Raw genomic sequence first — 72,089 nt, 5'->3', positions numbered from 1 at the left:
TGTAGGAATTTTAGGCAGCCCTGTAATGCTGCTTTATAAACACATCATCATAGAGCGTACTGCCTAAACTTAGTTGTTCAGACCCCATTGTCAGTGGTGTTTGGTGTGTTTGCACTGTTGCACTTCATGGTAATGTAAAGCTTATATTACATGGCATTAAATGATTTGAATTTACAATACCCAGTATCTCAAAGGCAGTGCATGCTATAATATTACTACCCAGTAGTGAATGACATTTCAAGGGTTTATTAGGTGCCATATGCTAGTCTGGTTTTAATATTAAAGTCTCCTATGACTAACTCAGAGAACTATTGTAGTTATTGTGGAGTCATCGTCGCCATCATCCTGAATCATGAGTCTACGCCGCCCTCGTATGATCCTACCTTTGTACTCCCCCCCCCCATCTCCATCAGTACACATCATTCGTCTCTATACATTTATGTCAGTCCTGTGTGTGTCAAATGACTGTGAGTAACCTGAACATGCAGGGCATCAGCAATTCATTGTTTCTTTGTCTGGTATTGATTTGCAGTTTGTCACAACAGCCAGTGCATGTCATGCAAGTGCCTGTTGTGTGTGTTACTTTTGGGGTTGTTGTTTTATTTCTGTATTACTGAGAATTGTGCCTTCAACCCTCACTAAGAAATTATGGCAATTTTCCACATGCAGCTTACATGTAGACTGTTTTAATGTTGCACTGAATCATCACTATATACAACTTTACGCATGTGCTGTTTTTACTTGTTTACCCTACTGTGCGAGTCATACAAAATGTAGCAATCCAGGGTCTATAACCTTTGAACCCAAAAGGAAAATAGTAATTATTGAGGAGGCTACCCTTGATAGAATAAAAGCTACATATACATGGTCTCTTTGTATGTACATGTACTGGTTCATACAATAAACATTTGTCAATACTTCGATTGCAAGACAGTACTGTAATAAGCTTGTAAACTCAGGGATGTGTCCATGAAATGTTTGTTTCAACGAAATTGAAATAACAGAATCAGTATGGCCTGATGACACCCTTTAAAGCTGCTGAGACCAAATGAGGTGACAATTTAGTTAGTTTCCCTTACCTCTCATGATAATATTGAAATCAAATATAATTTGTGGCAGTTAATGAGAGATGCACTATTTATGACTATGAGGCTCCATGGAACTAGCTTGAAATGTCTGTATGCTGTTAGTACACCAACATGTTGCCTTCCCTCATACTGACATGGTCTACAATTATGTACTAGTATGATATGTACTGGACATCCTTTTACTTTGCTGGAACTAAAAAGGGTTGCCTCAAGTGTCTTAAGTGCGTGCTTATAAGTTGGTAAAATTCACTTTTATATATATATATATATATATATATATATATTGGAAGGGACAGTACAGTGTACAATTTCTTTGTGAATTATGCTCATAAATGAAACAACAATTTACCATTAGTCCTGGAGGGTACATGGTGCTGTGCATGCTTAGAACATGGTACTGTTGTACAGACCATTGTCAGCTGCTGGAGTGATGCAATCATTTGACCCTTTTGATACAGAAATCTCAACATTTAGTGATGCCTGTTCATGCAATTTGTGTGACAACATTTGTCTTATATAGTCTCGTAGCCAAGCACGTAGAACATGGTCAAAAGTGATGCTGCTATGAGGACTGACTGCTAGTGGTTTTATTGTACTTGGATAGTCAGTATTCATGTCATGAATATGGAGGATGTCATGCATGTTATTGTGTAGCAGTGCTTCAGTAGAGATATTGTTGAAGTAACTAAAGCCTCAATGTGTAGATGTCGTAGCTGGTTTGCAAACCCTCATGTCACATAATTACTATGTATTTCTTGTTCTTCCCCGCATGATGCCTACCGTGCATGATGTACCGGTACTGTATGTTTGCCCTACACAGACATAGTATGTTCCCCCCGGGTCATGGCTCTGGGTTTAGCTCGTTTCAAAGTGGGTTCGGAGACTTTGACGGCGGGTGAGTTCTGACATTATTGGTAGCTGGCAGTTAGCATGCAATGTGTCATAGACTGAATCTTTCATCTTGTCACATTATAGAGTGTCTTGTGCTTGTCAAGTGCTGGGTTTATTTGTTGCACACTTCTCTCATACAAACTAATTTCTGTTAGATAGTGAATATTACTAATGTACATTTGTAGAGAGGAAATAGAAGTTTGCTGAAGGGAAAGTAACAAGAATTATCTAGTAGAGTAGGTTATACTTCTCATATACATGTTTAATGTTTCTCCAAATTCATAGGAAGCTATTAAACAAGCATGGTAGGTTTGGGAGGGCAGACAGGATTTTTAGAAATTGATTTGTTGAAGTTTGGACAGCAAATACACTGTACTTTGCCTGATGAAATTAATGATTGATAACCTGATGAAAGTAATTGCTTTGATGGCGATCTTGGAAACTGGTATGTGCGATTTCTCTATTTTTAGAGCAAATATATGCACTTTACTAAACATTCAGATTGTTTTGTTGGGTATCAAGATGTTTTTGATCAGCCTAGTAGTGACCATGATAGATACTCTTTTTTTAATAACAGTGGACTGCCTTCATTATCAGAGCTATAATTGATAGTATTGCAATAAAGGTCTATTCAGCCCTGATTTTACCTGTGTGTAACACTAAGCACAAATATTCCAAATGTGCTCTTCTGTCTACAGTACTGTGTAATGAAAGTCTTACAGTAATTTCACCTTGTGAGTTTCCCAAGGTTTTTTGGAAAGTGTCTGCTTACATCACAATGCAAGCTACAGACAAATGTGATGAATGCCCTGCCTGTAGGTATAGAATTAATGGAAACAGATTATGGTCAAACACAATTAAGAGTAGTGTGAATGTACTAATTGAATCATGAACATGAAGTCTGACATTTCTATACATGATTTAATTTTGATCAAGGTTCACGTCATTTTCAACATCATCATCTTTTGGTTCACCGCGATCTGGAAGTGCAACTAGGAGAACCACATCAACAACAAGATTCATCAATGGCAAGAAGATCAAGACAACAAAGTAAGATTCACACTTGTGCCAAAGCAGTATTCCTAAATCATTTCATCTGTTCAACTGCATCATATTCTAAAGGTGACCTCCGGATGATTTTCAGACTTTTACATTTGAACAACTATAGATTAGTTATGCGGAGTATGGAGTTTCAGAATTCATAGTGATTGGGGTAAGGAATAAGAATGTTTTCTAAATTTAAACTAAATTGCAATGAACAAGGATGATGACATGGCAGCCTCATGATAAGAATGCATGAGTTGGGGCTCAAGGAAGCAAAACAAAAGAAGAAGGCATGCATAAATTTCAGACAGGTGAACATGCAAGCGGTATTGTAATGGTATTACACTGTCCGATTTCTGAAATATGTGAGGCTCCTATGTCATCAACACTGTTCAGTGTTAAGATTTTTCAGAGTATTGGTTTCTCTGCTCTAGGACCACAATAAAATCCACAAATCTATGTATGTGACCCTGCATCACAAAACCAACAAAAAGTCACCAGATATGGATTTTCAGTTAAGAACAGATTCTAAAAGAGCAGACTCTAAGCTTTAGAATGATGTATAACTCATTTCAAATGGACTCCCCTAACTTATCTAAATACTGAAAAGAAAGCACACACTCTGGAAAAGTGTGAACCGAGAAAAGAGGCTCTAAAGTGCAGGGTTTATTCAAGTACTTAATCTTTACTAAACCGTGTTAGCTGTGCGATGAAAGGGATAAAACACAGGATGTAAACCACCTGAGCAACAACAATAAAGGGATTATCAGATTAAGCTGACGTTGAGCATGTTCCATTATCACATCCTGTCCATGATTAATACCAACTTTCAAAGCAGTAGCATCATTTTTTCAAAAGTTATTAGACTTGAAAGTGAAGAGTGTGCAAAGGATTTGAAGAAACGAAACGGGGCCTCTAAAACATACTCGATCATTCTACTCTCCCCCAAAAAAGGGCTGTAGAAAAACTGCTGAAAACACATTTTCCCATTCACGTTATGATCCCAAACTAAAGAATAATGTAAAAGAAGGATAACTCTTTCAAAAAATATGAAAAACTCAAGATTGACATTTTTGACTCATTTCACCTATTTTGAGTCCTCACATAAAATCAAGGGGTGTGACTTTTTGTTGGTTTTGTGATGCACAGTCACATATGGAGATGTAGATTTATGTACTACATGATGTGAAATTATGGAAATCGTCTGGAATGCCCCTTTAAGCTTTGTGCCCATGACTATGAAGAGGAGAGATTAAAGATATTTTTCACACTAACTTTTTGCATTTTTCCTTTCACACATTAACCATGTAACATTATGTTGACTTCTTTTGCCGTTAATCCTTTTGGTCTTCATGGGATATCCCAGGAATAATTGACAGTGATACTGGAAAGTAAGAGGAAAGTACTGTAAACCAGATAACATTTAGACTTTTATCTTGTGTGAAAACGTGAGAAGAGAAACTGGGATCAGTCATGGAGGTGCTGTCAAAGCAAAGGATCAGTCATGGAGGTGCTGTCAGAGCAAAGGATCAGTCATGGAGGTGCTGTCAGAGCAAAGGATATTTTGTAGACAAATCTATAAACTTTTATTTTTTAAGATTTCTTTTAGAATTTAAATTACCGCATATAGATGCTTAAAGAAGTGAGTGATTTAAAGACAGAGTAGACTACAAACATGGAATTGTTGTCTGATATATTCAGTCTGTATGAATCCAGTATATGTCCATACACACCACTGATTGTGGTCCATCTTTCATTCAAAATATTAATCTGTATAAATCCATTATATGTGAAGTTATAGTAGTGACCTCATATCTTTTTGTGACTTTCCAGAATCCTTGAGAATGGGCAGGAGACGGAGATTGTGGAGGAGAATGGAAAGATTACATCGAAGCTTGTGAACGGCCAGCAGCAAATGCTAACATACTGAGAGGACTGAGATGGGTTTGTTTACCAGTCTATGTTGAGGTTATTAGTTATTTATTATGTATATGTTTCTGTTGTTTTGATTGTTCTTGTGGTAAAGGATGACGGGGAAACTTTCACTTAATCATTTGCTCAGGCTTATGCCAGTCAAGTGGTATGAGGAAAATATAAACATGCACTGTCTTATTTTTTTTTATCATTTCTTTGAGCATAGACTGAAATTCAAAGAACTTTACACCCATGGTATAAATTTATTTCACTCAAGTCTTCAATATTATGGCTTGAAATCATTTTGTTTTAATCCAAGTTGGGAGAAAATGTATTCATTACTGTATCATGAATTGTCAATAAATCATTATAAGATATCTCCACATGGCCACTTCAAAATAGCCTCCTGGTTAAGCAGTTGTGAACACACAAGCACTGAAGTTATCTTCATGTTTTGTACACACAAAGACCAAAAATGTAGTATTCTTGATGTGTACATGTATGAAGAGATTGACTTCTGTCACTTCTGTCTGTATACAAACACAGTGTCCTTGGTATATATTGGGAAGGGTCTTTGGGTAAAGTATTTCATGTTTGAAATGCTGAATTTGAGCAATATCATGTCCAGTGGCCTATTTTGAGAGGCCCATGTGGTGATTTTGTTCAAACATTCTGTAACTGATGGGCTAGTGTACATATGTTGTAGTGTTCCATGGTCCTTGTCTGCTATGCTCTGCATGTAAAGTTTCACACATACGTATGTTATAATACATATTCTCACATTGTCAATATGCATTGCTTGGGTGTGGACCACAGTCGAGAGAAGTGTCCAAATGAAGTGTTACAAAATTATGACTCTATTTCCTTAAGCTTGGAGTGCATCGTGACACTTCCTAGTTTCAACTCATTTATATCAAGAGCCAGTTTTGTAATAACTTTATCTTGTTTCTGTTCTGTTTCATAATAATGTGCACTTGATAACAAGTACATGCATTCAAGTATTATTCACATTCTACCCATAAATGAAAAGAAATTTCTACCATCCCTCACAAGTAATCAGCATTAGCTCTTTCACTGAATTGGACCTCCTCTGAGTCATTGTGCATGCACAAACTTATTTAATGACATGAAATCCTGTACAGACCAATATAGTATACAATCCATGCACAGTGTTTGCGTGTGTTCATTCAGTGTGCAACACCAAGACTGCAGGTGAAACATTTCAGATTTTATGTCACAATGGATACTTTCCTTTGCTGAGCGCGGAGATTGCCATTAAACAATGATGTATACATGGTATGTCGCCGTGCGCTAGATTCCATTGTGGCACTACCTGAGCTTGCATGTCTTTGGTTTGCACTCGTCTACAGCTGCACAGTAGTGGCATGTCTTCTAGTTTTTCTCAAAGTTGTCTCTGAGCAAGTTCTGTTGTTCCTTGCAAGATTTGGAGTTGGATAATAACAATCTTTTTCACAATTATCTTCCCTGCATTTTGGCTACCACGGTACTTATGTCCTGTTGTATAAGTGACTAATTGATACAAAACACTGGATCTCTTTCCACTCAGATATTGACGAAAGAAGAAAAAAAGATAAATGGGCCTTCCAACATAGTTATCACGGGGTTTCCCACATGTTAAATCAACCTCTCCCATAAATAGTTTCATTTTTTTTTTCTTAGTATATAACATAGCTGTTGATTAAGACCTGGATAGTCCACTTCCATTCTGCAGTGTGTTATACACAGTGTGGACTGCAATATTCTGTTTCCTTTGTCTCAGAAATTGTTTGTATTTTATTCACTGTTTTCAACGCTGATGATTGAAATGAGGGAAGCTTTCCCCCAACATGTTCGTCTTCTGATAAGTGATGTAAACTTGTGTATAGAATCCAAGCAATGAAAAATTGCTGTATAGTTTGTGAGTGGTGTTGTGAATAGAGAGAAACTATATTTATGGTAGATGATAACATCTGTGTGCCATTCAGTGTAATTTGATTCATGTATTATGTTCATTGATGATGAGAGCCAGAAAATATGTGTTGTTGCTTAAGATGGCTAAGATAAATTTGTAAAGATGGATTTTTTTTTAATGCTTTGTTTGTCAAAAAGGCATGACAAAATGAAAACTTTTTTGCTAAGTTGTTGTTGTCATTATGAATTATCTGAGCAGACTTTGTTTCTATTTTGATGATAGCGAAAGCTGTAGTAGAATCTGTGAAGGATTTCATGCAAAGAAATGGTGTATTGTCAAAAATAAAAGGGAATTGTTATAGTGTTGACATGTAGTCAACCTAATCTATGTTGAATACATACATCTACTATGCAGAGAGAGAAGGATGATAATGTATATCCTTATATGTTATTTCAGTTACAGGTCTTTAACACAGTGATTCACATGACAATCTAGTATGACACTTTGACTTTAACATCAGTATTTTAGTGATAAGGTTATCTAAATATGCCAAGTTTGCACTAATGGAAACATTGTAGATTTTAAACAAAATGTATGTTCTTAATCTACCATGCTCATGTGCAACTTAGGCATTTAATTTTCTCTTTTACTGTCTTTCTGTACTCTGCTCCATTTAAGTGTGTGTATTTGATATGATTTAAATCAAGAGTAAATATGCATGGAAATGTAATTAATGCAATCTTTTCTAAATACATGAATTTTGGAATAGTAAAATGAGAAGTTTAAACAGACTGAAGTTTTTCCCAGAGGGAAAAATGTGAAAAAGGTGTCGCAATATAAGTTTAGGAGTTCTGAAATATAGTACATGTACATTTACGTGTAGATCATGATACACTGTGTGCAGACAAAGTGTAGATTATGATGGAGAATTTTATCTTATTCCTGACTTATAAGAATTTCTTGCTTTACTTTAGTTGGATAGAAATTGTTAGACTTGAGTTTTGTGGAACTCATTCAAGGCCTTTTCTCCTTTCCAAGTGCCTACATATTTTCCTGTTCTTTTTACCACTAATTTCTACCATCTTTAGAGCCATGTATCAAAGTCAACATAAACTTCATGCACTATGCCATATAAACTGCATGGCTATACTCTGTAACATATACATTACATTATGAATCAGTTTACATTACCAAGAGTACCAAAAACAGTTCTTGGCCCCTAAAAGAATTCTTTCATATTTTGTTCATAGAACTTAAGTTTTACTCCCATGATACATGTAAAAAGACCTTTGATACCAGTATGTTGTAGCAAGGGCAATGGCATGTGTAAAAGCCTTACCTTCAGTCACCATTTTTGAAGATACTGTTTGCTACTGCAAAGAGGTAAACTTTTACTGTATAAGCAGTTATTCTCGTGAGGGTTTAATTTTCGCGAATTACAGTTGTTCCGCGAATTTAACAACACGCGAAAATGTCATCACGCGCTAGAAGGTAACAGTGCGCTAAAATGATGGCCTCTGTGTCAATTCGCAAAAACAATGTCTTGTGAAATCTCCGTGTCCTCCCATTCGTGAAAATATCTGTACGTGAAAATAACAGCCTATGCAGTATTTCTTGCAATATAGTGTATCATCAGTTATTGTACCAACCAAATATTTCGCATTCAAAGCTCATAAGGAAACCTTTGCGAACAGCACTTACTTTTTCAACATGATTAATGCAATTGGTTTGTCCATTTTTTTTTTATCTTTTGCATCCATTAAATCTAATATCAAGCTTTTTTTTTTTTTTTTTTACTGGTATTCTTTGCCTTCTTATCAGTTTTTCATTGGGTCCATGTACAGTATACTGTATATACAAGTACACTGTACTGTACACATCATACATTGCATGTAGTCCCACCTGGATCAGATCTGATGAAAGCATTGTCCCAAATACATGAAATTTAATCTTTTGTAAAATCATTAAAGAAAAAAAAAAATTACAAATCTTACTACTGCTTACTGCTTGGCAGGAGAGTACATTGGATAAGATGCATTGGAAAAGAAGAAGAAGAAAAAAAAAAGCTACAGAGAGAAACCATGAATGGCATTGCATGATACTGTCTTTGCAAAATTGATTTAGGATATCTTAGAAATAGTGTACATGACAAAGCAAATATTCATGTGCATTCTTTAATGTTAGGGAATTTCCTCTGTGTAAATATTCTCTTGTTAGTACAAGTACATATGTAAATTGTACATGTATATTGTCTTGTGGCATTTCACAAGTTAAATCAGCTACGAACAATTTTTGATTGATAATTTACTGTCCCGTGGTTGAAGTGTCAAAGTGTGAAAGCATCACATATGCTGAAGCAATGTTTACAGTGAGTTCAAAAACTTTAAGCTTCAGAGGTAACATGTAAGAGGAAAGCTTTAAACTCTGTAGAGTCTGTGTAGATTGGACTAATATCATACTCACCTGTGGTGAACATTAATATGGGTCTCTCGTCTTCATAGGTCTACTTACAACTGTAGGTAGGAAGAGAGCATTGAAAATAAACGATTATCTGGCCAAACACTTGTCCTTCATGTATTGCAGAATTCAGTTATCATTCCTGTGTGGTATTAAACCATGCACTGCACTCCTCAGTCTGAACAGATAATCTTTCCAGACTGAATAGTGCAGTAAAGGAAAGTGTACTGGTAGTACCTGTTGTGTGTGAATGCTGTACAAACTAGAACTATCACTCATTGTGATTAATATACCCCCACCCACAACTGAGGGAATTAGCTCAACCAGGATTTTTTTTTTTTTTGTAACTTTTTAATGGGAAAAAAAAAATTACCATGGCAATGCACTCTTCAACAGTGAATAAATGTATCAATTGCTCACTGTTAGTCACATGTCCCACATCTCAAGTCAAGTGCTCAAAAACTGAGTGAGCAAGATAAATAAACTGACGATTTCTATGATTTTCATTAAAAATTGTGTTTCCATGGCAACACAATGTTGGACATATATATCATAGCCATCACATGTGCCAAATTTGAAGCCAAATGCTAAAAGGCTGAGGGGCGTAGTTGAATTCACAATATTAGTGTAGCATTTTTAGTCAAAATATACTGTTACCATGGCAACACATTTTCAACACTAACAAAAGATTTTTTTGCACATCTACGTAATGTAGAGGTAACATGTGCCAAATTTGAAGCCAAAATGCTCTAAAACATAGAGTTAGGAGAATCGAAATGTTTGTATGCTTAAAAATTGTGTTACCATGGCAACACAATGTTGGACATATATGTCATAGCCATCACATGTGCCAAATTTCAAGCCAAATGCTAAAAGGCTGAGGGGCGTAGTTGAATTCACAATATTAGTGTAGCATTTTTAGTCAAAATATACTGTTACCATGGCAACACATTTTCAACACTAACAAAAGATTTTTTTGCACATCTACGTAATGTAGAGGTAACATGTGCCAAATTTGAAGCCAAAATGCTCTAAAACATAGAGTTAGGAGAATCGAAATGTTTGTATGCTTTTCATTCAAAATGCACTGTTTCCATGGCAACACATTGTTCAACAATGATGAAATATAAAGTTTGCATATCTCTGTACTATACTGGTTGCATGTGCCAAATTTCAAGCCAAATGCTCAAAGACTGAGGGAGTTACCTTGACCCACAATATTTGTTTATGAATTGATTTTCATTCAAAATATGTTGTTACCATGGAAATGCATTGATCAACAATAACAAAAGGCTAAGTTTGCACATCTACGTACCATAGTGGTCAAGTGTGCCAAATTTCAAGCTGAATGCTCAAAAACTGAGGGAGCTAGCTGAATCTTTATATGCTTTTTGGTGAAAAAATGCACTGTTACCATGGCAACGCATTGTTCAACACTAATGACAGATTAAGTTTGCACATCTATATGCTATAGTGGTCATATGTGCCAAATTTCAAGCCAAATGCTCAAAGACTGAGGGAGTTAACTGAATCCACAATATTTTCTCATGATTTTCATTCAAAATATGCTGTTACCATGGCAACACATTGATCAACCATGACGAAAGATTACGTATGCACATTTACGTACTAAAGTGGTCACATGTGCCAAATTTCAAGCTAAATGCTCAAAGACTGATGTAGTTACCTGAATCCACACTATTTTTGTATGCATTTTAGTAAAAATATGCTGTTACCATGGCAACACATTGTTCACCACTGACGAAAGATCAAGTTTGCACATCCATACGCTATAGTGGTCACATGTGCTAAATTTCAAGTCAAATGCTCAAAGACTGAGGGAGTTAACTGAATCCACAATATTTTTGTATGATTTCAATTCAAAATATGCCATTACCATGGCAACACATTGATAACCACTGACTAAAGATTACATTTACACATCTACGTACCACAGTGGTCATGGGTGCAGAATTTCAAGTTAAATGCTCAAAGACTAAGGGAGTTAGCTGAATCCACAACATTTTTGTATGCTTTTTGGAAAAAAAGGCTGTTACCATGGCAACGCATTGTTCACCACTGACGAAAGATTAAGTTTGCACATCTATATACTATAGTGGTCATGTGTGCCAAATTTCAAGTCTAATGCAGTTGCACATACCAAATTTGAAGTTAATTGCTCAAAAAATGAGAAAGTACTGTGATCCACAAGTTTTTACAAAAATTTGCCGTTGCATGGCAATGCATTATGCCATACTAACGAAAAAGGTGTCTTGCACATCTACCTTTGATAGCGGTCACACATGACAAATTTGGGGTCAATTGCTCAAAAAATGAGAGGAGTTTGATCCACAACATTTAGTAAGATTTTTTAGAAATTTGCCGTTGCCATGGCAACTCATTATGCAATACTAACAAAAAGGTGTCTTGCACATGTTCCTTTGATAGCGGTCATACATGCTAAATTTGGGGTTAATTGCTCAAAAAATGAGAGAGTAGTTCGATCCACAAGTTTTGTTTTGTTTTTAATCCCGTTGCCATGGCAACGCATTATGCAATACTAACGAAAAAGGTGTCTTGCACATCTACCTTTGATAGCGGCCACACATGCCAAATTTGGGGTCAAGTTTGATCCACAAGATTTTGCAACAGACCGACTGCCCGACCGCCCAACCTACCGACCGGCCACTCGACCTCAATACCCCTCTACACACTGTGGCCCAAATTCACGAAGGTGGTCTAAATTTAAACCATGGTTTATGTATATTTCTTCCGCGTATTTATGATTGACAGATTGCGTACGCTAACAGGCATCCAGTAGAAAAACGTGCATTGATGCGCGCATGTATTGGTACGCCTATTTAACGCTTATTTTAGACCATGGTCTAAATTTGTACCATGGTTTAAGTTTAAACCACCTTCGTGAATTCGGGCCTATGTGTGGGTGCGGGTATAACTAAACAGTCACATGTCTCTCCACAAATCTTCAGGGTAGCTTTCACAACATCTAATATGACCACATGTATGCAGACTGAGAAACAGGGTTGGTGGTAGAAAAACACAATGCTCCTTTATTTACACTGTCATTTGATGATCACTTTTTCCATGTACAAACTTGTAGTAGAATCATTAATCAATAAAAACTCATTTTAATAATGCACGTAATAAATCAATAATAACTCAAGTTGCATGATATTTGGCAAAAATACATGTATAACTGATGAACTAAAATTATGTGGCAGCACATCTGCATAGAACTTATATTAAGGAACTGCTGGCATATCTTTTGCTTTGTCACATGAGAGATGCAGGCCTCTTAACAGTGGGTGATATATCGTATGACAGGAGTGGAGAATACTGCATGATACATTCAGAGCTTCATACTAACCACATGTGCAGATTCTTGTGATTAGCTTTTCTGAGACACTGGTTGACTGTTGTGTGAACAAAGACTGAGACTCATTGCACATTGGCCTGCATTGGATATGGAATGTACTCTACATTATTCTGACATGGATCCTATAAATGTGCATGATACACAGAAACACAAACATCAAAATGCCCACACAAGATATTACAGTTTCAAGCACCATTAGTGGTTTTCTTAATGTCTGGTGGATTTAATGTCTTTCGTCAATATTAATAATCAACTTTTCCCAATACATCAATGCACTGATCAAAAAGGAAAAAAAAAAGGAGAAAACTAGAAATGTCGCTATGGCAACTGGTATGCCTCTGCCATAATGCATGGTTCTCTGAATAGGTCTATAGCACAATGTCTTGACAATTTGTGATGACAGTTTCACATAACTGGCAAAATATTAAAAATGACAGGTTTGCCACAAATGCATTTAATGTTCACTTTCCTTGAACTAGGTTTATTTGGATGAATGGCTATACTGTCTAATGAGAGTGCAGGTATTTGGGGATTTGTACCCAACTTTTGACCCTTTTATAAGTTCAAAGAAGTAGTGAAAATTTAGCACTTTCACTTGACCTTTGACCTTTTCGCCTTTGACCTTTTGACAAGAAACTTCCAAGAGAATCTGTATTGGGTAGTACATGCATACACTAAGTTTCAAGAAAAAATCCTGCAAGCAGTGCATAGTTAAGAGGGAAATAATGACAATTTAATGAGTTGACCTCGACCTTTGACCCCCTGACCTTTGACCCATGACCCATAAATTCTCTACATGATCACTGTCAGTCCAGTACATGCAAAATACAAAAAGTTCATGAAGATACCTTGAAATAAGTGAGATATGGAGAAAAAGGTAAAATTTTAACATTTTCACTTGACCCTTGACCTTAGACCTCATGACCCAAAACTCTCTGGGGAATCTTTATTTGATAGTTCATGTATACACCAAGTTTCAAGAAAATACCTCCAGCCATTGCAGAGATACAGAGGAAATAAGTGAAATTTTTAGCATTTGACCTTGACCTTTTGACCTTTGGCCTTGAGCATGTTGATAGGCACAACTTCGCCACCTCAGACATATACATGCCAAGTTTCATTAGGATACCTCTAACGGTTTTTTAGATACGCTGTCTACAAAATTGATTATGGACAGAAGGACGGACGGACGGACAACCCGAAAACATAATGCCTCCAGCGACACTTCGTAGCGGAGGCATAAAAAACGAGAAAAGGTGTTTTGTACATCCTGACCTGTGCATGCGTGGAGGTGGTCCCTCCCATCTCCCTGGTGTATGTGGGGAAATTGCATCTTTAGCCATTCAAATGCCAACCCACGAGACATCACTATCTCAGTCTACAGCACTGATAGTACATTGCTTTGTCACTTGCAAAGAATACAGACCAGAGAAGGTACACTCATGGCATTTTCAGCACATGTCTAGGTGAGCTCACAGTACATTGTGTTTCCATACATGTATGTATGCATGGAAACACATCAGTACAGCAGCTGAGCAGCAAGGGTACAGTAGTCTCAGTAGGTTTACACAATTGCAGGATTGAATAGACAGTGAACTTCATTTTTCTGGATGTTACGTTTCCTGGATGTAACACAGCATAAGGTAAGCAAATAGTGTCTCGTATCCAATCAGATTGTTGTACATTTTCCTTTGCCCTATAAATGCACAGGAAATATTGGCAACTAAAATTTTGTAACCAATTTCAACTAGCAACTGAGCTCGCAACCAAAAGAGAAGTGGGACAAAGACAATCAACTTGTTACTTTGTTACGACTTCAATCGGTATACTTTTTACCACAAGAGTCCATCAATAGACTAGTATCGAGGGATTGACTAGCCTCACTAGAATGGTCGGCAGTATAATTTCCTTGCATTTAATGCACTGGATTTGACTCTACTTTTGGTACATGCATAGTTGAACAGTTCACATGCTGTGTACATGAAGATATCAAATGCAAATCCACATTCAATGCAATGAATGGCGAGTAAAAATGCAATACAATATCCTGTTAAGCCCTACCACAATATCAATGTGACACCATTTCAGTTGTCCAAGTTGATACACCATTACTCATTCATTCATGTAATTCATAATGGGAGAATTCACAGATGTGTAAACCAAATCAGATTCAACTAGACAGAGAAACCCATACACAGAAGCCTGAATGATTTTTGCCCAACTACATGTACTTTTGGCAAATTGTGCTACACATGCCAGGAAAGACACTGAAAAGCTTCGACCACAGAGAAAGAAATATGCCACTGTGTAAAAGCCTGATGATAACCCACACCATTTAAGTATAAAACTCATATAAAACAAACAATAACCTCCGAGTGTACAAATGTCAGTATAAATTCCCTTCATGTTATGGGAGCAAAATATACAAGAAATGCATACATTGTAGTTTCACATTTACATGAATAGAAAAATGATAGAAAAACAGTGTAACAAAAGTATTGCACAGAAGTGAATACACAAGTCTGCTTGTGAACACTGAAAGTGTGAAAACACAGAATTGTGGTAATCCTGTTGAAAGAGCAAACACAGGGGTCCACAGAGCAAAATAATTTAATATCAAAATGCATGCCATCAAATGCAGAGCCAACAATTGAATTATGATGTCACAGTATTTAATCCCAATAGATACTAGGGAAAAATAATGATGCTGCACAATGATTATTACAATAGCAAGTATTACATTCAGGAGGGAAATCATTTTCGCTGGAAAAAAAAAATCATTTAGTTAGCTCAGTACCTACAAAAGATTTAATAAAAAGGAATCACCATGTATTGTGTGAACATTTTTAAGGGTTAGAATATCTCAGATCTATGGTGCCAGGCAAGGTTTATGTCCTTTACTCCACGTCTTACACACCAGTCTCTGGACACTAAAAATGAATTATTTGGACACTTAGAATAAATCTACCAGGCAATCAACTTTGACACCTGAATTTGATGTACATGAAGAGAGAGATCAGCAAAGGGACATGTCTGAAGCACACACAAGGACATGACATGTCTGAAGCATTCTAGAACATGGCATATGGTAGGTATCTCCTGACCTGACCTGACCTGAAGTACTGTTCATGCCAACTTCATAACTTCACTAAGGAAACACATCATGACACTGTCTTTATATGCACTACACAATGCTAGTACAGCACAAAGCAAACCACTCCAATTGACTGCTGAATGTTCAACTGGAGTGTGTATACCAAAATCAAAATTTTTTTCAGGGTGTGCTTACCGCCACAACTTTCACAAAACATTGCTCTTCTCCTTAATTGAAAGAGATCAAATGATGAACAATTTGTGTTGAAATACTGATAATGAATAGTCTCTTTTAATACGGGTAATATTGTTAAAATCTTCTCCACCAAAAAAAAAGTAAAAAAAAAAAAAACTATAAAAAAACACCTAAAAGTTCATATGCGCAGAGCCAATTAATACGATTACACTAATTAGAAAAGCCATGAAGCATTTTGTCCTTGGTTGTCAGACATTTCGTAAACAGCATTTAGTCTCCACGAGTGTTTGGAAATGACTGGCAAAAAGAATACCCACTAATCAAGAACTTCCACACACCACTGTCCTATTTCATAAGAGGTTATTCTCATGTCCATTTTGCAATCATTGCAATTTACTTTATTGCAAACATCTGTAAGAAACAGGTCCCATACCAGACTATGGTAACAAACAACAAGACATAAACACATTCGCACACACACACTCAAAGACATAATGAGAAAAAATAGCAAGGTTGGTAAATCAGAAAAATCAGATACTGCATATGGACCCATTTCAAGATGATAATAATTTACCTGGGTACATATATTTTCATTTTGAAATACACATTCAGCATCTTTGCATATTTTGGCTTTATATTGTCTCCCCGTTAACTCCTGCCAGAAATCTGCTATGATATACCATGTTCATCTAGAGCTCTTTCCTTTCTCAAGTCATCTGCCTGGAGGTTTCCTCAAGATTTCCTCATTCATTTTTCTCCAGACTAGGTGGGAATTGGATCAGTCTTAGTTCACTTCCAAAGTCACATACAATGGTTGGTGAGCTCTCCACAGAAAGAATGTTTTTCACCGATACATGCTTGTCTCCAAGGTTTAACTCTCTGATTGGTTCTCCACTCACGATGTCCCACACAATCAGGTAACCCTAGAATCACAAAAATCACAATTGGTCCATTATTCTCAGTTAATTGGGTACAGGTAAGATATGAAGGCAAGGTAGACTAATATTGCAGCCAGGTAAGGGAGTGAAATAGATCTCTCAGTATCCTTGGTACTGAAAGAAACGTATTCTACTGCACTGCACTGGAGCCAATTTGTAGCTTTTTGCACTGTTGACAAGCAAAGTCACTAAACAAGGCATACATGGACATTTTCATGTATGTTGTCAATGAGTGATGATTAAGAATAACATGACTATTGTGTCAACTATAAATCACTTCTATCCATTTACAAATAGGAAAAAAGAATTGTATTGGTAAACCATGGCTAAAAATGCAACATAAACAACAACAAAATAAACTTGCACTTCAATACAAGCTAAAAGCCTGCATTTAAAAAACTTAGTCTCTTTACGTGATTTTACCAATAGTAAATTCAAAAGTAGTCAGAAAGTATGTTTGCCCTCATAACTACCCCTTCCTTTGTTATCAGTCAGCATTCCTTTGTAAAGAGCTGTATGGACCTAACTATTTCCATTCATTCTGATATATATTCACACATGACTGCAGATAAAACTGTGATTACATAAGAGAGCCATCTCTCAAATATGTCATCAATTCAGTTGCAAGTCTGTGGCTTGGTAAGACACAGAACAAGTGATATGATACTGATACTGAATATGACTAGATTCAACTCAAGCTGTAAACTGCACAGAAATCAGACAGGCTTTAACCAGTCTATCAAAGAGAATCGACCGAAACTCACCTGAGCACCAGTAATCATCAGTTTGTCATTCAGAGTTGCCACACTAGTGCTACATCCCTGGTCCTACACAAACATGGCACAAAAAGAGACATTTGAATATATACTTCATTTTGATTGGTCCATGCAGACAATGAATGTTCTTTATAATTTCTTTATATCATTTTCCATACATGCGCCATCTAGTGATTGGTGCACAAAAGCTTTATAAGTTGCATAACCTTTGAACAGATTGTCCAATTTCCCTCATACTTCGCTAATGTGTTCTACTATTAAAATGTTGCTGCATTCCCTCAAATCACATATAGTGTATATTCGCATTTCATTCTCTTTTAATGTGTACAGTAGCACGAGGGCAAGAGTTATCTTTGATTTGATTCAAACTGAAACCCTCCTACTGAAGGGTAGTTAACATTCAAGTAATGAATCAGTAGCAAAAGATCAATGCCACTAAACTTTGAGCAAAATATCCACAGGGATATGGCCACTGGACTGAAGGAGAGTTTTCTCTCAGTGTAATAAAGTGCATCATTTGTGACTAGTCAGCAAACGGTATCAACCAGGCACATTGTGCCATATGCTTGAATGAATGAATGACTTTGAATGAATACATATTTCGGAAGGCTTACCAGCTGAATGACATGTAGCATCCATCCCTGCAGTCTGGTCCAGACACACAGCTTACTGTCCATACTGACACACAAGACATGCTGAGAGGTACAAGTGATCCCTAACACCGTCCCACCTGCACCCTTCAGAGCCTTCACCATGTCTCCTCTCATAGTGTCCCACAGCCGCACTAAACCATCGCTGGAGCCACTAGCTATCATGCTGTAGGGATCCTGAAAGGTGGCAAGAAACATTCACTCACTCTTTGAAAACTCCTTTCTTTTTCTTTTTTTTTAACCCACTGAGGATGGACTGATTTTGCTACAACATGCATTTCCCATAGACACCTGCCTAAGTATACTCGGGACTAGTCCTCAATGGGTTAATACATTTGAGTTTTGTTTGAGGTAAGTGTGTATTGTTAAAAGTGTGCTGATAATGCCTTCACATCATTCAAATTGTCATGCAAAATAACAATTTCCATGGTAACAGAAACAATGCTTACTACTAATTGGCTGTAGCAAGATATTGTTTTTATAGCTGCTAGCAATGAGAGGGACATATGAGTCTTGGACACAAAAAAAAAAAAAAAAAATCCATCAAAACAAAACAAGCCCTGAAGTACACCATAAAGAAACTGATGTTGAAAATTGTCAAACAGCATATAAGTGGTTTGGTTTGAAAGAAAAATCTCATATACTGTGTCACAATGTGAAGAATCATCACCTCTCATTGTTACAATGTTCCATTTTACAAAGTTCAATTCTGATGGTCCCAATACCCATGCATATTTCCCTTCTTGAAACATGTTGTACAAATGAAACTCGGCAAAGCCTTCTCTCTCCCTCTTCTGTGCTCTATGGTAGCGCATTTCTTACAATGTACATCCTACACTTCCAATGAATAGTCTTTTACCTTGTCTACATGGAGAGCTGTCACACTGCCAGCATGCCCCCTCAAGGTGAATCTGCAACTAAGGTCATCTAATGTAAATACCTAAAACAAAAACAAAAAACAAAAAAAGAAACATACAGAAGTCAGAGGTGTGTTAAACATCAGCTATGCGACATAAGCTACATGTATGTGTATTAAACACATCACATTTGAAGGAATGTCTCTGAAGGTTGCTTCATTTACTGTTACAAGCTGCATTAATCTTTACTCAATGCCAATGGAGTGCCACAATGAGAGTACATCCACAAACAGTATACAGTCAGAGTGTATTCTTATTGATCTTGGCAGATGTTATTATATTCATTGTTCTCATAATTCCCCAGTATCTCTTGATGGAGTTAACAGTCTGTTCGGAAGATTAACATCTTAGTATCGATTGACAGGTTGGCAGGCATTTTGAGAATTCAGTGGGCTGTGAAGGTTACGCTCAGAGGATACACTTCTCTTGTTACAGCTCTTTTGCAGTCTTCTTGTGCAGCATCAATCAGTTAAGGAAAAAAAAGAAGAAAATAATCCCTCGGTGACACTTCGCAGTGGAGGCATACAAAAAGGAAAGAAAAAAAATATATATGCCTCTCTTCTGCAACAGCGGCACAAGACTGTCACTGAAATCACTGCTACCAGAAGCCCCCATTCTTTGTCTGATAGTCCAAGAATATGAGTCTCACACACCACGATCCATGAATTGAACATGCATTTACATACATAATGTATGATGTTTTACAAAGGCAAAGTTGGTTAACCCTATAGTATTCTGACTGGGGGGGGTCAAATTCCCCTTGACATTTCGCGCTACGATTCCGCGACACACAAAGATTTTACCGCGTCGTTTCATGATTTTTTTTTTTCATCGAAATCTCCCGCATAATTTGAGACCAAATTTGCGACGTCCGGGTACACCATTCTGAAGTTATGTAATGTTTTGCATATGCATGTCAACCCGAAAACAGCTCAAATTCATGAAATTGTGTGCAAATCCAATGCAAATTGTGTTTTTTTGTTAAACTGATATAAATTAGATTATTTCAACTTTTAACCATTGAAATTAATCAATTCTAATGTAGATAGGCTTGAAAAAGTGCCTGCAACAAATTTTGGCAAAAAACAATAGAAAAAAAGGTCGAAAACATAACAGAAAAAAAAAGGTCGAAAAAACAATAAAATACATAAGAAATTAAAAAAAAAATTAAAAAACAAAAGAAACTAATTTCGATTGTGCTATTTTTTGGCATGAAAATTGTTGGACGTGTCTTGAGGAACTCCGACACAAAAATTTAGCAATCCTTCAGTCTTTTTAATGGAGTTATAGGTGAAAATATGATTTCATGCATAAATCTGCATAATCAATTCACTAAAAAGAGAAAGCCAATATCTTTATATTGTATGACCATGTAATCTTGTAGTTCACATCCAGCTCTATCTTCAGGCAAAATTTTGCGGCGATCGTGTGATCGGCGGCCGAGATCTGAAGGGGGGGGGGGGTCAAATTGTTCATTGACCCTACCTGTCAAAAAATAGAAAATCCTTCATAAAATCCATAAAAATTGACGGACCACTATCAAAATTTAATCATCTGTTACTTGAGTCATTCTCAACCTTTCCTGCAAGTTTCATCAAAATCGACTCTAAGCTGGAATGATGAGTCATTGATGTTGCCATTCAGTAATGGCAACACTGACCTCTTGTTCAATGCCAAAGTCTTAGCAGACACATGATCTTACTTTTAATGTATAGTCTTGGCTGGCTGTGATGAGTTGTGCATTGTTAGCTTGGATGGTGTTGATAGGTTGCTGGTGGGCCTGTACTGTCTTGAGGATGTTGAGGTGGACCACTGGGGGGTACTGGTAGTAGCTGTCATAACTGACTGTAACTGAATCATAACATTCCATGCATATCAAAATCACCATTACAGGACTGAGTTAATAACATAATAAGACCTAGACTGATGTAAATTCTTCTCATTCATCCAGTCGAAGTACAAGATCAAAAATTAGTTGAATCAAGTAACTGGAAATAAACTCACTGTTTGCGACGTTTCGCCAATTATCAATTCGCCCGAAGAAGCAAATTGATGATTGGCGAAACGTCGCAAACAGTGTTTATTTCCAGTTACTTGATTCAACTAATTTTTGATATAATAAGACCTATTTCCTTCACTTTCTCTCTTTAAAAATATGATTAGCAACTGTTACATTTTGCTGCTTCTTAATAATGGTTGTTTTGCAAGTTATCCTGTCTAAATGAGTGTAGCAATGTGACTGGGATGTCTTGGTGTAAGTCCACAGATGTGAAGTGCTTTAACAAGACTTGAAGTACGTTGGAAGGGATTTTCATAGTGGATTGCTTACGGTGCTGCTGTACTTATTCCAACACACAATATATAATGGCTACATATTTCCCCACGTTATTTCATAGTGGTAAAACACAAATAACAACACAACTTAACCCTATTCTAACTGGGGGGGGGTCAAATTGACCCCCCCCTCGACGTTTCGCGCCACGATTTCGCAACGCGCAAAGATTTTGCCGCGTCGTTTCACGACTTTTTTCATTTGAGTCTCCCGCATATTTTGAGACCAAATTTGCAATGTCCGGATACACCGTTCTTAAGTTATGCGATGTTTTGCATATGCATGTCAACCCGAAAACCGCTCAAATTCATGATTTCGTGTGCAAATCCAATGCAAACTGTGGTTTTTTGTTTAATTGATATAAATTAGATTATTTCAACTTTTAGCCAGTGAAATAAATCAATTCTAATGTAGATAAGCTTGAAAAAGTGCCTCCAACAAATTTTGGCAAAAAAACAATAGAAAACAAAAGATCGAAAAAACAATAAAATACATAAGAAATTAACAAAACAATAAAAAACAAAAGAAAATGATTTTGATTGCGCTATTTTTTTACAAGAAAATTGTTTGATGTGTCTTGAGGAACTTTGACACAAAAATTTAATAATCCTTCAGTCTTTCTGATGGAGTTATAGGTGAAAATATTATTTCATGTGTTAATTTGCATAATTAATTTATTAAAAAATATGAAATCAAAATTTTTCTATTGTATGACCATGTAATCTTGTAGTTGACATCCGGCTCTATGTTCAGGCAAAATTTTGCGGCGATCGCGCGATCGGCGGCCGAGATCTGAAGGGGGGGTCAAATTGACCCCCCCCCAGTAAAAACTTGGTCTCAAATAGCCCAGTTAGAATAGGGTTAATGCATGTCTTTTTTCTATATATGTCAATAAACAAGTTTTCTCCTTCTCCTTCTCCTTCTCCTTCTTCTTTACAAGACACCAATCGGCATGAAACATCTCCTAGAAACTTGCGGCACTAACACACTGAATCAAGATAACTGACAACCTAGCCGCAAGGACCTGGATAACCTGCAATCCACAGGACATTAAAATCTGGTAACAACCTACCTCCCAGGCCCTGAAAGCCTGCAATCTGCATAAAGTCAATGTTGCCATCTAATCTGGCAATCAAGAGGAGGTTCCTCGCAAAGCAGATCCCTGTCACTCCAGCCTGAGTCTGCTCCTTGCTGCTGGGAGACATGGCAATGGGCTGCCCATTCTCACAACTCCATAGCTGCATTGAAACATTATAGCACAGCAAATAGTCAACGCTTACACACACATAGGCAGGAAGCATAAATGATAGCACAAACATTCCTTGTACTTGACTCTGCAGCTATGGATATGTTCATATTTTGCCTCATGAAACAGCAATAACAGTGCTAGTACTGGCTTTCAATCTTCAACTGTTCCTCTAGCATTCTTCCTTTTGAGTCCACCTAGATATCGTGTGTCTTGCTCAAGAGATTCTTTTCCACTGTGAAAAGGAAAACTTTGTTTTAACAGCAAACAGCATTATTTTACTGCTTCTTTCATCATTATTGCACTTCTTTTTTTTCAAGTTAATGTTCAGATTACAGAAAGAGTAACATGGACTCAGTAAGAGAGCTTCATCAAGGAGAGGAGAGATGACTTATTATGCTTACCTCCACACTTCCATCACTGCAGCCAGCTGCAATTACGTCTTCTTGACAAGCCAGGCACCATACGGCTGGGGCAACCTCCTCCCCATCCCTTGCCCTGTCTCCACCCCCATCCCTAGCCCTGTCTCCACCCCCATCCATACCCAGGGGGGCATACAGTCCTTCTCCTCCCATCATATCCTCCTCCTTCTCCAATGGAGAGAAATCTCCTGAGAGTCTACTCTGAGTCCTCTGTTTATTAAATAGAGGCTGTTTAAGTTCATCATTAACACTTGCAGCTCCAGAGCTCCAGCTGGATGACTGTGAGGGGGGCCTGGTTGAAAAGTATCCCTGGTCTTCGGTCCCACTCTGCCCCTCAATGTGGGATGGCGTGTACATGTCAGCAAAACTTCCAGTGTGAGGAATGGTCCCATCAGGGTGGTATCGACCCGCCATGTCTGAAGAGCTGCCTGGTCTCGGGAGGCCGAGTGGGTGTGACGAGGCCCGACAGTCTGGCTCAAGCGGGCTGAAAGGGCTGGCTGGGATGGTGCTGGGACTTGAGAGAGGCTGTGTTGGAGAGATGGGTGGACCCTGGCTGCTCCTACGCACTCTTTGCCTACGGTGTCTGACACAAACACACACACACACACAGAACAAGTAGAAATGTTAAAAGTCTTGGTACATATGACAAATGTCATTTCCCTCACAAAGACTCACAGCAGGGCTGTGTTGACCAGCTTTTTTACTGCATTACTTCTTCATAAAGTAACACACACAAAAAAAACCAACAGCAGAAAGAATGTAAATGGTACACCAGCATATGAAACTTTTATTTGCATTGCAATGCCACATAATTAATTTGTAAGGTTTCGTTCAAATTTTAACTTCTTATTTTCCTTTTATTTGAACCACATTAAACTTTCACAAACAAAAATGTGATCTTGACAATGACATCATCCAAAATCATTAACAACAATGCATATGATGACAGTGACGATGATGAAAGTAATGATAATAATAATAAACATATTAATGATAAGAAGCAGAAGATGTCAAAAGTCCCCCTCCCCCCCCCCCCAAAAAAAAAAAAAAATGGAAAGGCAGTACTCAGACAAATAAAAAAAATAATAACACACATCTTGACATGTCAATAAACTTCAATATGACCAGTAAAAAGAGAGGTTTTGAAGAGTAACTGCTAAAGAGTCTCAATGCAGTGACAGGCCTCGAATTAACCGACGGCCACCGACGGCCATGGCCGTCGGTGCCCTTCTCGTTGGCCGCAATGCCTTTTTTTCCTTGATCAAAGTTACGGCCAAAAAAAAATGTGCCCTTTTTCTTGTTGCTGTGGTGCCCTTTTAGAATGAAAGTTATTATTTATGACGTATAATATGCCCTTTCTCAAAGTCTACACTTTAATAAGCTTGAACAACTTTCCTGATCTCAAATATCATACCTTCAGTTCGCTTGCGTCCCAATATATCTGATTCAAACTCAAAGTATCTTTCTGAGATACGAGACGACGTGTAGAAGTCTACGTACATGTACGCCCGACCGGCTTTTACCGTCCCGACTGCCTCCGCAGCGCAGCGGCCATAGAGTTACTAGCTAGGCAGCGGAGGGCCGGAGCAAGCGGTCGCAAGCCATGCTAACGGCTGCGAGCATTGCCATCTCTCTCGCTCTGCATTCATGCCCGCATGCTCAAAGCAAAATGGCGCCGGAAGTGCTCCAAAGCAAGCGCGGCGTACGCGTTGAGAACGTACTGTATTACAGAACCTACATCGTATTGCGTATGGCCTACTGCCTAACGTGGTCTGCTGCGGTGAGATCTTATGCGTGCGTGCGCTGCTGGAGTGTAGCAGCACGGTCGATAGAATACAGCTCTATGTGGCGCGGGCATTCACATCACGTATAAACACCAAACATGCCCTTTCCAATGTGGCCTTGGTGCCCCTTCGACTGACCTAAGTGCCCTGGCCTCTTGGAAAAAGTGCCCTTTTCTAAATGGCCTTGCCCCTCCAAAATCCTATTTCGAGGCCTGCAGTGACTATATAAAAGTGAATAATGGCTTGGTAATGCACCTTGACCTTTGGATGATATGTTCACACCTTCCCTCCAGAGAATGCCACACACGAATGTCACCTTGGATACAAGCACTCACTATCCAACGTCCATTGGCCACAAAGCTCTCCACCTCCTGGTAAGAAACATGCATTCAGTTAACAAAATATCAATTACATAAATGAGCAGAATGCTTTCAGTAACCCTGTACATTCCTACTGAGGTACACAGAGTCATTTCAATCTTTTTGTGGGTTCAGCCTCTGTTTCTATTAACGTTACAGCAAACATTTGCATCACCAGGTGTGTCACAAAAATATACAAATTTAAGGTATAATTCCTGGTGTAACAAATACAAGAGATTTCATAAGTCTCACAAAGAGGGTCTTAAATAAGGAATTAGACTGAATATTTGTGAGACAGCCTGTGCCGTCATCCAGGAACTTTCAATTCAGCATTTTCGTGAGCACTTGTATGTGAGTACTGAACAAAACTGAATGCCAACATACATGATTACACACCTATCTTACGAGTTAAATTTATGAATTCTGAATTCAGTGCAACACAAGGCCTCACACAAGGTATCATGAAATATCAATTCAAAGAAATTAAATGCTTTCATCTTGAGGAAATGATATCCTGACTTCACAAACATATATGGAAGAATTGTTCCTACTTCTCACTGCTCAACATTAATTCAGTACAAGTGAACTCATGGCACTTGGGTGCCTAGTAATATTATTCTCCATCATCCCCATCACTGAAATACTTATGCATCTTGATATCTAATTCCCCAATCATTGTTGTTTCTGCTCTTTCGGAGGACTCGGCTCCTATTTCATAGAGGTAAATGGCAATACCAGTACAAAGAAAATGGTAGGTTATCATGTGAGGAAATAAAAAAGAGAAAAAGAAAGGCAGGTCACATCCTACCTGCTCATGGCCAGTGAGGTGAAGTGGGACGGCCTCACATGGTCCCTGGACCCGTTTGATGATGTCAACACGACGGCCAGGTTTATAACGAGCTTGGCGGCTCCTCACCAGAGTGGCACATTTACACAGCAGCATCACGAGGATAACAGATGAAGCTCCGCTGATGATACCAAGCATCATGGTCACATAGTAGTCCCACCTATTAGCAGCCGTGTTGGTAGTATAATGTCAGTTAAGAGGCATGATTAGACCACATCATATGGTGAAAAAAACTTATGTTATTTCATTTACTGTTTTTAACAGGCAACTGTATGTGCTAAGACTTCTTGTATACTTCCCGTTTCTTTTTCATTCCAGGTATACAGAGCCCTGGGATACAAAAACAGTCCTGTACTTACACACTGTATACATATAATGGCAGTAATCCATACTCTCACTTCACATCTTTAATGAAACATAACATAGTGTGAGGAGGCTGCTCTTATTCAATTTGCATCGCAAGAAGGAGCACTGGAATTTGGGAGAACATGAACACCAAGTAAGCAACTATATCCCACATCACTCACTTCCATTTTAATGCGTCTCGTAAGGTGATCTATGTGCAGCTGTCTGATAAACCAAACATCCATCGTTCATCTTGTTGACTGTAAAATGTCTCTCTATGAATTATCTATTTCTGGCTTTCAAATTCATCAAGTATGGACTTTGGTTAAGAAGAATGAAGCCTCATCTTCTTGAAAAGGTACAAGTAATGATGATACACCATGCTTATCAACACACAGTGTAATTGAATGCTTAGACTGTATACAAGACTAACCCATAACTCTAAATGTCTATGAAAAGTCGGGGTGAGTTTCTCATAGCATCCAGAGAGATGACAACACAATGGACTACTATTATAACGAAGTCCTTGGGACCAGAAGTTTTCTTCTGTTATATCGAAATTTTGTTATAACCGAACACATAAACAATAAAAAACATAAGAGTGGATAAGTCTGCAGCCTGAATGTTTACTTTGTTGAGACCAAAATTTTGATATAACCGTGTTCGTTATAACGAGAGTGCACTGTACTTGCTTAACAAGGCTCAATATGGTCTTTATGGCCTGCCTTTTTGATCATTTGGATAAGAGGGGCAGCTTTGCAAACTTTGGAGTACTAGTGAATAGCTAAAGTTCTTTCAAGGTATAAGAAAGAATTACTTGATCAGAGCTTATCAATCAGTATGTGTACACATATATTGAGTTTGGATCACAATGCACAAAACACAAACTCAGCACATTTTGAAACATAAACCTTTACAGGAAGGTCTTAAACTACATGCAATGTCTACCTGTCTTCTTCATAGAGACTCTGGTAGTTGCCAATGACGGGGGAGAAGCCTGGTGTAGGACCAAACCGTCGTGTCTCATGGTCCTTTCTCAGGGCCAGGGCCTTTTCTGGACCAATGTTGATGTTCAGCTTGATTGGTGGCAGGATACTCACATACCTGAGAAGCATTGCATTGATTTACATTCCATCTTTTTTGGATCCATTATAACATTACTTACATCTGGAAAGACACAGTGAGATTTAGTGAGAAGAAGGGTTCCTCTTCAAGTGGACTAGACACAAGACTACACATAATTGAAGTGCCGTAGTTTCAAGCTTTCTGAAATTTATCTCAGAATACTAGTTCTCAGCCCCTATTCATGACTTATACGCCAGCTACCAATGATGGCTCTAACAATCAGCTTTGAAATGAAGCATGGTATTTGGAATTTCATGGTTTAAAATAAACATTTCCTTTACCTACTTCCAGTTCACAACCCCCACCTTCCTCTTCCCTGCCTCTGCACTTGATACGTAGAGTTTTACACACTGGATTCATAACACTGTAGATGCATGTGAAGAACACTATGATTACAAAGATCTATAAAGATCTTCAGTAATGATGGATAAAATAGCCATGACTTCCTTGTGGAATGCTTTCCTTCTCCATACTACAGTTCTAGCATCCCTTCATAAACTAGTCACATCACACTGATTTCTAGCTTAAAGGACACAGATGTAATAAACCTTTACAAAAATTGTCCTTGCTTTTGTCATGGTACTCTTCAACACAATGAGTGTTGACATTCTGTATCTTGACGGTATATACCCAAGAAGGAAGAAGAAGGAAGCTAGTTTTCACCTGTCAGCCAAGCTGATGTTGTATTTGTTGAAGAGAGCTGGCCAATGCCAGGCTGAGAGCTTCCACATTCCTCTCTGATGCAGCCACAAAGACAGTTTGTCACTGCAGTCACTCCCATGGCAGGGTTGTAACCCGGAAGCGCTCTCTGTAGTGTCACCCCGTGTGCCTTTTTCACTTCCTGGATCAGCCTTGATGTGAAGTTCTGATGAGGAAGGGCCACTCCTCCCACTTTGTGTCGGTTTGGAGGCGCTGCCAGGGCTAAGGATTGGAAGGAGATTGGCGGGCAAGGGGGGCAGTTTGGGGTCGGTGGGATTGGAATTGGCCGTATTGGGGGAAACAGAGGGTTCAAGAGGACTGCCGTAGCTGTTGCTGACAAGAAAGAAGTTGATAATGCCAGCCTTGTAGATGAAGAGACATGTCACCACAATCCAAAGAGCCAGAGTGAACTGCAAATGAGATTGAAGAAAAAAACAAAACAACAAATACATGAAATGCATGTACTACATCTATAACTTTGTAATACTTTACAAGAATTAAAGTTAAACCTGACAAACAAACCAGAGAGGTTCCTTAACACTGTTGGTAGCCAGTAGTGGCATAATTCATTGAATGAATACTGGCAAATAGCAAGGTTGTCTCAAGCATCCATAACTGGCTTTCGAAATTGCATTTTAGACTCTATAGAGGCATTGAAAAACAACAAAATAACAGAGTGGCACTACTTAACCCAAACAGCACAGAACAAAAACAAAACAAAAACAAAAACAAAGATGTGCTGACATACATATGTAACTGTATAAATAGGACAAGCAATCTTCTGTGACTGTTATAAGACAAGTCCTTGCTTGCCAGGAAGAATGCATGGTGTGCTAATACTAAAATGTCATTCCCTCAAGGTCTGATAAACTTTCACTTGACCACAAAACCCTCATGTTGTCTTGTACCTTGATAATTTTCTGAATAATTCTGACACTGGCAAAGAAGTTGAAGACTTTGAGCCTGCGGGGGATGGTAGGCCCTGGGGTGGGGTCCTTGAGGGGCTGGCCCCAGAATGGGGAGAGGAAAGAACGATGGGCAGAGCGTGGGACTGGAGTGCTCTCTGAGGAGCCCTGTAGAGTCTTCATCATGCCTGACTTGTAGAGGTCTGAGATCTGAGGTGGAATAAATGGATGTTGATGTGAAAGAATTGCATCGGATAATCAGAGTATGTCATCAACTTTGACCTTTACCATAAGATTGATATCAAAAAGCAAGATATGAACAGAAAAAAAAGCTAAGAAAACATACAACTAGTAATTGGTAATGAATACATAATGCTTACTTGAATGATTCGTCACACACTTTTGTTTTCATTTTTTTACCATTTCATATTGCTAGGTACCTGTCCTTTCTGACAGAAATATGCACGAACAATCCCTGATCTGAATAAGTATTGTGACACATAGATAAAGAGTAATCAAATTCTTCTTTAGCGAAAACAGATTGATGTCGAAAGCATGGGAATATCAAGCAATATTAAGCAACCAGGGATAGTCTGGTAGTAGTGTCGCTGCCTGGAAAGCAGTAGTTGACAGGCTCAAGTCCTGTGGTTCCTTTTTTTTTCTGACATGTTTGTTAAAGTACATATCAGCAGTTGCAATCTTTGTATTCTATTTGTAGAGGGAGACAAATTGAAGACAATTCACAACTCAGATTAACGTTATTATGCATATATCATGGATCATTAACCCCCACAGGGTTAAGACTCTTTTCTCTATAATATCATAATTATGTTTCCTCTCAATTTGATATAACACTGTGGGGGCAGACAATGACATTGGTAGGAACTGAAAAATAATCAATGACATCAAAAAACACATTGTAATATTATTCTTCATAAATCAAACAATACTTGTGACAAATTTCTTATGCCCAGAGCCAACTGGCCATTTCCAAAACTCATCATTTCAAATTAAGATTACAAATCTTCTCACAGACTTTTGTCTTATAACATTTCCTGATCACTAGTTGACATAAGAATGACAGGTAAAAGAATGTCGAGAATACCTCAAGTCTTCTGAAGTCCAGAGCTAAGATGGACACAAAGAACATCATTTGAAGAAAGAAATCTGACAACATGGCTACCAGGGCTAGCAGACAAAATTCCTGTAGGACAGAGAGAGAGAGAGAGAGAGAAAAGCAATGTAACAAACAAACATTTCAAACTCTAAAAGACATCTAGTATTAGACCTGATATTTTATATGTTTTACACTACTCCTGTAAGTCAGCAACTGCTGATTGAATATAAAAATTTGTCAGAAAACGTCAGAAAACAAGTCTAGAAACTAGAAATGTCGCTATGGCGACTGGTATGCCTCCGCCATAATGCATGATTCTCTTAATAAGGTCCATAGTACATGTGGACAATGTGTGACTACATTTTCACAAAATTGGCGAAATATTAAAATGACACATTTGTCACAAATGTGTTGAATGTTCACCTTCCTTGACCTTGGTTTTATTGGATAAATATGAGCTACAGCATGTATTTGGGGATTTAAGGACTTTCACCTGACTTTGACCCTTGCATAAGCTTATGCATTGAGTAATTTTCAAGGTACGGAGAAAAAGGGCAATTTCTGTATTGAATAGTAAATTGTTACCATTTTTTTTTTTTTGGCCTTTAACCCTAAAATTCATAAGAGAATCACTGTCAGGTAGAACATGCATAAATATGTACTAAGTTTCAAGATAATTTGAGCCACTTCCAAGATATGGAAGAAGTAAGTTCAGCACTTTCACTTGATCTTTGACCTTTTGACCTTTGAACTTTTTGGCAAAACAAAAAAACAACAAAAACTCTCTATTGGGTTATACGGTGTACATGTATACACCAAGTCAAAAAAAAAAAATAATCCTGCTAGCATTGCATAAATATGAGGGAAATAGTAAAATTTTGAAGTGTTGCCCTTGACCTTTGACCCCTGACCTTTGACCCCATGAATCCCAAATTCCCTAGATAGTCACTGCGAGTCAGTACATGCATATATACTATGTTCCATGAAGATACGCTGAACAATTTCCAAGATACAGAGAAAAAAGTGAAATTTCAACATTTTTACTTGACCTTTGACCTCATGACCCAAAACTTTCACCAGAGAATCTTGATTGGGTAATACATGTATACACTAAGTTTCAAGAAAATATCTTCAGGCAATGCATAGATATGGGGGAAATAGAGAAATTTTAAGCATTTGACCTTGACCTTTTGACCTTTGACCTTGAGCATGTGCACCCAAAAGTTGATAGGCACAACTTCACCCCCTAATACACATACCTGCCAAGTTTCATTAGGATACCTCAAAAGTTTTTTTAGTTATGCTGTCCACAAAATTCATTACGGATGGACGGAAGGATGGATGGAAGGACAGACGGACAACCCGAAAAAATAATGCCTCTGGCACCACTTCGTGGCAGAGGCATAAAAATATCTGACACAACTACATCAGAGCCACTGTAACCTCAACAAATCATAAAAAAAGGCTACCCTGTTTTTATGACTGCATATGTCTAATAATTTGCTTGTTTTTCTAAAGGTAGAGATCAGTTTCACATAACTGCTGTGTGATGAAATAGCCAGCCAAGTAAAAGGCAGCCACATACTGATTGCAATATCTCTCAACTATTAATGAACAAGGCAAGTGCCAAATTGTGTCTCGCCCATTCGCGTACAAGGAATTAATATCTTTTATAACTCCAAGAAGTTAATTGACCTGCTTATGACCTTTGACCTTGTGGTTACCTTTGACACCCCAAGGGACATTTATCATCCAAGTTTGGTCACAAACAGAAAAAGGGATCAAAAGTAATGAGCCATAATCGAAACGCGCCATAAAAACTTAACATTGGGCCCTAAGAATTTGTTGACCCCTTTCTGTGACCTTTGACCTCGTGATGACCTTCAACTCCCCAAGGGACATCTACCGTCCAAGTTTGGTCACAAACCGACATAGGGATCAAAAGTTATGAGCCGCAATCAAAACGTACCCTAAGAACATAACATTGGGCCCTAAAAGTTTGTTGGCCCCTGTCTGTGACCTTTGACCTTGTGACGACCTTCATCTCTCCAAGGGACATCTTCCATCTAAGTTTGGTCACAAACGGACAAAGGGATCAAAAGTTATGAGCCATAAACGAAATGCGCCCTAAAAACTTAACATTGGGCCCTAAAAGTTCGTTGACCCCTGTCTGTGACCTTTGACCTTGTGGTAACTTTCAACTTCCCAAGAGACATCTACCATCACCCAAGTTTGATTGCCATTGTAGCAACATGTGCTGAGTTACGTGTGATAAGAGTCTTGCAAGTAAACTTTAACGTAGGACCTCAAATGACCTTTGACCTTATCATGTGACCTCTTACGGCATCATAACATGAAGGTACCCCTGCTGCATCCATCACCCAAGCTTGATTGCCATTGTAGCAACATGTGTCGAGTTACGTGTGATAAGAGAGTCTTGCAAGTAAACTTTAACGTATGACCTCAAATGACCTTTGACCTTATCCTGTGACCTCCAACAGCACCATAACATGAAGGTACCCCAAGTGCATCTATGACCCAGGTTAGGTTGTAATCCAAGCAACTTATGTGAAGTTATTTGTCAAAATAGAGTCTTGCAGGTAAACTTTAAAGGGAAGATAAACCCCAAGATTAATGTGGATTGAGTGAAAGCAGCAACATTAGTAGAACACATCAGTGAAAGTTTGAAGAAAATCGGACAATCGATGCAAAAGTTATGAATTTTTAAAGTTTTGGTGTTGGAACCGCAGGATGAGGAGACTACTAGAGGTTATGACGTATGAGTGGACTACAATATCAAGAAAATATAAAGAAAATACTACAAAAATCCATTTTTCATGAAAATTTCAAATTCCATCAACTTGATATTGACATATGTTAAGGGTAGCAATTATTCCCCCTGCTTTCTGAAAGCGGTTGGTCCACTGCTCTTTCATAATTCCAGAAAAGTGAATTTTTGTTGAATATCCTTTATATTTTCTTTGTATTGTTGTCCACTCATACGTCATATCCTCTAGTAGTCTCCTCATCCAGCGGTTCCAACACCAAAACTTTAAAAATTCATAACTTTTGCATCGATTGTCCGATTTTCTTCAAACTTTCACTGATGTGTTCTACTAATGTTGCTGCTTTCACTCAATCCACATTGCTCTTTGGGTTTACCTTCCCTTTAACATAGAAAAGAGAGTCTTCCACATACTCTTTAATATATGACCTCAAATGACCTTTGACATCATCACATGACCTCCGACAACACCATAACATGAAGATACCCCTAGTGCTTCTATCACCCAAGTGTGGCTGCCATTGCTGTAACAGTTGCCAAGTTATGCATCATAAGAGAGTCTTGCAGGTAAACTTTAACATTTGTGACGGACGACGGACGGACGACGGACAGACGCCATTTGGATCCCTTAGTCTCGCCTTCACCTCCAGTGGGCGCGACAAAAAGGGAGAAAATGTGAGCAAAAAGAAAAGTGTGTAAGCTAGAAAACCTGGCTTAAGTCCATGTACAGCCTGATGAAAAGTAATGAACATTATAGTTATGTACAGAGAAGATTAAAGTAATAACAGAGAAAGATAACAGCAAAACCATTCACCTGTACAGCTGAGACGAATGTGAAGAGACCAATAACAACAATGAGAATCTCAGTCCACATGTTCTTGGAGATGGACCAACCCTCCTTGCTCAGACCTAGGGTGTTGTCAGAGATTAACAAGGATTTTGTCATGTCACCAGAGCACAGCAGTAAACTTTTCTAAGCTTTCATTCTTTCTACATTATTTTCTCCTTTTTTGACAAAATATCTGGACAGACATCAGTTACTTCTTTTCTATTTCTTTTCTTTTCCCCTTTATGCTTTGCAGAGATTTTTTTTTGTGTGTGTGCCCTTTGAGCGCTCAGCAGAGTAGTAAAGAGGCATCATAAATACCCATATTAACATTATTATAAAAGCTGACTTTAAAATCACTTGCCAAAACAGAGAGATGTAAAGGAAGAGGGCACTTGAGGAATTGACTAGAAACTCATTGACTAAACATCTATTTGGACAATACCCACATTACAATTCTGGAAATTTAAAGTAGCATCAACATTAACCACTACACAGTTAAACTTTGAATAAAACTGCTGAGATTTCAATGAATATGACACATAAAACCAATCAGAAAGACACATGTAAAAATATAAGATAATAAATAGGGGTTGGAAAAGAAGTTGACAGTCACCTTGAGCAATCCTGATTTCAACAGGAAGATCCATGGGAGTTGAAGTAACGGACTTTATGAGCACCAATATATTTTCTAGTCCTATTAGAATGATGATGTATGGAAACACCTCCCTGTAAAGATATTAAAGTGGTAGAACAACAGATTAAAGTGGTAACATAGATTATAGAATTTATACCTGTTAACTAATTCTATGACAGCATCACAAGAAGAAAACAGTTCTTAAGTTTCAGAGTCACAAATACTATAGAAGCATGCCATTACACAACGAAAAAGATGTTGGTTAAAATAAAAAACAAACAAACAAACAAACTACAAGACAAAACATAACAAAAGAATACAGTAGTCTCCACAGACCGAACAGTTTCAATATTTATTACACTTATCTGATAATTGTGTGGGCATCTCAGTTAAACGGGTAGAAATTCTCCAGATCTTTTTTTTTCCCGACATAAAATATTCAAATTGGAAGTAAATATAAATTTTGAAGAAACTGTGAAGGCTGAGATGAACTGTTTAATTAATGTTGGGTCCACTCCATACAGAAGACACAGTATAACTTACCCTTCATTTAGCGTTGGTTCAACACCATACTGAATACACAGTCCAGCTGACATGGTACAGGAGAGAACTAGCATCACTGTAGCACTAAGGGCCAGCCCCCATTTAGATTTCACCATCTGGATTTTACCTGTTACAGGACACCCAAGCAAATCAAATCATTATATCATTATCACTGTATTTGCACTTCATGTTTGTTCACAATAACATCATTTTCCTCATTTTAATCCAACACACTTTTTTTTTTTTCAAATACTGTAAAAGTGGATAATTTTTTGCGCTTGGCAGGGTAAGAAGAGTTTCATGCATTTTTAATTCCACGTAATCAAGACTCCAACTACTGGAACGTATGGCAAGCCAAAATATTCGCGTGCTTTACTTTCACACTAGATTCTGGTTGCGCGGAATGCGCAAAAATGTCAACACCATGAAAATTTCCACTTTTACAGTAGAACACAGAACACCAATCTACTTCATATTTCATACCCTCTCACTGAATTACAGAAACATGAGGTATAAATTCACTATGCACTCGATTACATTTTGAAAGGTAATGACTTTGTCTGATAAGCTTGAAACATGTCTTTTCCTGAGCTCTTTGGATGATATACTGATATGCTTTGTGATGAGAGAACAGCTGTTTGAAGAGGAATAATGATGTATACTTACGGACAGAAAAATAGATGTAAAACATGAGTAGAGAATATACAATGGCACCAGGCATCAGATCATGGAAGTTGATTAAACTCTGTCAAGAGAAAAAGACAAAAGTGAAAAGACAAATACATAAGCTAGATGACTTACAGCAGAAAATGCCATTTTTAGCCAAAATTCAGTGACGTGTGACCACATGGGATTTTACCCAAAATCTAATCAGTGCATCCACACCTCATGTAGCAAATTGGACCTACAATCCATTGTATCAAGATTGTTCACTGAGCGGTTCTCTAAACTGCGCAGACCAAGACACTGGACAGACAGGACAACTGGAAAACCCCAAAAACATTAAATGCTTAAAGCACCCTCTGGGGCCGAGACATAAACACAAAAGACTCATAACTTTTGAATGAATTTTCTAATTTTCATCAACTTTCACTGATGTGTTCTACTAACATTGCTTCATTCATTTAATCCACACATATATTTGGGTGAACTTGCCCTTTAATTCACTTATCACCAGGTCAATGTAGCACAGACAATATCTTTCATGTTATACACCACGGGGTTCAAATACAGCTATGGAGGATATCAAAGTAATCAAACCTTGTAATAAATGTGCAGAATCAGGAATTCTCCAGTGTTCCAGTCAACGGGTGAACCTGTGTTATATTTGTCCTCCAAGTGAGACTTCAAATCTTCAATGAAACTGGACAAGAGAGGACAGAAAAGAAATACTGATATTCAGACACACTTCAAACATGACTCAAAGTTCTCAAAGATGATAATGTGATCGTGCATCCTGAAGCCAACAAAAAGTAGCAGGCCCTGATTTACATGAGGACTCAAAATAGGTGAAATGGGTCAGCCCTGTCAATCTTCTGTCTTTTATATATCCTGAAAGCACAATTCTTCTTCATCATTCTGAAGTTTGGGATCACAAAACGAATGTTAAGTTGTGTTTTCAGCAGTTTTTCTAGAACACTATTTTACAGAATAGTGTGACTAGGTATGTCTCAGAGGTTCCTTTTCATTTCTTAAATACCCTTTACACACTCCTCACTTTGGACTCTGATAATTTTTGAAAGGACTATGCTTCTGCATTCAACATTGGTATCAGTCATGAATAGAATGTATGTGAGTGTGTGCAAAATTTCAACTTAACCCGTTGAGGACGGTTTGATTTTGCTACAACACGCATTTCCCATAGACACCTGCCCGAGTATACTCGGGACTCGTCCTCAACGGGTTAATCTGATAATCTCTTCATTGTGGTAGTTGCAGAGTTTTGCATCCAGTTTTTTGTTCCATTCATTGCAGAGCAATGCGCAGGAAGGTGAGGATAGGCACTTGAAGAGACCCTAAACTACAAAGCCTCTTTTCTCAGTAAACACTTTTCCAGATGTGTACTTTCTTTTCATTATTTATATCTTATACTAGAAAAGCCCATTTCTATTGAGTTATACATCATTTTGAAGCTTATGAGTCTGCTCTTTCAGAACCTGCCTTTAACTAAAATCAATGTCTGGCGACTTTTTGTTGGATTTGTGATGCAGGGTCACATGTACATATGTAAGCTCTCTATCCCTTCCATATAATAGATTTCCCGTAATGATTACGGTACTCCCTGAACAACCGCTGATTTTACAGGGACAATTTCTATTGATATCTACCAATAATCTTCTTTAGATACATAATCAGACCGAAAGGTACTTTGTTAGTATGCAAAGGCAACAACCAAAAGTTGTCATGACTTCTGCCCAGGTCATGTCAACAGAACTGGTGATGCAGAACCCTCAACCTTGTCACTGGACAGCTTTATACACACATTCATCAATGTTTCAATGATGTTTCAATGAGAGAGACAAGAGCTAGACCAGCGTTTCTCCTGGATTCTAACGGGAAGTTACTCGTGGGGTAAGGCGGAGAGCTTCTATTCAAATTTCACCCATATTTGACACATGTTTCACTGGGAATTGAGTTTCATGACTAAAGAAATTCTACAAATGCATCCACTGAAATTTGCCCCGTTAGAATGTGGTGTATGAGAAAGAAACAGCAAAGACATAGTGGTACAGTCAAACCTGCCTCAGCAGCCACCTGTCTATAGCGGCAACTGAAAAAATCCCCCCCCCCCCCCCCCCGAGAGAAAAACCCTGTAAAAGACCCTGTGTATAGCAGCCACCTGTCTAACGCAGCCAGCAGCCACAAATTTTGTTTCCCGCGGTAGATTTTAACCTGTCTATAGCAGCCAAAGAGCCGATAATTCAGCATATTTTTTCTGCTTTGTAGCCGTGCCAGTAATTCATGGGCAACGTTTAGGGATCGCCAGCATTATTCGCCATTGCTGCATTCATCACTCATTCAGTCATAATAATGAACTAGTGTTTAGCTTTCTTCACGACGGTACACACACTGATGTGCAACAATTTCATAAACGCCGGCATTGTTCAATGCATGAAACACACATGTGCATACGTACACAGATACATGTACACCGTACTTGTACAATTAGGTACTTATAGATGCATACAATGATGATACATGTACAGTGTACATGTAGGCAATGCACACAACGTTGGATGACCTGTCTATAGCGGCCACTTTTTTGTCTCCCTTGGATGGCCACTATAGACAGGTTTGACTGTATCTAAAAAAGCTGACAATCACAACCCAACTTTCCACAAATACCCATTTGATAATACTATAGTAATTGTTTGAAGAAAAGCATATATATGGCAAAGTGCAAATTACCATGATCAGTGAACAATGGAGACAGATAAGATCACTTCAAAATGGCTCAAATTTAAATCACGTATTAGGTAGATATAGTCTGGAAACAGAAACACAAGTTTCAAAGGGTATTCTCTGTTTAAAAGCTAATGGAGATAATGAAATGCAGACAAAAATTCATTAGGGGAATGCTAGGCACACTAGGCGTTTTCACATCAGCCCGATAAAAATCCAAGCTGGAGATATTTTTCGCGATCGCAAATTAGCGCACTATTTCATTTCCTACTCACATCAGCCTGAACATTATCCTGCTATTTCGGAAATTTCCTGAGTTGGACTTGAGAAATTTTCTCGATCAATTAGCGCGCTAGTTTCTATTCACATTATCAAATAGCGCACTATTTCGTGATCGGGTTAATTTCCCAAGTCAGAAAATAGCACACTATTTCGAAACATCGGCTGATGTGAAAACGCTTAATGGGTCTAAGATTTGGATTGACAAAACCTGTAAACAACTAAAACTAGAATTATCACTGAAGGTGATTAATACCCCCGCCCCTAGTGTTGCTTCATAGTATGTGATGTCATGAGGGCAATGACGTTAATACCAAGTTTGTGCGCTTGTCAAATTGGAAACAGAATAATTTTAGTTTACTGTATACAATTACAGAGTTGACACCGAGTTCCACAAGGATTAGGTAAAAAATGTGGTTACCATGGCAATGCATTGTCTGATACAAACACAAGGGACATTTTGCATAACTACACTTAAAGACCATCATACACACCAAATTTGACCTTCATAGCTTGAAGGGTTTATGTTGATACAAAAATGAGTGGTTACCATGGCAACACGTTTTCCACATTGGTGTCTTGCAAAACTACACTTCTAGATCATGATACATACTAAATTTGACTTTTATTGCTTGAAGTTATTCGATCTGCAAGGTTTTGGTAAATTGTGGTTACCATGCAAATGGTTTGTGTGACAAACACAAAAATTATGTGTTCCACATCTATACCTCAGGGCCATGATGCCTACCAAATTTGGTTTCAATTGCTTGAAAACTGTGGAAGAAGTTCACTCCACAGGATTAAAAAAAAAAAAATGTGGTCAACATGGCAATGCATTGTCCAATACAAATACAAAGGACATTTTGCAAAACTACACTTAAAGAGCATCATACACACCAAATTTCACCTTCATAGATTAAATGGTTCAATTTGATACAAAAATGAGTGGTTACCATGGCAACACATTTTTCTTATATTAACACATTGGTGTCTTGCATAACTACACCTCCCTATCATCATACATACTAAATTTGACCTTAATTGCTTGAATGATATGGAAGTTATTCAATCCACAAGGTTTTGGTAAAATTATGGTTACCATGGCAACGTTTTGTCCGACAAACACAAAAATTATGTGTTCCACATCTATGCCTCAAGGCCATAATGCCTACCAAATTTGATTTTAATTGCTTCAAAACTGTGGAAGTTGTTCACTCCACAAGATTTCAAAGAAAACATGCGGTTACCATGATGGCAATGCTTTGTCAAGTACAAACACAAAGAGTGTCTTGCATAACTACACCTATAGATCGTCATAGATACTAATTTTGAAATTGATTGCTTAAATACTATGGAAGTTACTCAATCCACAAGGTTTTGGTAAAATTATGGTTACCATGGCAACGCTTTGTCCGACAAACACAAAAAACATGTCTTGCACATCTATACCTCAATATCATCATTTACCCTAAGTTTCATTTAAATTGCTTCAAACTGTAAAAGGAGTCCGCGACGCAAGATTTTGCAACAGACCGACCGACCGACCGATCGCCCGACCAACATCACGGTGATTCCTATATACCCCCTTCACACTACATGTGGCAGGGGTATAATGAGTGGCAGTTCTGTAAACAGGCCACGGTGTATCTCTGCTGCTGGATATGGCATATCTTTACTTCCATACATCTCACAACCATGGAAAATAACTTAGTGTCTGCATTATCACTTTTAGGAGTTTTTAGGTACTGACTTCTAGTAAAAATGTTCTGCACACATTGTGCAGAAAATACAAATCTGTGCATCCCAGTTGAATGAAATGCAGAACCAGACCTCTGCCTCACCTGTCATTGTAGGTGTGTAGCACCACAGTGACTGCATATGAGATACGCTCGGAGAAGGAGTGGATGTTGTACTTCTGAAGACCTGTGAACTTTGCCTGCACACCAAGCAGCAGATCTGACAAACATAGAAACAACATCAAGTGAAGAAGATGTCCTAGAAATGGAAGGGCAAATCAGTTTCATACAGGAAGCCCACAAATATGCACTGATGATCACATAAAACTGACTTGGTTTAAAACAATGCGTGCAAGCTATCCTGAACAATACCGAGTACTACAAGGGAAGATACAGTGGGGGGGGCAGTTCTCTTGCACATGCATATGTCTCCCAGAAACCAAATCATCACACAGACCATATTCCTATTATAACATTTTGATACATTATGTTAATGCCCCATTATATAACAATTGTGTACTTCATCTCAGTATTTCAGAACAGTCAAGTTCTCAAGAAATGCCATTCCTTTGATAATAGACAATATTACCTTTAATCAATGTGCATGGATCGTGTTTTGTTACTGACTCAGCAAAAGAAACACAGCCATAGAAAAGTGAAGTGTTGTGTGCACATACCATGCAAGGCAGGCTTATTGTAGAACCTGCCTTTAAAGACAGACCTCCCAGGGTAGGGATCTTCCTGAAATTGATCATAGCTGCCTTGCCAAGCATTAGCTGGCGACACAACAAGGCAGCTATGCTCTGGCATGGAACCTTTCACATGATCCACAGCTTCCATCACATACAGGCAGGTTGACCTCATCGATATCCTGAGAAAAAGAGACCAGAGATAAGTGGGGCAAATTAATGTACCAAGTCAACCTTGACTACTAAAGTTGAATCTCTTTGGACTGAAGAAATGGCTTGACTTAGAGAAAATTCAACTTATGAGGAATTAAAACCAATAGAATATAAAGAGAATAGGACTTGAAAAGATCTTTGACTTAGGCGATAATTCGACTTACGCGAAGTCAACTTAAAGCAGAATACTAAAGGGAACGCATATTTTGTTGGATTATTCCCCCATTTCAAGCTTAGAGCATGTTAAACACAGCGGCCTTTAATTCATCCATTTAAAAAATTGCGTTTTGGAGAATGGCTGCTTCGAAAAATTGTATCCTGAATCATGTTCAATCGGAAGATCCGTGGTTATTTTGGGGGCGTGTCCATGACGTCATGGGGTGAAGGGCAAACCCGGAAGTATCACACAACAGCCTGAGCTTACCTATGTATGCTCTCGATGAGAGCGAGATGTCAAAGCTTGTACCCCGAAATCCCAAGACATTTTTTATCAGAATGTCACAAAAAATGAAATAAAATTGTTTTCTACTTCAAGTCTCCTGTTAAATCACACATTTCCTCCTTTAAATAGAGTCTGTTACGTGTTATTAAGGCCACGAATACAGAAGTTGTCAGGCCTAGTGCCTGTAGTGGTGCTTCGTAGTTGATCAGTCACATGCATGCGCCCATCACCGGCCGTGTATGTCGCAGTGCAGTAACCTCCGTGTATCAAAGATCGGAGAAGCCTGGGCTTCGTACCTCTTTGGTACATACAATGTACTATATCAGCAGTTCCTTGGTAATACTACAGCTGTGTATGCCACATATTTAGCGAGTCTTGTTTTTCGCGAATCGGGACTTGCCAATAATTTCGCGAGTGCTTAAATTCGTGGTTGTGGAGTACACTATGGAAGGGGGAAATATATACGGAAAGAGAGTTAATATTTTCTTGTGTTTCTAAATTCGCAAAAAGCACCAGGTTCGCGAAATTGGCGAAAAAAAGAAAAAAAAAACCTCGCGAAACATTCGGCATATGTGGATCGCTAATACATGTACTAGATACCATGCAATGCGCGGGCATCGGCTAAGTGGAAGTCTTGACTAGGATGGCTGGCCTATCTGGTGATAAAATAAACGATACAGAGCACTGCGATTTTCATCGATAGTGATAAAACTTTGATGGACTCGGTGAAGTAATGAATGGATCGTGCAGTGAATTTGTGCGGGTACATAGCTAGATAGAATGCTGATGAGCTGTGAACGGGAGTACGGAGCGAGTGTGATGTGATAAGATATGATAATACGTAGCCCGACCAAACGCTGCGCTACTTACAGCGACTCGGCTGTGTTCAGTTAGGCCTACTGCTGCTCTGAAGTACAAGTTCAAGTCAGCACTAAGCTCGGTTCATTTTCAGTTCAGAATAAAAACTAGAAATGTCGCTTTGGCGACTGGTATGCCTCCGCCATAATGCATGATTTTCCCAATAGGTCTAGATAGTACATGTGGACACTGTGTGATTACATTATCACAAAATTGGTAAAATATTGGAATGACAAGTTTGTCACAAATGTGTTGAATGTTCACCTTCCTTGACCTAGGTTTAATTGGATGAATAGGAGAGCATGTATCTAGGGATTTAAGGACTTTAACTTCACTTTGACCCATTCATACATTTAGGCATTGAGTAATTTTCAAGGTACAGGTGTGGAGAAAAAGTGCAATTTCTGAATTGAATAGTAAATTGTTACCATTTTCATCTGGCCCTTGACCCTAAAATTCATAAGATAATCACTTTCAGGTAGAACATGCATAATATGTACTAAGTTTCAAGGTAACTTGAGCCACTTCCGAGATATGGAGGAAAAAGTTAGTTCAGCACTTTCACTTGATCTTTGACCTTTGAGGCAAAAAGAGAGAAAAAAAAAACTTTCCAGAGAATTTCTATTAGGTTACACACGCATACACCAAGTGTAAAAAAAATAACCCTGCTGGCATTGCATAAATATGAGGGTAATAGTAAAATTTTGAAGTCTTGCATTTGACCTTTGACCCCTGACCTTTGACCCCATGAACCCTACATTCTCTAGATAATCACTTCCAGTGAGTACATGTATATACTATGTTCCATGAAGATACCTAGAGAACAATTTTCCAAGGTACGGAGAAAAAAAAGAAGTTTTAATATTTTTACTTGACCTTTTGACCTTTGACCTCATGACCCAAACTTTCACCAGAGAATCTTAATTGGGTAATACATTTATACACTAAGTTTCAAGAAAATCTCTTCAGGCATTCAATAGATATGGTGGAAATAGTGAAATTTTATGTATTTGATCCTGACCTTTTGACCTTTGACCTCATGACCCAAACTTTCACCAGAGAATCTTAATTGGGTAAAACATGTATACACTAAGTTTCAAGAAAATATCTTCAGGCATTCAATAGATATGGTGGAAATAGTGAAATTTTATGTATTTGACCTTGACCTTTTGACCTTTGACCTTGAGCATGTGCACCCAAAAGTTGATAGGCACAACTTCACCCCCTAATACACATACATGCCAAGTTTCATTAGGATACCTCAACAGGTTTCGATAGTTACCTTGTCCACAAAATTCATTACGGACGGACGGAAGGACGGACGGACGGACGGACAACCCGAAAACATAATGCCTCCGGCACCACTTCGTGGCGGAGGCATAACAACTCTAACCAATCTAAATTTTGAAGTCTATCTGGCATTGGTCCTGCGTCACCAACATTGTCCCCTGGCCTGCTGTGTGGCAAGGGCTCGTACTGCCAATCTCCACTAAGTCCGTCCGCTTCAACCGGACCGCCCTGGGCCTTCCCCACTAGCTCGCCTGCAGCGTCTCCCTCCTGCGCCCCGCCGTGCGGCTCGTCATCAACATCTATCTCCCCAACTTCACCAGGGTTATCATCACTAGTTTCATCATAGCTATCATCACTCGTGTATACTGTATCACTCAGTTCATCATCGCTTCCACATTCAAATTCCACCAAGAAATCATCCTGATCATCACTGGCCTTAACGTACGATGTCGCGCATTATCGAAAAACAAACTTTCAAAACTTTATATGCAAATACGATCTACAACAACTTGTATAATACAATGCATGCATTATGCACGTGGGGGCCTGCGGCGCTCGTGACCTTGCGCAATTCCCTTCACCCCATGACGTCATCGGCAAAGCCTCGAAATTTACGCTGTGACCTAGATTTCAGGGGGATGACAGGTGTAAATCTTCAATATCCTCTAACTCCACTTCAAAAAGGCCATTTTAAACGATGTAAATGACAAATTGTTCTTTGTGTCCCACTCTTTGACTTCATATATAATATAATATCTTCAGTATTCCCCTTTAAGCACAGTTGACTGTATTCTTGCACTCAGCTGTTTTTATCGTAACTGATTGACGACTGCCCATTGTCAACATTAATAAGCACCAATTATTCTGTGTTTTATTTGTTGCTATGACAAAAATCACGGGCATACACATTTTCGTATCCCATGTGCACTGTATGCCCATGATTTATTATCATGGCTACTACTTAAACGATGAATAACCCATGCTTATTATGTAAAATGAAGCCCAATATGTCAATCAGTTGCACTTTGCAAATCAGTTGCAATAACACACTTGACTATTTCAAAATCTTGAGTCTAAGAGATTGCTGCAGGCCACCTGGGTAACATCCTTCTAATTAAGGGTATTTGGGCACAACCCAAGGTTATTGTTCACAGTTGACTACAGATGAAATTGTAAAGAAATATATAGTTCTCTTAGATATATCTTAATGATTCGGTATAAAAAATTTTTGGTTAGGGAGTATATGGTTATAGTCAGAGCGTTCACTGGACTTCATCATTATACATTATAAATAACTCTCAATGCATTGGTAGGACCACTATAAGCATCGCACCCTGTGTCTTCTACATGACAACCCCAATGCTGAATCTCTTTCAACATTTTTATAAATGACCACATACAAGATAGATGGAATTCTTGCCCTCTGACTGTGCTGGATCCATAAATTTAGTATTCCCCATTAGCACTGCTACAGAAACTCTTACAGAGATTTGACGAACAGATAAGAAACAAACATGGTATGGTCATACACCGTATCCGGGCAATTACCGCCCGAGGGCAATTACCCCCCGGCTGAATACTGGTTAATGGTAAGGTTAGGGTTAGGTTTAGGGTTAGGATTAGGTTCGTGATTAGGATTAAGATTAGGGCCAGGGGAAGGGTTCGGGGTAATTGCCCAGAGGGTAATTGCCCTAGACCCGTCATACACTTGTGTTACAACATGTGTATTCTTTCTCAGTCTGAAAACACCACCGCTAGTCATATATCTTACCCTGATTTTGAGGCAAAGCTCTTGATGTCCTTATCAAGCTCAAATGCTTTGGCCAGAGGACCCCTGATGTCATCACCATAGGTCAAACCTTGTTGCCATGGATACACTGACGCATTGACAACAACCTGTAACACATAGCCTACTGGTGGTCTGGAAAACTGAAAATGAAAGACATAAATTATTGTTTTTTAGATACCAGTATCTCTTAGTACAAGAATTGATGGCTCATGGGCAATGCTCAAGCAAAGATGAAAAACAATTTTTATGAACGCCTAGACTGAAACTGAATGCATTAATCATACACTCAAAGTATTACCAATACTCCTTTTATACACACAGTCGGGCACAGGAGCACTCTTGAAACGCTTTGACTTTACTGCCCTTTGATAGCCCTTCTACACTGTGCATGACTGTAGCTCTCTTCTGAAGTGAGATAACATCAACTTGGATGAGTTCTTTAATACTGTAAAAGTGGAAATTTTCGCGGTGTTGAAATTTTCGCGCATTTCGCGCAACCAGAAACTAGCGCGAAAATAAAAACACGCAAATATTTTTGCTTGCCATACGTTCCTGTGCGTCATGTCTTGATTCCGCGGGATTAAAAACACGCGAAACTCTTCTGACCCGGCCTAGCGCGAAAAATTTGTCCCGCGAAAATATCCACTTTTACAGTACTGTCATTCTTGACCACCCGAGTTGTGTGCAAGATCAGAGTAGTTGTCATGGTAACCTTATCATCCCCTTCCCCCCACCCCCTCCAGCGATGCTTCCCACAGGCATGAAAATTATTTATCAATATGCTTAAGCTATGGTCATGGGACAATGAATTTAGCCCGAGCTTATGCTGATGTTAGCTTGGGCCTAGAGCAGACCTAAACTACCTCGGAGGGCAGGCTACCTCTAGCTCAAACTGAATATTTTCTTACCTTTCATACCAAGTTAGCCTGCTCCCAGAGATAATTCAAGGTATACATAGAGTATGAATAAATACAGAGTGTAGCCACCTGCTGAGACCATACACAAAGTGGCTGATGTTTGCACATATGCAGGAATTTCGTCTCTGGACAAAATTATATATGCAATTTGCGCCTACAGCTCGCTTTTATACTGTTACTATATAGTTGGCATGTTTTCTGATTCTTAACCAATAATTTCGTGATTGCGACCGAGACAATTCAGCACACATATACTGCGCAACCAGGTGACAGTCACCACTTTCAGAGTGCTCTCCGAAAAGATTGGTGACATTGTATACACAGTTTAAAGCACTCCACGAACACTCCTGGAGCACTCAATACACCCTGAATAAATGAGGTGCTAGTCTAGACCACATATAGATAGGTAATTGATGCCACTTTAGAGAATACTGTATGAGCTGAAATTTTCGCGAACAGATATTCTCGCGAATTGCTACTAGGAGGACATTTTCGCGTGTTGTTAATTTCGTGGTTGCGAGGGTCTAACTGAACTTAGTTATTTGCGCGTTATTTTCGTGTGTTGTTATTTTCGCGTTTCAAAGGCGATTCGCGAAATTCGCGAAAATAAAACCACTGCGAAAATTTCAGCTCGTACAGTATCTTACAAAACTCTACCACATCTAATAATAGATGTATTAAATGGACATAAAGTTAGGACCAGAACAGTTAGAATACTAAAGTGTACATTAATATCAAATTATCACTATGACAAGAAACATGTCTGTCAAGCTCACCCTCAGATAAACAGATCTATACACACCCAACACATGATTGTAAAATGCATCAAGGTTTTCTCTACTGCATTTATTCAATAATTAACTTTAAGCACTGTGCCAGACAGACAGAAAAAACTTGAAGATTAGAGTCAGAAAATAGAATAAGTTGAGACATTCAGAATACTAGAATTCATTTGGTACAGGTTAAAGGTCAAGTGACACTCTACATGTCTGTATACAAACTTAAACCTTGAGTAAACATCACTTCTTGAATACTGACTTTGAATGCTGTAAGACTCATAAAGTAGTATTTGAATGAATGCCAAGTTGAACTCAAAGGTAATCTGACCTACAAATTTGTTATACATGGTGTAAGCAACAAAATGACTTTACAAAAGTTACATATAATGCAAGTCTAACCTTACCTCTTTTCTACCAAATTTGCCAGTACTGAAAATAACACTTGGATGTCAGTACGTAGAGAGCCACAATGACAAAGATATCAGAAATTATTTGATATGCAGGTAAACTTGAATAACATGAAAACAAAATTGTAGTCTATAAAACTTTGCCTTTTGTTGCCAATATTTCATTTCCTTTTCTTCTAAATGTGTCATTGAAATATCAACATAGATTTGCTGCCAATGAACAAAAGTTCCTGAAAGCCTCATACATATTTTGCAACACTTAGAAGAAATAGCCACACAAAACTACGAATTAGAAAAAGTTACCATTAGTACCAAAAGGAAAATTTAAAACTGGACTAGAATATGTTCTCTGCATGTTTCTGACTGTAAAAAGCAGTAAAATCTTCACAAGTATGAATTTCTGGCTCAACAAGACTTGAAATGAGATCTCTTTGTTTCTGTGTGGCAGCATGCTGCATGATAGGGAAGAACTGCCTGATGTATTGCACAAAGTGACTCACCCACTGAGGTCTCTTGCTGAAATCAATGGTCGTCTGGTTGTCTGGATGTTTCTGAGTGTAGAAATTTCTTGCTGTGTCAGGAAAGCCTTTTAGTGGTGTCGTGTATTGGTATGGGGTAGTCAATGTCAGTGGAACGGCAAAGAAGCAGGGGAGGCTGAAAAGAACACATCATTGCTGGAAAACATAATAATTGTGCATCAAAAGTGCCTGAAAAATATTCATTATTCATCGTCACAAATCAAGAAATGCACTTAAACTATGAATTACTTCTTACACAGTTTTTCTTGTGCTGCTGATAACTTTCGGTCTTTTTGTATTTCGATATCAGACAAAGTTCTAGAGATACTTGAATTGACAATGACAGTTTAGAACTAGTCCATGGAGAGCATGAATTTTGATGGTGTATTTATTAACTATGCACACGACACGTTGCATTTGGCATCAAACATCAATGCATTCTGACACATACATGTACAATAGTCGGGTACCTAAGGGGGGGTCACCGTGCATCCCCCCCAGGACTCCTCGAAACTTACATTTTCAGGATCCTCATGACATACTAAAACATAATCAAGATGTTAACAGGAGCGAAAAGTGGCTGTTCTAGGTGAAATTTAATGTATTCTATTGTTTTTCATAATTTCTTATGTATTTCTTTGTTTTTCAACTTTTTCAACTTTTGTTTTTTCTTTGTTTTTCTATTGGAAATTGTCACTGACCACTTTTCTACCATAATTAGCACAAAACTAATCAATGAAAGTGATTAATTGTAAAAATAATCAATTTTTCATGACTTTCATGACAGAGCACTGTTTTCCATAGGAAATGTACACAAAAGCACAAAATTGTGCCCGTTTTGGGACGACATTCCGTTACAAAAATGGGCGTGACTTCGCAAAAGTATGCGGGGAAGTTGCAAATATGGTCTCAAAAGTTGCGTGAGACTTGAACAAAACAAAGTCAAGTAAGTTTTGAGTAGTCCTGGGGGGTGCACGGTGACCCCCTCCTCCCCTTGGGTACCCTACTATGTAGGCCCTACATGTAAGCACATATACATACATAAGGACGGGGGGTGGGGGGATCCGCCCCCCCCCCCCCTCGAAGTTTCGCGTTATAAATCTGTCGCGAAGCTTCTTGACTTTGTTTGGTCAAGTCTCGCACAACTTTTGAGACCAAATTTGCAACATCCGCGTATACTTTTGCGAAGTCACGCCCATTTTTGTAACGGAATGTCATCCCAAAACGGGCACAATTTTGTGCTTTTGTGTACATTTCCTATGGAAAACAGTGCTCTGTCATGAAAGTCATGAAAAATTGATTATTTTTACAATTAATCACTTTCATTGATTAGTTTTGTGCTAATTATGGTAGAAAAGTGGTCAGTGACAATTTCCAATAGAAAAACAAAGAAAAAACAAAAGTTGAAAAAGTTGAAAACAAAGAAATACATAAGAAATTATGAAAAACAATAGAATACATTAAATTTCACCTAGAACAGCCACTTTTCGTTCCTGTTAACATCTTGATTATGTTTTAGTATGTCATGAGGATCCTGAAAATGTAAGTTTCGAGGAGTCCTGGGGGGATGCATGGTGACCCCCCCCCTTAGGTACCCAAGTACAAGGTACACCTACATTTTAGTTCATGGATCAAAAATTCAAATCATGGATTACACTTCAACTACAAGTTGTACCTACTTTTATGAATATGACGTATAAAGTCTAAACATATTGGTTTACACTCCAACTCACCTGCACAACACAGCAATGATAGATGAGAAGACAATAAGAGCCAAGGGATAGTTGGAGCAAAAGATGCCATAGTTATAAAACATCCTGGCAACCACCTCCTGCATCCTGGCAACCACATAGTATGGAGATTCCCCCATAGTTGTTGCTATTATCCCGATGATCCTTTGTCTTAGTGAAGCGAGCAGTTAAGAGAGACTTCCCCTTTGGCCACTAGTGGCAAACAGTGAGAGGAAAGTCTACCACTGCTTGGTGTTGGTGATGGGTTACAGGGGACATCTGTCACTTTCTATGCCTCCCCCATCAATCAGTCATCCGTGTAGAGTTTTGTCTGCATGGAAAGGAAGCAATTAAAGAAAACTATTTCACTCAAAGTCCCAGATTACATATCTTTATTAATACAGATTTAGACACACAGTCTCATTATGGGCAAAACTGTCATTTTCTCTTCAGGCTCTGAATACATTATAAATTTTGACCAAGCAGAATTTGAACAAGAATGATGCCACCAAGAACTCTGGTATGAGAACTACACTACCACTGTAGGCCCACTTCATCCACTAATTTATGAAAGAAGGGAGTGATTTACATTACCCCTAGATCCTGTGTCCCTTGAAGACCCAGAAGTGGGGAATGGTTTTTCATTTGTACAGATAAATATCTGTCACTCTTGTGATAATTCTTGCTATTATAAAGTTAGGTGAAAATTTGATAATGTGTTCTCAAGCAGAAGATAAAAACATGGAAACTGCCCCTCCCACCCTTCGCCTAAACCAAATCTGCCATAGTACATGTATGAACAAACTTGAAACTACAGTCACCAACCAGTGAGTTGAATTTTCTCATGAATTCTGTCTCACTAATTTTACTCTATACCCTTGTCACTTCGAGTTCCAGAAAAGATTTGTAGATTTGTATTAAAAATTCCTTGAAGGTGCATAGTCCCGGTAGTGTAGAGGGCACTGTTGATGATACTGCCGATCACCGTTAGCATTGAAATGAAGATCACTGAAGTTGAGCTGTCATCAAGAGTAAAGTGCGTAGGTGTTGCTAAGTAACGTTACCTTCGTTGTCTTCTCTGCGCATCGCGCAGTCTGTAATAATGCCAGGGTGCATGCATATGTGCTTGTTATTATGACATCACAAAAGAAGTTTGCTAAAGCTGTCATCCCCCTCAGCTGAATCATGAGCCGAACTGTGATCGGACCAATGACTACAGTGAATCGGACTTCTTCGGACTCAGGGAAGTGGGCCACAGCGTAAGCGCTAAAGAGGAGTCGATAGCGTAGGTCTCTATAGGAAACTTCTCCGTGCGCCAGCGTACGCATTTGACTAAAACACCAGGACCATGTACCTTTAATTTCAGAAACCCCCCACTTCCTCCTCCCCTGGGACATAAATTGCATCACACCCCTGGGGACCATTTTCAAAAGTGGGGAATGGTGTCCATTAGTAAAGGTTCCCATTTGTGAATATATAGGGTGTATACCCTAGAGCTAATACCTGTCATTGCTGCCAATGCTAATGTGTTTTCAAGATAAAGTAGATGAAAATGTGAAATTTGGACCACAACTTGGGACCTTAATTTGCCTCCCTGTCATCAATGTTTTGGCTATTTTGCATGCTGCTCAACTTCTAATTGGTTGTTTCATTTTAGCAATGTCATCAAAGTTTTATTCAGCAATGCCATATGTATCAATGCATGATGTGAGATGTCTTTACAAGTCCATAGCATAATCCACACATTTGAAATTATCAAATTCTTGCATTGTTTGAAATTTTCAAGACAAGGTGTGTGCAGGATTCTGCCAAAGGTTCATCAATGTTGCTAGGAATAAGCTTTCTCAAAGAACTTCTCATCAACTGATGCAAATGTAGATAAAGCTGCAATCATTTACAATATATTTCCATCATTTTTTTTTTTTTTACAATACAGTCAAATAACTACAAGAATAAGAAAGAGAAACATTCTTACACAAATTTGTAATGTGGACCCTACATGATGAACAGGCATTTCACAATCAGCATCAATCATGAAGCTAGCTAGCAGGGCCAACGTCAGGGCCGGGGTCATGCATGGAACATGGGGGGGGGGGGGGGTCTTGCACATTTCCATGTTACCCATGAAGATAAATTAAAGACATTGTGTGATTGCAGGGGAACATTGGCTACAAATTTATGCCCAGCCATACCCTAAAGCCCAGACCCCCGAGAGGTGTTGCTGTAACCAGTAATGACAAACGTGTTGGGGTCGCCGGTGTGATCAGCCCAGCCCCATCCCCCACCAGCTTTTGGGGAAATGTGCATTCCAATATCTTTTGTTAATCATCCATTTTATGCCAATGATTGACATGCAGATGATGTCGCTGGACATGCTGGTGGCACTGGCAGTGGAAGATTCCCTCAGTGTGGACTTTTTTTGTTTTTCAATATCAAAATATGAGATTTGGTGCATGCTTTTTAACCTTTTTAAAGGGTTCTTGGTATTGATAAAAAACATATAATCCATGTAAATCTATGAACTATTTTGTAGACTATGCATATAAAAATAAAATCAGACATATTGGTAAATAATTTTTGTAGGCTAAGCATATGTGAAAAAGTAATCAAACATATTGGCAAATAATTTATCCCCTTAGTGTACTTTCTATTGTGGAGCTAGTTTGATGAATAAGACATAATGTTGCCCTCACCAAATCTAAATTAATTAGCAGATGACCTGGCTGTGAGATTCCTGTACGTGGCAGATTTTGCTCTCTTCTGCAGTGTTTGGGAGGGTTTCCATTCGTAGCATTCACTCTTGCAGAACGTGAGCTACCAAAACATTACTATTACGCGTGGTTCTAGCTACACGTTCACGTGTACAGTAAGTCTTGCACGCACGTAGATATGATAGAGACTACTGTAATTGTGGAAATTTTCGCGGTGTTGAAATTTTCGTGCATTTCGCACAACCAGAAGCTAGCGCGAAAATAAAAACACACATAAATTTTTGCATGCCATACGTCCCAGTAGTTGATGTCTTGATTCCGCGGAATTAAAAACATGTGAAACTCTTCTTACCCGGTCAAGCGCGAAAAATTAGTTGCGCGAAAATATCCACTTTTACAGTAGTGCACCACTGCAGCGTGCATACATATGTGCACATTAGAAGGCTGAATACGGCATTTTTGAGGAATGAGTTCCTTGAAATTACTATTAGTATTCTAATTACTAGCTTATTTTAGGGAATCAATGCACAATGAAGGGAAAATATGACTTCCATTTCATTTTATGGTAGGTTTGCTACAAAATCGGTAGATCAGAAGAGAAAATCGGTAGCCGGTCAAAACCTCTAAAAAGCGGTAGTCTACCGCCCAAAGCGGTAGAGTTGGCAAGTATGTGCTACTGCTTTGAAGTTAGCATCAATCATGGGCAGAATGTGCTAATAGAATATGCTTAAAGTACAGTAAGGGTACCGGTTTTCGACACTTTAGCACATTTCCTTGTTTACCATCAATACTGCACCGTTTTACCTCGGAATTTCGATATGAAGTTGAGCTACAAAGGCCAATAATAATATGCCTTAACGAATTCCCACTTGAATGCACTCGCGTTCAATTTTTAAGCGATTTCCGTCACGCCGTCGCTGGCATCAGATTTCGACACCCAGCATCATTTTTCGACACAATCACAGCGCGCATCACACAGAAATCACATGGCGCGTACAGTACGCGTACACTGCATTGTGGACGCAAACTAGCAATCATACCGGCTCAAGAACTTGTTGTTTCCTCTATAACGTGTCTTGATATGGGAATGTCGAAATCTGGTGCCACATTCTCAAAGCCAACTCTTTCTACAAGTTTGCTCATTTATCACGAATTCAGCCATGAAATTACTAAAGACGATTATGAAATCAAACATCAAGATTTGGCAAACAAACTGATACTAAAGCAAGATTACCGGCACGGGTGAATTTAATTTTACGGCGATGTATACAAAATGTGTCATATTGTTTTGAACCCCTAAAAATGGCTGACATTAACATTTCTGCTGACACTGTGTTGCTTTTCTCCTAAATATTCTACCGTCGGATTATGATGACAAGTGACAAACTGTGTTTATATAAGACTAGAAATGTGATTGATAACTTGGTTGATTGTTGAAGTCAGACGTTTGTACTGAGTATAAAATTTAATAAGAATTATCTGCTGGGTGTCGAAATCTGGGTCCTGTCGAAAACTGGTGCACCAACGGTAGTAATGTCAGCTTAATCTGATAATCCCTTCATTGTTGTTTCTCCAATGGTTTACATCCTGTGTTTTGTCCCTTTCATGGGCTGACACGGCACAGCTACATATGTAGCATGGCTTGGTAAAGATGAAGCGCTTGAATTGAATGGACCGTGTACTTCAGACTGTAATCAGAGCCTCTTTTCTCAGTTCGCAGTTTTCCAGAGTGTGTGCTTTTTTCCAGTATTTGGTATTAGGTAGGCCAAGGTTAGGGGAATCCATTTGAATTGAGTTAAATTTATACATCATTTTAAAGCTTAGAGCCTGCTCTTTCAGAATCTGCCCTTAACTGAAAATCCATGTCTAGCGACTTTTTGTTGGTTTTGTGGTGCAGGGTCACATTGGCAAGAAGATTTTGGGTTTGGAAGGTTTTTGGTGGGCTTAACCTTATTTTAAGCATAGGTCCTAAAGAAAATTATGAAAAATATTGAAATAGGTACTTATACTAGACCTATATAGACGTCTATGGCATTGGTTCTAGAAAATTTATATTGCCTTCGAATCAACATACATTGAGCTACATATGATGCATATCAATTCGACCTTGTTAGAAGTTTAATTAGAATGTCAAAAGTTTCTAAAATTAACGTTGTCGTTAGACTGAACAGTTGAGTTCGTTAGACGATGAGTTTGTTTAGTGCGGTCATCATGGTATCGTTAACAATCACATCTAATTTTCGATCTACATGTATAATGTAATGGTATGATTTATACTCACGTCATTTAATACTCGCATAGCTTAAAATCGAGGAACATTTGGTCAGAACATGTATCTCGTAGCGCTGTTGTTCTGAGGTAAATTTCACCAGGCGATGCCACTGAGCTGAGTACGATTTCTTAGTAATGTACGGGGCTACAGTGCACAGTGCATCTATGCATCCACAATAAATGCAGCAGTTGTGTACGCAGTCCACAGCTAGCTAGGGTCTGTATGTTTGTGAGTGCCAGTGTTGCAGCAGTCGCCATACAGTGAGCCAAACTTGGCGCACAGAGCGTGTAAAGCTTACCCAATTTTCTGTGTGGTTGTTAGGTTTTTGATGAGTTGCGATGTTTTCGCTGTGCCAAACTGTCGCCAAATTCCATTAAGAACCCGCCCAATGAAGCCATGAAGACCTTACGAACGACCTCAACGACACGAGTAGGTAGCACGCTGCTACTCATCATGATGTAATCTTTTAAGTGTTCTCTTTGAAGTTGTACTCCCAGTACACTGTAGAACATACCCTCAACCAAAAAAGTAAGTTCCCCCGTAGCATTTTTGGATACCTCAAAAAGTATTTTACCGATTTTCATATTTCAAACGGGAATGGATAGGGAATTCTATTACTCATAACATAAATGGCATAATTGCCATCAGATATCATTATTGGTGTGAAAAAATGTATTTTATATCAAAATGCATGGAAAAAAAGTTGCACTTTAGCGATTTGCATTGATTTTTACACAAATACTTGGTCGGCCACTTCTTGGCAGATCTTTGACCGGGTCCAGTTTCCTGAAACTTTGCTCTAAGTTTCCTTATGGCATTGGGCGAAACCCCTAGTCTCCTGGTCACCTAGTAACCGGACCCCAGCTCTCCCTATTTCAAAAATATACAGACGCGGCATGATGCAAAATGGCAATTATAAGCACATTTATGTGATCAACTCAAATTGGAATTAAAAAGCACATGGCTTCGACCAACTTTTTCATATTGAAATGGCCTATTGTTTAAAAGGTATGAATAACACCTGTTTAATAGGGAATCACATTGTACCTGAAGAATTTCCTTAGAATTACATAACAATTTAAAAAGGTCATTTGCTAACTTGCATAGGGAATGTACACAATATGCTTCATAATACAATAACCTTAGTGCAACTTTTTTCCCGTGCATTTTGACATAAAATGCTTTTTTTTTTTTCACACCAATAATGATATCTGGTGGCAATGATATGCCATTCATGTTATGAGTAATGAAATTCCCTGATCCATTCCCGTTTGAATTATGAAAATCGGTAACTTTTTGAGATATATCCAAAAATGCTAACGGGAACTTACTTTTTTTGTTGAGTGTATAATAACATTTTATAGTATAGGACGAACAGGCAAATACGAATAGTCTGATGATACACGTACCAGTAAAGGGCATTGCTCTTTGAGATGCTATATGAGTCTATGGATGCCGGTAATCCTGAGTGAAAAGTGATGGAAGTGATGCGAATTGAAGAAATATAGAAGTAGAACACATCAGTGTGAGAAAATAAAACAAGCTGCTCGAAAGTTATGAATTTTTAGAGTTAAGGTGCAGCCATCGCCGAATGAGAGCTATATACTTTTTGTGTGACGTCATGACAACAGTCATGTAACAGTCATGTTAATTACCCGTGTCCAGTTGGGAAGTCAAGTGTCACACGGTAACTCTATTTCTTCACTTTACAGAGAATCTAAATGCATAATGACTTAATTATTGTTCTACTTTAGATGTGAGAAAGAAGATTGAGATGCACACCGTCCAGTTGACCGGCGTCTTGGGCATCTGCCTACCAGCCTATACGCCACCCCCTTTCGGGCCTAGCACTCCTTTGCGGGATAACTATTGTAAAACCATTATTAAATAAATGGGTTAGTCAAATACCGGTTAGTGATTGGCTAAACACATTCACGTGATGGAGGCACATTAGTTATGTTCGTCCATGGGCAGAACATTTTTGTAATGTTCTCCCATGGGATCCGGGAAAACATTTTCACGTAACAAATGACAAACGATACCAAAAGATTGAACGATCATATTTTTCACGCAGTCGATAGGATAAATTTGTCTATTCCATACAATGTGAAAAAGCAGATGACCGATTACTAGTATTGTAATGCGTACAAAAGTGTGATAATTTGACTAACCCATATAATATAACAGATGATGACTTTTGTTGTCGGGAGCATACAACGTTCCACCCTCAGGGTTTGAAATGCTATTTCGGGAGGCTATAAGTCCCTCGACTTCGTCTCGGGACTTATAACCTCCCTCAATATTTAATTCAAACCCTTCAGATGGAACATTCGGTATGTTCCCTCCCCCGCCATTCATCATCTATTATGTATCATCACTCCAATATCATTATCAACGAGACATTAATCATTCACCTCTTAGAGCATCGGAATGTCACGTCATGTAGGTTTGTGACATGCCTATGGGCGTTAAAATATTGTTGCAAATGACTTCAACGAAAGGGTGTTGCTTTGATGGCTGTCTGTACCCAGTGTGAATTTGAGGCTTTTCTCTCCGTCATGAAACTGGGTCATCGTCAAAGAGATTTTCCCCAGTGGTGGGGAGGAGAAAAATCTCTTTGGTCATCGTAGTGAATTCTGGCGCCATGAGTAAAAGAGATTGCGCATACACCTCCTGCGCGCCCTTAGCAACTTTGCGCGCATTTGTTTTTATGCGCTCTGAAAAGCGGCTAAGATCAAGAGATGTATTTCTAGGTCTGGGGTGACTTTCTTTGATCTTGTTCGAAGAGTGCTGATGTCCTAATATTTTCAAGAGTCTTCCAGAATTGAAAGGTAAGAGGGATAGAAACTCTACTTGTTTGTTTTGTTTTTCCATCCGTGAAGATGGCGGGATAGGCCATACAACTGCACTCATAGTTTGTCTTCCATGCTCTACCCGGGTTATGCGCCCTGCTCTTTGCGATGAATGAATGAATGAATCTTTCTTTGGATAGGAATTATAATTAGGCCTAAATGCAGACGCATTCAGTGCGTCAGTATATTATTTCACCAGTGACAAAATCACGAGTCGCCAATTTCTTTCTGACAACCACGAATATCTGTTTCTGTGTATAGAGTTAGATTATTGAATTCGGTTCTATGTGTTCACACTAAATAACCTATAATTTATGATGGGGGGTCGGGTTGTGTTTCCGGACACTTAAGTTCGCGCGTGAAAACTTACCTATTTTAGGCCTAGGCCTAGAAGGGTGCATATTCTATGTAGCGCTACATAGAATATGCACCCTTCTTTACCTCAAAGACTTGTATAGATTCCTCATACTCGATAGCTTATCTAGACAACATACTCTGAAAACGGGTGCACAAATGCACCTGTGGAACCTTTTGTCCCGCATCCATAGAAAACTGACAGCTGATTGAATAGGATCTAATTAGATCTATAGTCAGTTGTAACTCCATCTCTCGAACCTCCTTGGTTAAAGAGTAGGGCCTATAATGTGGTTACAGTTCGAAGGTTCATTATTCCGAAATTTTGTTATCCGAAGATTTATTATGAAGTTGTTATGCGAAGATTCGTAACTCCATTCATCCCATCAGAGCCTATACACGCTATACATACATTAATGCCCAGGCCCTACATTTGCCAAGTTTGAGAGGACGGCTTAAGGTTTGCATTTGAATTACATCTCATCAATTAAAGGGGACCTCCGGATGATTTTCAGACTTTTACATTGTATTTTGAACAACCATAAATCATTCAAACTGTAACTGTTATAGAACCTAGTGAGGTGCCCGCACCTCGTCAGGGGCCGGAATACCGTCACTGCGCCCCGCTTAAAAAAGCGCACTAAAAAAAAAAAAAAAAAAAAAAAAAATGTATGACTGTGTTCAGTACGCTTGAAAGTTGGCAAGGCTACCACAACCAAGCAAATTGTGGTGAAAACCGAACAGTTTTCGCGAAAATCTGAAATTTTAATCGGAATACGTGTTATAAGTATCACCACTGTCCCCGCACGCATCTTTTACGTGTATGTCTATGGGAGCATCACGGTCACCCGCACACGTCTTTTACGTGCGTTGTCTATGTGAGCGCGGGTGACGAGTTGCGGGCCCCTTCCTTAGCACGAAACTTTTTCGCATCGATCGCGTTTAACGACGATAGCTGCAAATTTTCGATATCGCTCAGTGAACGGGTGACTGGTCCATTGGAATTTTCAGCATTTTTCCTGTATGTGAGTTGGATTTCAAAGAATTTCAATGGCGAAATGTGATTCAAATATGCGCAATCATTGACTATGACGAGATGCGGGTCACCCAAGTATACAGAGTTTAAGAATTTAAAGTGATTGGGATAAGGAATGAGAATGTTATATAGCAAATTGCAATGAACAAGGATGATGACATGACAGCCTCACCATAAGAATGCATGAGTTGGGGCTCAAGGAAGCAGAACAAAAGAAGAAGACATGCATAGATTTTTCACAGGTGAACTTGTTGAGCAAGCGGTATTCTAATGGAGTACACTGCCACATTAGATTTTCTGAAATATATGAGGCTCTGGGGGTGTTTCATCAACGCTTTTCACGGTTTCACGGTATCACGGTTGAAAAGCTCCATCCGAAAGCGTTTGTTTGTTTGTTTGTTTGTTTGTTTTGTTTTGTTTTGTTTTGTTTTTTTTTTTTTTTTAAGACGGCACAGATTGGGGCATGACGCATGTTAAACCTATATTATATGGGAAAAACATTGGGTTAGGGTTTTTGGTAAGGGTTAAGGTTAGGGTTAGGGTTGGGGTTAGGGTTAGGGTTAGGGTTTGATGGTTAGGGTTAGGATTAGGATTAGGGTTAGGTTTACGGATAGGGTCCCCAATCTGCGCCGTCTAAAAAAAAACACGCGGGCACATCACTCAACGTTGATAGCGGTCTGTGAGGGAACGGTATCTAATCGAGCTGTGCGCTCTTTAGCTTTTGTTTAAATATCATTGCATCCTTGATGTAAAGCGCCGACAACTGTCGGCGCTGACCAATTTCAGCAAAATCCTTGGTTTTGATTGGCTGAGATGCTCTGGTCACTGACTGTTACTATGGTGATTCAAGTTGTCAGCGCCGACAAATGTTGATGAAACACCCCCCTGATGTCATCAACACTGTTCAGTGTAATTTGTTTAAGTTTTTCAATTTATTGGTTTCTCTGCTCATGGACCACAATAAATTCCACGAATCTATACATGGAGCTGTTGATTTATGTGCTACATGATGTGGAATTATGAATATCGTCCGGAATGCCCCTTTAAAAAGAAAAATCTTCTGTATAATATGTTTTATCTATAGATGAAACATATACAGAAGGTTTTTCTTAACCTTCCTTAACCGTAATACCGTAGGCCTAATCACAAAGAACATTGTTTTCTTTTTTTATGTCAAACGTTTTAATCATGCATAGAGAATAAGTTAAAGGACAAGTTCACCTTCATTAACATAAGGACTGAGAGAATGTAGCAATATTAGTAGAACACATCATTGAAAGTTGGAGGAAAATCGGACAATCCGTTCAAAAGTTATGAATTTTTGAAGTTTTGGTGCAGTCACCGCTGGATGAGAAGATTACTGCAGATAAGTGTAAGGTTTTGACAATATCCAGGAAAAGAAGTAAGGTGCAACACGTGTATCATCAACGCCCCTCTTGAATCTGTTGAATCCGTGAAGTACTTGGGTGTAACCATCACTTCTGATTTGAAGTGGACCCAACACATCAACAATACTGTCAATAAAGCCAATAACGTGCTTGCATTTCTGAAACGCAATCTTCGCATAAAATCTTCTGATGTTAAAGCCACAGCTTACAAAACGTTGGTTCGACCAATTGTTGAGTATGCTTCCACAGTTTGGGATCCATCTACCAAGAACCTAATCCACCAAGTGGAAATGGTCCAGAGAAGAGCTGCGCGATTCACTTTAAATCGCTACCATAACACCTCGAGTGTCACCAAAATGCTACAAGAACTTAATTGGACCACTCTGGAACAGCGCAGAGAAAATGACAGGCTAATTATGATGTACAAAATACACAATAATCTCACTCCTCTTTCAGCACAGGACTATATTATCAAACAGGCTACTCAGTTAACGAGAGCCTCGCAACCACACTCCTATCAGGTACCATATTCGAGAACTGAATCGCATCGCCATTCGTTCTTCCCAAGAACTGTAAGGAACTGGAATTCCCTGTCGTCAGAATTTGTTTCAGCGCCATCTGCGGGATCATTTCGAAACCGTCTAACGGTTGATCACAGTGGCTATTTTTTTTTTTCGTCAACTTTTCTATGTGCTTGTAAATATCTGTAAATAAATTGTATTATAATGTAAATAGCACCAGTCTGCAAGAATCTTCAGTCTATTGAAGGAGGCAGACTTAATCAGAAGAAGAAGAAGAAGAAGTGTATGATGTCACATGCGTACAACAATATAAGGAAAATATAAAGAGAATTTCACAAAATTTCATCTTTTGAAAAAAGTACACATTCCCTTGACTCGTTAACGACATATGTTATGGGTAATATTATTCCCATTGCATTTAGAAAGAGGCAAGTCAAGTGCTCTTTTATTATGCGAAAAAAAAAGTGAAAATACGTTGAATTTTCTTTACATTTTCTTTATACTGTTGTACTCATATGAAATCACGAACCATAGTAGTCTCCTCATCCAGCGGTTCCAACACAAAAGTTTTAAAAACTCATAACTTTTGCATCGATTGTCCAATTTTCCTCAAACTTTCACTGATGTGTTCTACTAATATTGCTGCATTCTCTCAATCCTTATGTTAATGAAGGTGAACTTGTCCTTTAAAGGTCCTGTTTACCTTTGGGAAGAGTGATTTAACTTAATGTTCAAGATAGATATATTATGCATTGTGTAGGTCTGTTGTATATCACAAAATATCCTACCCTATAAAACTTTCGCAATAAGTAAAGCCTATATATAAGGAGATATCAGTATTTTTTCTCAATAAACCATATCTGTAGACTGTTTATTCGGGAAACATTTTCATTATAACTATTGTTCAAATTTAGTGTATATTATTATTTAGTAATACTTAACATCGATTATAAGGATTCAAATATTTACAGTGGTTGTTTCTATCTCTAACTCACATTTTAGGACTTATATTTTAAAGCACTATTATGCTGGGCTTTTGTTTCATCTGCGAATGGTAAATCATTCCTTTAGGATAATTGACTCTACTATTTATTTCTGCGCTATGAAAGCGTTTGAAAATCATTAAAGTGACTGTATTACCACTGAATGTAAATTTATGTATATTATACATGTATGAGTAAAGCTGTGTATGATTGTGTGTAAAATTCTTTACATAAATTGAATGCTTGACTTCCATTAACTGGTAAGTTCGTGGTTGCGATATAAATCACTGCTGCATTTTGATTTAAACAAAAATGATTATTTGGATTACTGTTGTATAAATGATTACCCTGTATGAGCCAGTTCAAGGGTAGCACTAGTCTGCAATGACCTCTCCAACCACAGACTTTGCAAAACATGGAATAGTCTTCAAGAAGAGTTATTTGAAAACAGCCATGCAGGAAGTGGTGATTTACATGTCAATGCTGCATGAATGGCTTTTGTTAATGTTGCTGAAAAGAATGCACATTCACATGTAAATACCAATCTGCACCTGGCATGCCTGGTTCATAACTTCATTTAAAACACAGTTGTCATGAAGCCCGGGTTTTGAATACATCAGTCAGCTGTTGTTATCCATTTCATGAGAAGGTCTGCAATTACTTTATCTGCACATGCTCAGATTGGAACTGTGAACTGGCTTATTGTACGTATCTGATTCATATCTTGAAACAAATATTTACAGCGCAAGTAGCCCAAGCCTTCCCTTGTTCAAGTTTTAAAATGATGGTCATATGATTCTTTTTTTTCCCCCAGTTTTGGTCGACAACATTTCGTCCAAAACAGAACGATGACGTTTAGTGCGAGTCCCGTCACGGCATTGTTCCTCATTGTCTTCGCTGGTCCTACGGTGTTAAGTGCCTTCCCAATGCGCATCTCAAATGACAGTGATTGTGGTGAAGCAACCAAAACTAATTGTTGGTGCCAGAATGTCTTCGCGCAGTGCTGGGCACCGTACGAGGAGTCATCCATGGACATCCTGCGGGATCGCATCCAACAGTTGTGAGTTCATAACGCTTCATACCACGACTAAAATGTCATCATTATTAGACTATCAGCAAGGGTGGATCTATGACTCTTTGCGAAAGGGGGAGGGTGGGGTGTATGGGGTTGACCCAATGACGATGGGTATGTCGGGTCACGAAAAGCAGGCAAGCAAGCAAGCAAGCAAACAAGAAAGAAAAAAAAATGTCTTCACAAACAAACAAACAAATTAAACAAAACAAAACAGCCCAAGGGGGGGGGGGAGGGTTAAACCCCTCACTTTTATTAACAGTATATACAATAGACGAGGGCAATGGCGGAAGTTTCATATAAACATCGCACATAGAATTGATTAAGAAAATTACGGAATACGGAATTTCAAAGTTTCACATGTTTTACATTATCATCGCTTTAGGTTATTGGAACACACAAAACAGTTTTGATGCAAAGAATTTATACGATTATTTCTTTACGACTTCATGTCACAATGTTAATGAATAGGTTAGTGAAGGTTAAAGTGGAAACATAGTTCTGGTAAGGGCTTGGAAACCCGTCTTGCACCATTTCATATTTCAATAATATATCGAATGAGTCTACCAAGAAACTTACCTGGCTGACGCGATTTGCCGGGATGATGAGTTGTTTCGGAGTATTTTGAGATCAAAAATAAAAGTCGGTATACCGACTTTTATTCCAGAAGGACCGGGTTAACTCGGTCTCAGTGACAACTCGGCCCTATCTGAGATACTAGTACTAGTATACAAATAATGACTGCTATGAGGGGCACAGTTAAAATTATGGGCCCAAGGTGATTTGAAAACCATAACTATGCCCGGTCGGTATACCGACTTTTATTCCAGAAGGACCGGGTTAACTCGGTCTCAGTGACAACTCGGCCCTATCTCAGATATTAGTACTAGTATACAAATAATGACTGCTATGAGGGGCACAATTAAATTATGGGCCCAAGGTAATTTGAAAACCATAACTATGCCCGAAGCGAAGCTGAGGGCATAGTTATGGTTTTCACATCACCGAGGGCCTACATGATTTTAACTGTGCCCCGAATATCAAGCTGTCATTATTTGTTTTATATACCGGAAATATACATTCCGAAATATAGATACCGAAAATATAGATTCTAGTCTCTTTTACAGCACTCGTAATCAACGCTGATCGACAGCCAGCGCGGCGGTCGTATCATTGGTGCGTACATGAGTGATCTATGTGTACGGGGTTGCGACTGTCTCCAAACCTATTTACAGGGCACAGGTTGATTCTATGCCCCGGGCACAGTAAATCATGACGTCATTTTGATAAAAAATGGGGCACAGCTATTTTCATGACTCCACTTTTAATCAATCAGATGGGAGGAATCTATATATGAGGTATATAATAATTCATACGCAGTTCGTGGTCGCCATTATTGTACCAAGGAGGTTCGAGAGATGGAGTTACAACTGGCTATAATTATTCAATCAGCGGCCAGTTTTCTATGGATGGACAAAAGAATTCCACAGGTGCATTTGTGCCTTTGATGTTCGATGGTTGAAGCCGCCATCCTCAAGTTCTGAGCAATCTGAAGATTCATTTTTACCGCTAACATAATACCGGGTATATGCTGCTCGTTATATATCAAATGCAATGAAATTTCACCTAATGATAAAGCATATAAAACAGAAAGTGTTTGAAATTTTACCCTCATGGAAAGCCGGTTTTGTCACTTTTCTCCTTATTTCCGCCAAATGAAACTAATATGGTATCATCTTCAAGTGTAGTTCTTTATAAATTAATATGTCAGATTAGCGTACAGATACGTACAGTCGAGTAATTTTGATATCTATTTCAGCAATATTTGAGCAATTTCTATTCGCGCACCCCCGTGCCATTGTCTACCGCCCATCGTTTGTAAGTAGGGATAGCGAAAAGTAATTACCATCACAAAGACATATTATCTTCCTTGGAAAGTTGTCCCCGAGTCCGAGTTATCCTGGCCCCGATCAGGTAAGTTCTGAGATGCGAATATTTTTGGTTAATATTTCGCATTTTCGTCATTACCAAGAGATATCTTGTTATTACAGCGTTATTTCACACATTTCTTTGGCAAACGTGTATATTTTTGGGGCGAAATTTGACAATTTTGCAGGGGTACCAGAACTATGTTTTGCCTTTAATATGTGTATGGGGAGACTTGGTATATTAAGCCATGACATCATCATCATCAGCCTCGTCGAAGTGTTGCTTGCCACTAAAATGCCTATCTCTGTGTGTCGTCAGAATCTGAGAAAAAAACAAACAAACAAAACACATCAAATCTCATAACTTTCTGATTTTAGATCTGATATTAATGAAACCTTTATGCAGTTTTATTTGTTTGATTTTCTTTTTTTAAGCCATTGGGAGCATTATGAGCAATTTTTGATACATAACTCTGAAAGTGCGTGTGACAAAATGTCCCTCGAAAACAAGCATTTTTGTTGCACGTTTAACCCGTATTGATTTTTTTTCCTTGTTCTAGTTACCTCCGCCAAGGGAGTAGGTTAAGTTTTGTTACCGTTTGGTTTGTTTGTTTGTTACCTCTGCTAAGGGAGGAGGTTATGTTTTCGTTACCGTTGGTTTGTTCGTTAGTTAGTTCGTTAGTTCGTTTGTCCGTGTGCAAAATAACTCAAAAAGGAGTGAACGGATTGGAATGAAATTTGCAGGAAAGGTTGAGAATGACACAAGTAACAAACGATTAACTTTTGGTAGTATTCCGAGAATTTTTGGGGAATTTATGAAGGATTTTTATATTTTGGCAGGTAGGGTCAATGAACTTGGGAGTTCAGGCTGCGCCATAGAGCTCTATTATGTAAATACAGCTCTATGGGCTGCGCGTATTTGAGGTTTGCATGCGCGCACTAAAGTGCGTGCTCTAGTTTCTGCTGCTAGGGCGAGGTGCGCCGTGCAGCTGAGGGTTTTATGACGTAACAAAGGCTGTTATATTGGGAAATCGGGCGACTTTCAGCACATTTATTATTATACGAATAATTTATGAGTTGTGAGTGCATAGGGCACGAATATCGCACGAGGCGCGAGATAAGCCACTGGTCTATTCAACAAGGCGCGTAGCGCCGCGTTGAATAGACCAGTGGCGAATCTCGCGCCGAGTGCGATATTACGTGCCCCAATGCACGAACAAAATCATAAATTATTCGTTTTATACAACACCTTGTCCACAATCACAGTACTAAATTAGTGACCGCCAACTCAGGAAGGCCCAAAAATAAATGTAACAATTGGGCCGAGAATTGTAAACCACTCTGTGTACTGCTTTCAAACACTCGTCATGATTCGACCGCACAGTCACAGGAATCACAAACTCCGAAGGGTCTATACCCATTCTACACTAACGTTAGATCGAGTTAGGCCTGACTGTTAATAGGCCGATCTGAGATGTCGGTAGATCTAGTAGTAGGTCTAGACTTTGTCTATTTCCGAGAATGATTTGTATAAAGACACAGAAAAATAATCAAATTACGGTTTCTCAACTTGAAATGAAGTCTTGATTTTGGGATCACTGTGGTCCACGTAGCAGATCAGAGTCAAAAGTAAAAACACAGCAGTAGGTAAGGCCGCAATACATGCAACTAGCTAGCTAGGTAAGTAGCTGCGCGTACACGTTAACGTTGTTGCAGTACTCCGCTGCGCCTGGTCTGTGAGACTTACCGGCAGCGCAGCACAGCCGGCCAATCATGCCAGCACGTACTGTAGTTTGCTGGCGCTTTGCTACTGTGAGCCACAGAACTCTGTGAGCGGCCGTGCATTAGTAGCCCCCCGCGAAGCCGTGCTATAGTACCTTCGAGCCGTGCAATAGGCCCATGCCAGGGGCCTGTTGCATGGCTGTCACTCTCAATGAGTTTGATAGGTATTTTCTATTGAATGTCATGTGGTATGTTCTTGGCCAATCACAATTCAACATCATTCTGAGGTGTTGTATGATATACAAATGATGCACAGGATAGAGTGCGTTAGTGGAGATGTAGCGCACTCGAGGGTATTTACAATCGTGAAACATGCACGAGGCGAAGCCGAGTGCATGTTGCACTACATTGTAAATACCCGACAGTGAGCTGCATCTCCACTAACGCCACGAAATAATCCTGTGCATCATTTGTTTTATAAAATGGGTCGAAAACTAACAGCATTTTTCACGTACCTTTGTGGGTCAATACCAGTCAGCTACATGTAGCACTCGCTCAAGAGTCAAGATGTCCGAAGATGTTCGTCCCAAACATTTACGCTCGTCGCACTCGGAAATCCCGCATATATAAGTACTGTAAGCCACACATGTTATGCACACAAGAAAGGCCGGCAGCCCGAACTTAGAAGTTGTTTACAGGATTGGCAGCGCGTATAGTAGCGCGCGACGCACTTGTAACAACTGATTGAGTGCGCACTGCTAGTGTAAACATTGTGACGTTAGGCCGTGCATGTTAGTGAGAAATTAATACACGCACACGTGACTCATTTCAGCGCTTCCAATTGGCTACATTCTTGAACCCATTTTATAAAAACACTTCAGCATGCTATTTATAAGTACGTATGGGTGGAAGATCTATCTCTATGGAAGAACAAGATCAGTGATGGAAATAAGCTGCATGCTTGGCGGAGGTCTGCGCTTTCAGAGTGCTTTTCTAGTTTGTTAGTTAGTCCTTGTGCAAAATAACTCAAAAAGTAGTTAACGGATTTAGATGAATCTTGCAGGAAAGGTTTAGAATGATACATCTACCAGATGATTAAATTTTGGAAGTGATCCGAGAATTTTGGGGGAATTTATGAAGGATTGTTAATATTTTGGCAGGTATGGTCAATGAACTTGGGAGTTCAGGCTGCGCGTATTTGAGGCTTGCATGCGCGTACTAAAGTGCGTTTGAAAGTTGAAAGTTTGAAAGTTGAAAGTTTATTTACTCACAACCCAAACTCTGGGTATCGGAGTCCAATGAAAAACATATAGCACATTATAATATCAATGAATAATAATTGCAAATAACTCTGAAAAGTCTACAAAACAACTATAACAAAAAAAAAATAAGAATGAAATGCGATTGATGGAAAGAAAAAAAATGTACAGAAATATACAATATATACACGATATATGGTTAAAAAAACAAAAACAAAACAAAACAAACAAAAAAAAAACAAAGAAAGGGAAATATGACGAGAGAGAGAGGGAGGAGAGAGAGAGAAGGAATATGGAGGTGAAGACGGAGAGTGAGACGGACACAAGACTGGTGAATTAACAAAAGATACATATATATTTTTTTTTACATATATTATTATTCACATGCAGTTCAAGTTTTTTTTTTTTAAGTGATCAGAATAGATTTACTGTTGAATTGTTATTGGAAATAACAGTGCTGTGTAATATGTGTAAACTTATACTGATATTGAGTTGATAATGTGCGATTTTATATATATATTTTTCTTTTCTTTGTGGCCTCCACATTGTCGCTCCTTTTGTTCAATACAAATAATATACACTTTCTTTGTATATTTTTCTCCCAAAATGGATTCATTACGTGAAAGCTTTAATCTGTTTATTACTCATCCACTTAGTATGATAAGCTATAGCTCATTTTCATGTGTATCTTGATTTTTTATTTAAAAAAAACCCCAACATTCTGCAATATCTGTTTGCCATTAACAATTTTTATCGACACCTTGATTACATCCATATTTTGTCAAGAGGATAGCCAATGTCCCATGTAGAAAAACAAGAAGATTAATTTATGAGACCTGCAACGCAGACATATTATGCTTTGTGCTGAAAATTAATGTTTTTTCATACACTTATTCAAGTCTGTTTATGTGTTCTATGTTCATTGTTTATGTCGTCAGAATTCTTTGTTTATTTGTGTTTGCCTACTCGCTGTACTCTCCATGAACTCGGAATTGTTTGTGCTTCACTTATGCCAGAATATGTCTTTCTCTTGCAACCTCACCAATTGATATGCTGTTATGTAGATCCTGCTTTTCATTATGGCTAATAGACCCAACCTAGCATTTGATTCCCTTGATGATGATGAACTCTTTGATTTGTTTAGACACTCCCCTACAGAATCAAGTCGGAATAATTCACATTCATCTGCTTTTATTGATAATTGTTTTGCCAACAATGTTAATTCGTCTTCACAAGATTTATATAATGATTTTGATTTTGAATATGATCCGGCCCAAATTTCTTCTAAGTATGTTACAGTTGATCAGTTTAAAGGTATCGTGAAAAATTTTTCTGGAAATATTTTTTCTATGTTACATTTAAACGTCAGGAGTATCAATAAGCATTTTGATGAATTACAGATATTATTAGATAATCAAAATAAACAACAAATTTCAGTTATAGGTTTAACTGAGACATGGTTATCATCTGATATTAATTTACCGTATGCAATAAATGGTTATAATTTAATTGTTGATAATAGATTGAATAGGACGGGTGGTGGGGTAGCGTTTTATTTGTCTCATGAATTTGATTACAACGTTTGCGATGAGTTAGATTCAATGAATGATATTATAGAATCTTTATTTGTGGAAATATCTGTTCCACAAAGTAAGAATATTACAATTGGTATTGTTTACAGACCCCCTAGTTCTAATCCTAATGATTTTTTGAATTGTATTACAAATGTGTTAAAGAGTCCCCTTTTTGTTAATAAAAATGTTTTTGTAATGGGTGATTTTAATATTGATTTGATAAAAAATGATATCATGTCACAAGAGTTTCTTGAAATACTTTTATCAGCCTCATTTTTGCCTTTAATCTCGAAACCCACACGTGTTACAAATCATTCCGCCACCCTCCTTGATAATATTTTTGGTAATTTATTACAATTTTTAGATTCTTCTATAATTTTATCCGATATGACTGATCATTTCCCAGTTATGGCTTGGTTTAATCTTAAGCATGTGGTTAATAAGTTTCATGTTCCTCCAACTAGACGAAGAGCCACACCAGAAAATTTAGCTAGCCTTGGTGCTAGCTTAGAAAGAGTTGATTGGTCTGGTGTTTGTGATAATGATGGTGTTAATGTATCATGTGACAATTTTTTAGAGATAATTAATAGAAATTTAGATGAATATATTCCTAAAATAAAAGATAAGTTAGTTAATTATAAAACATCCCCTAAGCTTCCATGGATTTCTAAATCCCTTTTGCGTTCTGTGAATAGGAAAAATAGGTTATATTATAAATATAAAATGAAAAAAACTGAAGAGTCAAAAAGGAAATATACATCGTATAAAAATGTTTTAACTAAAGTTATACGATTTGAAAAGAGGAAATATTATGCGATTCAGTTAGAAAAATATAAACATGATATGAAGAATACATGGAAGGTATTGAAACAGGCCATGAATGTATCAAAAAAGAAATCAAGTATTACAAAAATTCGATTCGATGATAGAATTTTTGAAGATTCTGGTGATATGGCAAATATTTTTAATTCTTATTTTTCAATGATTGGAGAGAATTTGGCGAAAGAAGTACCACCGTCTAATACACATTTTTCACATTTTTTAGGTGAATCTAATTCTAGTTCTGTTTTTTTCGTTCCAACTACGAAACATGAAATAATGGATATTGTTACTGGAATAATAATAATAATAATAGTGGCTACTTGTATAGCGCACAGGTCCACTTTTCAGTGCTCATGGCGCTTCAAAAATGAAAAAATATCATATATTTACATGCATATACATATTCAAACATTTCAACAAAGAAAAAAATGGTAAACAAAAGCAAATATATACCAAATAAAGAATACAACATATATCAATTAAAAATACAATATTAATCCAGTATTAATGACATACAGCAATTACAGTCCTCAGTATGAAAGGAACAGATAAGTTTTAAGTTTGGATTTGAATGACTCTGTAGATGACAGTTCCCTTAACTGAAGAGGTAACTGATTCCACAATTTTGGTCCCATAACGGAAAAAGCACGATCACCATACCCATGTTTTACTCTGGGTGTTTGGAGTAAGAATGCATCTGATGATGAACGTATTCTTCGTGTCGGATTGTATTTTTGAACAGAATTACTTATGTATATTGGGGAAAAAGAATGAACTGAATGATGTACTAATAACAGAATCTTGAAAATAATCCTTTTTTCTACAGGTAACCAATGTAAGGAACGGAGAACTGGTGACATGGAATCAAACTTATTAGTAAAAGTTAACAATCGGGCAGCAGAATTTTGCAACCGTTGAAGTTTTGTGACATCTTTTTTTGAAAGATTACACAACAATGAATTCGAAAAATCCAACCGAGAAGAAATCAAAGCATGAATAAGTATCTCAGCTGCAGATTTAGACAAATATTTCCTTATGAAACTTAAATTACGCAACTGATATCGAACATTCCGCTGAATATGAGTTACATGACTTCGAAATGACATTTCCTGATCAAATATGACACCTAAATTACGGGCTGTTTTCGACGGAGTAATGCAAGTGCTACCGATGTTGACATGACATGACTGATAATCAACTTTGCTTAACATATGCTTTGATCCCAATAACAGAAACTCAGATTTATCATCATTTAGTTTAAGGCCATTGGATGTAAGCCAAATTTTCAGGTCTTGCAAACA

The 72,089-nt window shown here is 38.3% G+C and overlaps 2 protein-coding genes across 3 annotated transcripts in view; one reads left to right on the top strand and one right to left on the bottom strand.

The window, feature by feature from the left end:
* The window catches only part of LOC140243800 (dnaJ homolog subfamily B member 6-B-like), a 17,903-nt gene extending 8,492 nt beyond the window's left edge, over positions 1–9,411 (top strand). For both annotated transcript variants that reach the window (XM_072323467.1, XM_072323469.1), the window contains 3 exons: positions 1,909–1,983; positions 2,916–3,029; positions 4,857–9,411. In XM_072323467.1, the coding sequence (XP_072179568.1) occupies positions 1,909–1,983; positions 2,916–3,029; positions 4,857–4,953 (286 nt within the window). In that variant the 3' untranslated portion in view covers positions 4,954–9,411. The remainder of the gene's footprint in view (positions 1–1,908; positions 1,984–2,915; positions 3,030–4,856) is intronic.
* A 6,764-nt stretch (positions 9,412–16,175) lies between these two features.
* On the bottom strand, positions 16,176–55,488 carry LOC140243371 (sterol regulatory element-binding protein cleavage-activating protein-like). The gene is made up of 24 exons (XM_072323049.1): positions 55,287–55,488; positions 50,298–50,625; positions 48,547–48,700; positions 45,926–46,083; positions 41,340–41,533; positions 40,768–40,882; positions 36,506–36,608; positions 35,912–35,990; positions 35,246–35,372; positions 34,682–34,794; positions 34,054–34,148; positions 30,443–30,541; positions 29,341–29,547; positions 28,397–28,842; positions 27,557–27,712; positions 26,225–26,423; positions 25,313–25,428; positions 23,256–23,856; positions 22,678–22,843; positions 20,976–21,124; positions 19,216–19,296; positions 18,321–18,533; positions 17,695–17,757; positions 16,176–16,915 (listed from the first exon to the last, which is right to left on the bottom strand). The coding sequence occupies exons 2-24, from the start codon at positions 50,432–50,434 to the stop codon at positions 16,736–16,738; spliced, it is 3,951 nt and encodes a 1,316-aa protein (XP_072179150.1). The 5' UTR covers positions 50,435–50,625; positions 55,287–55,488; the 3' UTR covers positions 16,176–16,735.
* Positions 55,489–72,089: the final 16,601 nt, after the last annotated feature.

The sequence above is a fragment of the Diadema setosum genome, chromosome 20 (assembly GCF_964275005.1).
Source record: "Diadema setosum chromosome 20, eeDiaSeto1, whole genome shotgun sequence".
NCBI lineage: Eukaryota > Metazoa > Echinodermata > Echinoidea > Diadematoida > Diadematidae > Diadema > Diadema setosum.
The sequence above is the reverse complement of the archived record's forward strand: the minus strand, read 5'-3'. Positions and strand labels throughout refer to the sequence as shown.

What these genes read in the sequence shown, in the direction of transcription:
- LOC140243371 (XM_072323049.1), bottom strand. Translation starts at nt 50,434, where the DNA reads ATGGGGGAATCTCCATACTATGTGGTTGCCAGGATGCAGGAGGTGGTT. An exon ending in TTACATCTATTTTTCTGTCC is followed by an intron (nt 35,373 to 35,911) that starts GTAAGTATACAT and finishes GTCCTGTAACAG; the next exon opens with GTAAAATCCAGATGGTGAAA. An exon ending in TGCTACATGTCATTCAGCTG is followed by an intron (nt 17,758 to 18,320) that starts GTAAGCCTTCCG and finishes ATGTTTGTGTAG; the next exon opens with GACCAGGGATGTAGCACTAG.